Genomic DNA, 72089 nt, shown 5'->3' with positions numbered 1-72089 from the left:
ATCCACCTACATCCAGACTTTAACCCGAAGAGCCTTAAGTACGACGTGGCTCTCCTGCAGTTGAAGCAGCCTGCCCAGCTGGGGCCGACCGTCGACACCATCTGCCTGCCCAGCCCTTTCCAGAAATTTGATGGATCACAATGCGTCAGCTCTGGGTGGGGCAAGGATATATTTGGCCAAGAAGGAAAATACCAACAGGTAATTAATCATTAATTTTTCACATGGGTAAAACCAGAGGATTCCTCTCCATTACTCCCTCGTCTAGTGGTGAGACAATAGTCGGCATAAGGAACTAAAACTTTGCAATACTCAGCTTTCTTCAGTATAGTAAAGTTGTTGAGAGAGAACTGCAGGGCGACGCTGTTGTGAAGCCGGCAGACACCAGGGAGTTCTCTCAGAGTACAGTGCACCTGTTCTCTGCAGAGAACAATATTTACGTACATAAACGAGAACAGGACAATCTTAGCAGAGTGAGAAGTCCCTCGGGGAACAGAGCTTATTCATAATGATGTCGTACCAGTTGCAGAACCAATACATCCGGTAATAAGGATACAAATATACTCTGCACAGGACCAACAAGTTTAGTGTTGTGCGTTTGGTCGGGATCATTTTCACGCTACAAATGAGTGAAGTTAATTGTATTTACTATTTATATAATCTAAATACAGACTAATGATTAGATTTGATGATTCGCAGAAGTTATAATTGTGATATGATGCACTTTAATGTTGGGTGACCGTTAGTGGACAGCGACGTAAATGATTACTTCATACTATTTAAAAATGAAGCTTTATTTTGATATAGTTTGATTTCGCAGCCGTTAAACAAATGTAGATTTAGCAAACAAATGATACACGTGTGATGTTACGTATGCGGTTATAATGTTATGAATTCTTGGTTGTGAAATGGTGGTAGTTCCCGATAGTGGTTCTCTTGTGGTTGACTGGAAATATGCAGTCAATATTCGTTGGTGTTTGTAGGGTAATTAATTCATATTTTTTTTTATAAAAAAATACACTACTTCACAAATTAAAACCCTGCTGGATAATTTAATATAAATATCTGACTGCGTTTCTCAACACATGACCTGACTGACCTCATTACCTTCATGACCTGCTCTGGTCAAGACATCATTATAACACCCTGATAAGGTCCTGTGGGACGAAAGGCCTAGGCAAACTTTCATATTTGTGTACAAATGTAGCATATGCAATCGAGGAGTTCTATGAATCTGCTAATTCGAAACCTTATCTGTGCCTCCACCTCTGATGACCACCCTCGCAGATCCTCAAGACAGTGACCTTGCCAGCGATGAACCACGGAGCGTGCGAGGCGGCGCTGCGCCAGACCCGCCTGGGGTCCCGCTTCGTCCTGGACCAGAGCTTCATGTGCGCTGGCGGGGAGCGAGGCAAGGACCTGTGCACGGGTGACGGAGGCTCTCCTCTCGTCTGCCCAAAACCCGGAGATCCCAACCACTACGTCCAGGTGAGTATACTGGTTATATATAATGCGTCGATAGCAGATTTAGTTTAAGTTCCAGCGTGAATTGGAAGCGCTCTAAAAGCCATGAGATGGTGTATATTTCTTGGTGTGTATTCGTACGGTGAATTTACAGGACAAAAATATGCTAGCTGGTTGGTCTGAAAGGTATTGTAGTAGTCTTAACAACCAAACCGAATGAAAATGTGAGTCTCTCTATTCCCAAATGTCGAGGACGGGGACTTATTGAGGTTGCCACACTAAAATCAGGGTTGAGTCTATATGGTAACCCATCCAGTTAATGACTGACTAGACCCAACTGTGTTTAACCTAATTGATATGTTCTGGAGTGTTTTTATCAGAATACGGTTTCCCAATGTCGTACGGGAAACGAGTTAGTCTTATTGAGATTTATATAGACCATTGATCTTCCCCAGGATGCAACCCTGGGAGTTCCCTGGGAGTTCTCAAGGAGTTGGGCAGTTGCCTGACTCCTTGATACCTATTTATTGTTGGGTCAACAGAGGGATCAGGTTTACGGGCTATTCATGCCCGTGCTACCTCTTGGGTAACTTAATCTTTATCAATCAATCTGTTCCAGGCGGGCATCGTGGCGTGGGGTATCGGGTGCGGCACTGAGGGGGTCCCCGGGGTGTACGCGGACGTCAGCCAAGCCATGCCCTGGATTGACCAGGTGGTCCAAATCGCTCCGGAAATTGACATCCGCGTTGATCCCTTCCAATAATGAAAGCCTCGGATAGACACGTCAGATGAGTCTACCATAGTTGTTTGGGCTTAATGCATCTGGACATGTATACTGCAGTGTCCAGATGATAGGCATTGTTAACTTTATGCAACAGTTAAAAAATAGCATAAATGATACTATAAGACTTGTTTGTTTAAATAAACCATCAAGATGTATATCAAGGAAGGATGGATGGGGTGAAATTAGGTGCACAAACAGCAAGGCTTCGTCAGAGAACTTATTGTTTCTACACACAGACCAGGTCATCACCAGATACCCTGACTAACAGCGAGGACTGAATATCGGGGAGGCACCAAGTCTCTTCCATGAATATCCACCTCGCCTAATGCTCCTGTCAGCAACTAACTTCACCTCTTTCTTTATTATATATTCTGTAACGTCAGTTACCTGGCACCATTCGGACACCATTTGGTCCGGGAGACATCTCCCGTCACGCAGGGTGCAGTCGCACCTCCACAGATCTCCAGTATCATCTATTGATACTGGTAATGGCTTAAAATGGCCACCACTTACGGGCTATTTATGCCCGTGCCACCTTTTGGGTCGCTTCATCTTCATCTTAAACACATTCATAAGGGAGACATCTCCCGTCATGCAGGGTGCATTCGCACCTCCACAGATCTCCAGTAGCAGCTCTCGATACTGGTAATGGCTTAAAAGGGCCACCACTTACGGGCTATTCATGCCCGTGCCACCTTTTGGTTGGCTTAATCTTCATCAATCAATCTTACCTGGCACAGGAGCGGGGCTGTAACTAGCAAGTTAAGTCCACTACGGGCTCACCATAGCCCGTGCTACTTGGCACGTTTAGTTCCCAGTAGCTGAATCTTAAACAACAACAACAGCTAACTTTTATTCATTTAAACTGTTCCTTTAAAAAAGTCGATAGGCTGAAAGAAACTCCTTTTAGCGTCAGGCCAAATTGCAAAATGGACTTTTGGAGAATTAACTTTTCTACTTCCTTTTAAAGTGAAGAACATAAGAAATAGAAGATTCGTGCTAGGACCATTGATCAAGTAGGTAATTATCAAAGAAGGTACCAAACCGGGAAGGCTATGTAGCACCATCAAATGTGCGGAATAATCAGAGGGCGCTAAATATCACCAAGGATGCCAATAAGAGAACAAAAACGCATAAGGCGAACGATGTCAAAAGTATCAGTCACCAAGAATTCTATTGAGGGACAGGTGACCGCGAGGGGCGGTCGGAAAGCAAGACACGCTCGTCCTGGAAGTCAGGACATTCAAGAAGGACATGCACGACCGTAAGAGGGACAATGCAATTAGGACAAGATGGAGCGCCGCCCTGCTCCTTAAAGTGACCATGGGTTAAGCGAGTATGGCCAGTACACAACCTCGCCAGAGCGGTTTCCCAACGCCGGTTACGGTGGTAGCAGGACGGCCACGAGGACACATCCTTTAAGAGAACGTAGTTTGTTACCAGTAACAGACTACCAAGAAGCCTGCCAACGGGTAAGGATGGAGGAATGGATAACTGCGTAAAAGTCTGAATAAGGAATGCCTTTACGAGAGATGGGACAAGAGCGGACAGCTTCCCTGGCGGCAGCGTCCGCACGCTCATTTAAAGACACCAATATGGCTGGAACCCAACAAAACTCAACCTACTTAAATTTACTGTGAGCAAGAAACAGCCAATGCTGGATCTCGATAACTACTGGATGAACCGGATTAAAGGACCCGAGAGCCATGAGGGCACTAAGAGTGTCAACTACAAAGGAAGACTGACAACGAGAAAGCAGGAGACGAAGAGCAGAGAAAATAGCATAAAGCTCCGCTGTAAAGATGCTAGTCTCCGGAGGTAAGCGACACAAGTGCGATCAGGAAAAACAGTAGCCAACACCGTCCGCAGACTTATACCCATCGGTAAAGACAAAAACGGAGTGGGAGTGATAAGAAAAGTGCTCAAGGAAAAGGCGTTTTAGAACCGTAGGAGGGGTAAAAGCTTTAGTAATGTGGGTCAAGGATGTACAAAACTGCTGAAGGGGAACCCTCCACGGGGGCAAAGGAGGAACACGAGGAGAAATATTAGAAATACGAACGGAAAGAGAATCCTGTAAGAGATAACCGGACAGAAAGAGGGAGGTGGTAAAGAGGAACAAGAACCCCAGGAGGGGTAAAAGTTGAAGCACGACAGAGGCGAGAGGAAGGATGTTGCAACGACCGCGCAAGATAGCGAAGACAGTAGTGATCACGGCGGTCGTGGAGAGATAGGAAGCCAGTGTCAACATACAAGCCGAGGACGGGAGTCGAACGAAAGGCGCCAGAACTGAGGCTCAACCCAGTATGGTGCAAAGCATCAAGACGGCGAAGAGTAGGAGAAGCAGACGAGTAAGCAGGGCAACCATACTAGAGCTTAGAAAGTACGAGAGAGGAATGTAAAGCAAGGAGTGCGCGCCTATTCGCTCCCCAAGAAGTATGAGACAATACCCGGAGGAGGGTAAGGCCCTTAGAGCACTCAACACCGAGATCTTTGAAGAGCTGGGATTAATAGTAAACAATAAGGGAACAACGCAGGAGACCAGCGGGAGTGTTCACGAAACTATTTCCCGTTTTAGGTGACAATCCCAAGCATCCGTACTCTTGCTCCAGGGTTTTTCACAATGTGGGTCACTGCCCTTTAGTGGGCGGGGACAAACTAAAGCGAGTGAGGTCTCAGTAATATGCAATTTACGAGGCTGACGTTACTCTTGCCAGGCCTTTTGTGGTAGTCGCATCTTTAAAAACAGTAAAATAGAAAGTCTCCTTCAACCAAGTAAAAAGGATATCCGTTAGTAATGTAAAAATCTTAGTTCATAATTGAAACCAAGATTGAACAAGCTCAACATTGAACATGCGTGCATCACAAAATTTGGAACAAGGCCAACAAAATTACATCCCTGAGACTATTTAACGTCTTTCTAGAATTTCATGTAAAACTTCTCCCATTATCTTCCTAAAACTAATTAACGAGTTCTAATTATGCATTTGTGTACAATTAAGTAGTTATCAAAAGAAGGCACCAAACCGGGAAGGCTATATAGTATCATCAAAGTGCGAAATAATCAGAGGGCGCTAAATATCACCAAGAATGCCAATAAGAGAACAAACGCACAAGGCGAACGATATCAAAAGTATCCGATTCACCAATTTCTTAACGGAAGGTTTTATGATTTATTTTTCTAACAAAAAAATAGCAACACTTCAGGTTCTTAGTGGCAAGTTGTGTAGACACGAAGCATTTAGAGACCTGATAAAAGGTATTTAGAAGATTAAGAGCTAGTTTAAAATTTTAATATTTTAAAGTTACACTTCTTTAAACCTAGGCCATTTTCTGGCAAAATATCAAATGCTAGTCTCAGATGAGAAACTGGTGACAGGCAATGTCGTGCCACTATGAAGTCTACATGTTCTTCAGTAGTCCAAGAGTCCTCGTTGCCTGGCTGTGGTTGCCCGAGCCTGGGGAGGAGAATTATTATTAAAGGATATAACTGACGTTAAGACTTAAGACCTGTGATAAGTTAATTCTTACTTTTTCAGACCTCCTTACAGCCCTTATGAGTAACCTACACTTAAATCTACCAAACCCCCAGTATGTGATAAGTTGAGAGGTATGACAAATTAATAAAGTAAAACCAAGCCATACGGACCCTCCAGTGAAAGCAGTTTGTGTAGATCAATACCTGGATGACCACCTCCAGGTCGTCGTGCCTCGTTCGTTGCCGCTTGTTCACATGAACTGGATCCCACCTAAAACAATTACGTAGTTTTAGAAAACTTTGCCAGTTGGTAAATTAGTTCAGTAGGATGACCATATTTACAAATTTAATGCACATGTATTTCAATAATTTATGATCATGTTAAACACTAACAAAACTCACTTCTGCCGATAACGTTCTTTGTGAAGTCTTCCTTATTGTTGTCTGATACCAACTAGCGGGAAGCTTCTGCCAACCTAAAGAGGACATTAAGAGCAGTGTTGAGGATTCTAACCTGCATCTTTGGTACTCCAAGCACATTACTAGTTTGATCTATGGGATTTAGGGAGTTTAACAAAAACTTAGAACATTTTACTTTGTTACCACATTTCACAGGATGGAGTGGAAAATTGTGGCATTTAAGACCCCCACATTAAGCTGGGGCTGAGGGGCGAATGGAAGCTGGGGTACCTTAAATGCACGAAGGGATTGGAAGGACAAAAGTGCCGTTTGAAGAGTGAACTGTTGGAAGTTATATGGAACTTGGAAAAAAATTATTTAAACCGGTTGGTGTCTTTGGAGACTTAGACTTCCCTGAAGGAAGTTTGGGAAGCGAGAAGACGAAAACTAGTGCAGACAAATGGTTTTGCTCAGGAGACTAACCTCAGGAAGCCGTTTGGGGCTATGTAGTCGTCACCAGACCCCCCCCACACCAGTATTTTAAGTAGAAGTATTCTGGAATCTGAAACGTAATACTATTTTACGACTAAAGAGTAATTAAACAACCCTGGTGTATGAACCTGGGGTTCAGTCCGAGCCCATTATGTGCCTCTAACCTTTTCCACTACCTCCCACAGGATAGTTATGGGATGCATAATATATGAACTAAACTCAGAATATGGCTACCAAGACAAGCCAAGGTAATAAATCATTTGTTAAGCTTCTAGGCTAGGATTTTAGATAACCTAGATGTTTTGTAGATGACCGAGGCTGAAACTTTAAAGGGGGGGGGGGGTGCTGCAAAGCAAAAAAAACTAAGCATTAATGTTACACCTTTGTAGTAACCTACTTACGAACATTTATTTTAAATTTTTACACTAGAGTAAAAGCTTGTCAACCGTCTACATTTGACAGACGTTAGGCATTCAGTCTCGGGATACTATGGAGTTGCGCTCTGGAGTGGCCTCTACGTGCAAAGCCAGGGTAGGTTGATACGGGAGAAGCTGTCACCCATGCAGCAGGTGAAAGTCACGGAACCTAAAGTCTGAATGGAAAGAAACGCCAATACGATTGGTTCCAGCGCCGTCGCGGGAACTTCCAGAACGAGGTTGAAGGCAACAACGAACTGCCGTAGGGGCGCCAGCTCTTGGAGTTTAGGGGGTATTAAGTGTAACTAGAATAAACGTTAATATTGTCCTAACTTCAGTACAGTCAACGTGTATTGCTATACTGTAGAACTTTTTTTAACTAGAACAATCCACTGTGGGGAAGCGTCACGAGACTAGCATCTGAATTTTACTCAAGGCGAGCGTGTCAAGCTTCTGACTGCCTTGTGTAGACTCCCGGGGTGCCAACCACTACGAACCGGTAGTCAAGTCTTAGGTGCAATGGTCAGGACGAATTATTCCGTTAAATTCTTATTAGAGAACTATTTACACAACTACAACTGAAATTATGAATGAAAAATCTACTGAAGTGCTCTCCTACTTTAAGGCAATTTTAAGATTTACGTATATACACGACAAAGTTATATACAGTAATTGGCGTTGATGGGGGGAAAAATCATTAACCCCATTGATTTACATCCTAAAGATTAACATCCTAGGGCCATTTAGAAAACTTCACTAGTTACCCACTACTTTAATTACATCTCTAGCCTACTGAATTTAAATAGTTATTAAAACTTTAAATTTAGTTTTGAATATGTAGTCTTAAGAACTATTAACCCCATTGTACCTTACCTTGAGGTTACCTTGAGGTGCTTCCGGGGCTTAGCGCCCCCGCGGCCCGGTCGTCGACCAGGCCTCTTGGTTACTGGACTGATCAACCAGGCTGTTGGACGGGCTGCTCGCAGCCTGATGTATGAGTCACAGCCTCATTGTACACTTAAAATAGTATGTATTTAACCACATTAAGGTCTGACGTTAAGGGCTAGCCTCTCGCATAATACAAGTGGGGTAGAGCGTCACAAGCCAGTTTGGATTTGCTATAATGCCACACGCAGCATTTTGTACACCTACCCACCCTTCGATTCGTCAAGGAAAATCTTTAAACGGTGGTAGTGTACGGGGGGGGGGGGGGGGGGAACCGTACACTAATAGTTCCAGTACTGGGAGCAGGAGAAAAGGAAAGGGGGGGGCAGCGTAACAAGGGAGGGAAGGGGCGGGCGGTGCGCAACATGGGGGGGAGGGAGGCGCTCAACATGGAAGGGGATCCTCCACATACAACTAAACTTCAAGAGACGAACCTGGAACTGGATACCAAAAGTGAGGTAAAACACACTGACGTGCTTCTGTCTCATCGTCCCTTTTATAACCAGCAGCCAAGCAAACTCGGCCGCCGATTGGTTGACATTCACTCTAAAACTCACTCCATTGGTTAACATTTTGCGCGTCTGAAGAGTCAATTATCAATGGCCAACAACCACTCCTTCACTTACCGAAATACGAACGAGTTTCTAATGAACCAATAATGATCCCCAGCTTGAATGTTTGAAATTGTTAATTTCAAAATCTAAATCGCAAACTAAATACAACATTCTATTGTAAATGTTGCAACAGAACAACAGGTGCAACAGAGCAACATTTGCAGTAGTGAAGTTGTAATCGTCCGTCAGTCAAGAACTGTTAATGGTTGCTCGACAACTACAATATACAGTATATGCAATAATAGACTAAATCTGAAAACCCAAAGTTCCTGGCACAACACTGGATGATGTTAAATATTTAGTTTCAAGTGACTTAAGATATTGCTCGTTAATGACTAATTAAGTGATTTTAACTTCTTGAAGTGTGGACATTTATGCTTTATAATAATTATTAACGTCCAGGACGACATTGTTCAGAAACATTATTCTGCTCTAATCCCAGTTCCTTCCAACACGCCCTCTGCAGCTCCAATCTCTTCAGTTCTGCCTGTTAAAGCTGTATGTTTATCTTGTGATTTAAAATCTTATAACTGTCTTAACGTAACCTGCACCTCAGACGACCACAACCTGATAGGAAGGCAACGAAGACCGTCTCGGGTACTAGATAACATCTACAACGACGGTATAACATAACGCGACACCAGCCTCTGATTTTGATGCCTCTCGTCGGTCTTGCCTCTCAAGTTTTCCTACTTGGAACATGTACACTGAACATTGCTACCTTCAACACTGCCAGTGTATCCTCAGGATGGATATAGGGTCTACAACTATAGTCACTCGATGGGTATGGGGTCAACTACCACCTGTAGGATGTTAATGGGGTCCCCAACCCTAATGGGGTTGGATGTGTACGGGGTCCACTACCGCTCACGGGATGGGTATGGGGTCCTGGACCATTATCAAGTCGATTGAGATGAGACGAGGGAGGCAAGGGCATTAAGTAATCTAATGGGAATCTAATTTCCTCCTTCATTTTCTTGACGTTAACGTTCACAGTTCTGTGTCCGGGTTCTCTTTCTCTGTCTACCGCAAACCCATGCATAGTGGCATGTACATTCACTTGTTTTCTTACCATCCTCCTTCTGTTAAGAAGAGTGTCCTCGTCTCTCTCTTCCTCCACGCCTTACGCATCAGTGACACTCACAGTTTCTTGATTCTGAAATTTCCTTTATCTACAAATCTCTCTCTCGCCTTGATTACTCTTTACATTTTATCAAGTTAGTTAGTTTAGTTCATTTATTAGGCACCCCATACCCATCTTGTGTTATCAACTGTGCCTGTTCTCAAGCTAAACAAATTTGTTTTCATTCTAAACCTGCTTCCAACCCTTTTAGCACTGTGCTCTGCCTTCCCTTCATATCTGAACTAAAAAATCTTACTAATACCTTTCGTCCTCTTGACATAAAGCTCCCTATTCGACAAAGCACAGCACAGGGTGCACGTGGTGGTACAGAGTACATGTGCTGGTAGTATTGAACCTAATATCCGTTCTATGGGTGTTATGGTCCCTATTCCCATCACGTAAGGGGGGAGGGGCTGTGTGGATCCTATGCCCCATCCTGTAGGCGGTAGTGTAGTGCACCCTACCCTAGACGTTTTCTATAATACAATATACGATCCATTTCCTTTAATTTTATAAATCATATTCTATTGTATATATTATAATTTTGTGCCAATTGAAATATTTACAGCACTCCTTTATCATTATGGCTTGTAATGCTCTCGTGGTTTTAGAGTAATTTAATCCTATACATCCTGTGGTAGTTGAAATCCTATGTTGGCTGTTTCTAGTCTCTAGGCAATTTAAACAGGTTGAGTTTTGCTGGATTCCCAGCCATATTGGTATTAACTTAAATGGGTGTATTCGCCTAGTTGTGCTCGAGTGGGATGAGCTCTGCTCTTTTGGCCCGCCTCTCAACTGTCAATCAACACTGTTGTGGAGTGGACACATTTCTACCTGCCTGCCCCCGAGGCAGGTAGTAGTGCGCAGTCACTGCCGCTAAGGTTATCCACACTTGTCCTATTTCCCGAAAAGGTGTTCCTTATTCTGATTTCTACCCAGTCATTCATTCCTTGATCCATGCCCATTGGCAGGATCGTTGGTTTTCTGTTACTGGTAACAAACTACTGTACATGCTTTTAAAGTAGCCTGGCCTCTTGGTCTCGGTCCATAGAATTACCCAAATCAGCCCAAATCGGCCCAAAACTACACAAATCGTCCTAGCATTACGTAAGTAATGAAGAAATATGGTATATTTACTTACTATAATGTTGGTGCTACACGTAGAACATGATCAAACCTATTTTTACTCTGAAATAATCTAATTTCATAACGAAATGAGACGTAAATATGTGAGAGGTGACGCCATAGGAAGTCGACAGTCCAAGCGACAATTGTGTGGAGCGACTTATCCAAGATATATGGTCGCCTGGAGAGTGTTTGCTGCCATATCAGCCTCCTGTACACAGTGATCCAGTCCTTTTCGTTCATTGAACACCGAACCCTACACGCCCTCTGATATATTGCTTAATTAACAAATATTCACAAATAAAGATTATATTTGTATATGTTATCAGAAAGGCAGATATAAAATAGTTTTTGTGAATCCATCACAGAGATTATACCTTATTAGAGAGGAAAAATATTCATACTTTAAACAAGGCTTCATGGCCGACGCTCTCCTTACCGATATGGGAACTATGACCTTCCGAAGATCAATGTTAATTTAATCTAGATATTGTAATAAACGAAGTTTTCTATGTCATCATAAAGACATAAATATAAGCTGCATGTTAATACTTTGGCATAAATATAACTGAAGTGAAAGTGAAGATATATGCCTTTTTATAGTTACTTGATGGCTCGCTCAGGGAGTGTGAAGGCCTCCACACAAGCCAATCAATTTTATAATTACTTTGCATATATGCAAAGTAACGCCATAGGTCTTTATGTCAGAATAAAGACATGTAGACGATAATGTAACTACATTTCAAGGAAAACATATCTTAATATAATTATTAAATGAATGCAAAGTTATGGTTAAATAAATAGCCAATACCATCGCCGGTGTCCGGACACATGAATAGTCGCATTAGGTGAAAGGAAATGTACCCAACCATTTCCATTTACCCAACCAGTTTGTGCACCCTATACTCATCCTCTGTGCGGTAATTTATTGTGCACCCCATACTCATCTTGTTACCAGTAGTTTGTGCAACCCATACTCATCCTGTGACCCGTAATTTATTGTGCATCCCATACTCATCCTGTTACCGGTAGTTTGTGCAGCCCATACCCATCCTGTGACCTGTAATTTATTGTGCAACCCATACTTATCCTGTGACCTGTAGTTTATTGTGCAGCTAATACTCATCCTGTGAGTCATAGGACATTGCGCAACCCTTTCTCATCGTGTGAATCTTTGTTTACTTTGCTCTCCATATTCATCCTCTGCGCGATAGTTTCTTGTGCAACCCATACCCATGATGTGAGTGGTAGTTTATTGTGTATCCTATACTCATCCTGTGAGTATAGGGTACACAATTCTTGTTTGGATTCTTGTAATGTTATTTGTCTATTTGTACTCACAGCATTTGTGCGCCCCGTGAGGGACTTGAAATAGCCTAAGCTACTCTATCCCTTTGAGATGTATTTATTGCTTATCTCAATAAACATACTTGAACTTGAACTTGGGTACACAATGAGTTCATTTGTACTCCATACTCATCATCAAGAAGTGTATTTTACCAGCACTGTAATATAAATTAAGAATAAAAGCTTAACTGGATTACGGACCCATAATCAAAATAAGAGCCATCACTAATTATCATGACAAATTGTCTAGGCTACACTTCCGCCTTCGACAAGCTGCCGCCGGAGGTGGGTATAGTTTATTGTACACCCCCGCACCCCCAGTCCTGGAAGGGCGGGCATTGGGATGTGGACATGTGTACTGTCTCAGACCCTGTTGGAATATAACCAGTCTGTCAATCGGGTCAACCCAAGTGTTGCGTTTCCATGCGTTTCCAAAAGGGTCGCCCATGTTGGAATCGGTGAACGCCCTAGTAATATTGTTGAAAACATCTTAATAACTTATTAAACCAAAGGTCTTTTTATGTCAGAAGAACGGCAGAAACTAGATCTATATATGAAAACTCTTTCAGGACAAAATTTAAAGTAAAACTAGATTATGTAAAACTAGATTAAAGTAAATTTATGTTTCTATCTTTCTTGAGACGTATAAAAATCTTACGTTTATTAACGATTCTGCGTGAAATAAGCATTGTTCTGAGATGAATATTGCGGATTTCCGGCTCTACGACCGATGAAAAATGCAACTTTTATACAACTACAAATATCTTTAGTTTTACTTTAAATTTTGTCCTGAAAGAGTTTTCATATATAGATCTAGTTTCTGCCGTTCTTCTGACATAAAAAGACCTTTGGTTTAATAAGTTATTAAGATGTTTTCAACAATATTACTAGGGCGTTCACCGATTCCAACATGGGCGACCCTTTTGGAAACGCATGGAAACGCAACACTTGGGTTGACCCGATTGACAGACTGGTTATATTCCAACAGGGTCTGAGACATTTGCACTGGCGGGCGGCGTTCTTGCCAACTATATGGCTGTTAAGTTGAAAATTGTAACTGTTAAGAGCATTCTATTGTGGTTTTAATATTGAACAATTATACATATACGAAACAGACAAATCTGGTGTCCGAAATAGTAAAAATATTAGTGTGCGATGTGATCAATGTACGGGGGATATTGGGTGTGCCTCGTATCCCCTACAACAACAAGAAGTTCGAGAGCGATGAGGCCGCCACCTACTAGCTTCAGGATGTCGAATCTAAATCAACAATATACTACCGCCGCTACTTTCTCGGAAACGTAAGTACCTGCCGCTTTACTTCTCTCACCCTGCCTAGCCTGGCCTGGCCTGACCTGGCCTGACCTGGCCTAGCCAGACCTGACCAGACCTGACCAGACCTGACCTGGCCTAGCCTTACCTAGCCTAGTCTGACCTGGCCTAGTCTGACCTGACCTGGCCTAGCCTTACCCAACACTAATCACCAGACGTGACAGCCCAAACGAATCGCAAATAAGTACACGTAACAAGTCATATCCCCGGACACTCTTTCACCTTGGGGACTGAGTGGTAGCTATTGTATAGAAGAGCCGGCTCCCTGAGAGTGGTAAGAGGGCGTGATAAGAGGCTAACGTGTGGTCTTGAAGGAAGTCGATAAAGCAGACAATTTTCAAAAGGAAGGGCAGCATAACGAGCAGACAGGAATGGACAGACAGTCGGTTATCCCATAATGTGTAATACGCCCCGCACAGCATGGGTGGAGTGGGGGGGGGGGGTTGTAGCAGGGCACAGTATGGTGATGGTGCGGGTGAAGTACACACCCACTGAATTCCTGCCATCAATAATTGTTTTCATAACCATTAGAACAATGGCATCCCTCCAGCCACCATCCTTCCACTGACCCCCTCCTCTGGTCCTCCACCTCAGACAATAACCCCCACACCCCCTCTCCCTTCCAGACATCAGCATGTCAAAATCAGTACCATAATGTGTTTAAACTATTTAAACTAAGTCATTGTGTATCTCAAGGTATCTTAATTCATTTGAAAGTGTACATGTGCATTCGTTCATATACTCGCCTAATTGTGCTTGCTGGGGTTGAGCTCTGGCTCTTTAGTTCCACCTCTCAACTGTCAACCAACAGGTGTACAGGTTTCTGAGCCTATTGGGCTCTATCATATCTACACTTGAACCTGTGTATGGAGTCAGCCTCCACCACATCACTTACTAATGCATTCCATTAGATATAATCATATATGATTACACATAATCATAATCATTCCATACACATAATCATATATGTGTACGTCAACGTATACATACATGCGTATATATACCTCATAATAAAATACTGATAAACGAATGACCATGAACAAATTAATTTATAATTGTAGCATTATATATAATTTTAATAGACTAATTACGTGTTTATACATTTGAATGGTCCAAACAGGTGGCCAGCCTTGGACATATACACTTCTGGTAGGCACAATGACCTCATGTTAGACCCTTGATAGATTATGTGAGAGAGAGAGAGAGAGCTGGGGCAGGGAGGTGCGTGCCCCAGGGAGATAATCCATGCCCATGCCCCGCCTCGAGGTCAGTTCTCGAGTCACACCAAGAATAACAATCGAGCAAGTTGTCCTGACCAGGATGTGGCATATTAGGGAGGGTTGAGGAATAGGAAGCCTGTCTGATAGGGCTCTTGGCAAGCAGCTCTCCCTCAGTCTACCTATCTATATGGAAGAAATGTATCTAGGCCCTCCTCCCCCCTGCCTATTCTCTCTCCCCCACCTTTCTTCCTTCATTTCCTCCCTCCTTCCCTCCCCCTCACTGGTGAGAGAGTAGGAGTGTGAGAGTGGTTAGAGAACTCGTAGTTCTCATGATCGTGAAATTGTCTGCGACCCTGGAGGAGTAGGGCAGAGGGGGGGGTGAAAGTAGGTGACGATGGAGGAGTAGAGGGGAGCATTATATGCAGTGAACGTAGGTGTCTATGGAAGAGTACATCATAGAGGAGGGTGAAGGTAGGTGGCGATGGAGTAGAGCAAAAGGGGTGGGGGTTGAAAGTAATCCTGAGTTTAATTTTTTAGTTATATATAGTGACACCTCGGCTTACGAATGAATATTTATGAACTTTTCGGGTTACGAGCCTAATTTCTTCGAAAAATTTGAATCGGGTTACAAACTTTGCCTCGGGAAAGGAGTTTGTTGATATACGTATGGGCTGACCTAGCGCGTGGTGGCATGGTGATCGCGCCTCAGTTTACCAGTGTCTCCTGCCTAGTAAGTATCGCTCCTGAATTCTTTGTAAAGCATTACATTTGTTTTGGGATTTTTGGCTATTTGAACATAAAATTTGTTATGATATATCTTGCCATGAGTCCCAAGAAAGCCAGTGGTAAGGTTCAAGCCAAGAAAACACATGTGAGAATGACCATAGAGGAAAAACGAGAGCATTCATAAACATCAAAATGGTGCACAAGTTGTTGAACTAGCTAGGCAGTACAACAAATCTATGTCAACAATATGCACTATACTTGCTAAGAAAAAGGACATTATGAGCATTAAAGTGGCAAAAGGCATATCAACAATCCCGAAACAAAGAACACAAACACTTGAGGATGTTAAAAAGTTTTTATTAATTTGGATACACAACAAGGAGTTAGCAGGTGATAGCATTTCAGAGGCCATCATTTGTGAGAAACCAAGGCATTTGCATGAAGACCTTTTAAAGAAAACCCCTGGAACGAGGGGGAAAAAGATGAATCAAGTTTGAAAATGTGAAAAGTTTGTGTGACAATAGAGCCTCGTAGAAAACTTTTGCTGTGGTCATTACCTGGTGGAATGCACCCAGGATGGAGTATCAGGGCTATACATCTTTTAAATCATAAAAGTAATAAACATTTCCCATCAACCTTACAAACCATATTAACCTATTTTCATGTATTTCCCCCATGTGCATTTTAACAAAGTTACTAAATTGCCTTTATCATTCTGTAAAATTTCAATTACAGTATACTGTATATAATTTTGTTAGTATAAATGGACTGAATATTCTGAAATCACTATTAATTTTACAATTTCAGATTCAAAGGTGGTCTGGACACCCAATTTGGTCAGACAGGTGAAGAGAGCATTTAGGATAGTTTGAAGAGATGAAGATGGTCACAATTGTGTTTGAAGAGGCAAACGCCCCCCTTTGCTCCTGACATTATGTTCAGCCTATTGACCCCTGCACACCTAACAAAAGGTAGGTTGAAAACTCCTCCTTCATGTCATTGGTTCATTAGCCAGAAACTTAGGGCCCATGCAGGAATATCCCTAAAAAAAAAAAGTGGCCCCAACAATGCATCCTCCAAGTCTGGAGGATGAGCAGGAGCATTGTCGAGAAGCAGGCCCTTTAGTGTCAAACTTTTCTCTTGCAGATATTTTTTGATGGCAGGGCAAACCACTCTACATCACAGTTTTTCTGCACGTTATATATTTTTTAAAACTCTTGGATTTTCGGAATGATACACGAGCAAGGGTTTAATTTTCAAATCGCCACACAGCACAAGAGTTAGCCTATCCTGACACAAGTTAGCCCAAGTTAGCTAGTGTCCGGGCAGTGACGTCTCCTCTTGGGTAATGTATGTCCTCTTCGGCAATTTTTTCCAGAATAGCCATGTCTCCTCACAATTAAACACTTGTTGTGGAATATATCCATCAATACAGTATCTACAAAATCTTTAAAATCACGAACAAATCTTTCAGCCCCTACTTTGTCTGAGCTGGCACCTCACCATGCCTCACAACACTATGAATACCACGTCTTTTTTCAAAATTTCTCAAACCATCCCCTACTCACCTTAAACTCTTTCGTATCTGCAAAACTCGTTCTAGGGGTTTTCTTTATAAGATCTTGCATGAAGATTTCATTGTTGACCAAACCACACACTGGAAATTGAATAGACAACGACATTTCGATCCGTCCTGGACCATTATAAAGTCGATTGTGATGAGATGAGGGAAGCAAGAGCATTAAGTAGGCAAGAGAGAGAGGTGAGGAGATGGCAAGTATGTACGTATGTACATGAATAAAACATGTACATACTTATACATAACGTGTGTAAATAAAAACACAATAACAGTATTTTGGGAGGAGGAATGTTGGCGAGTAATGTGTTGGAGGAGGGAGGGAGGACTGGCAGGGTGTGGCAGCTCACTCATGTTTTTTGGGCTCACCATACCAACATAGTGGATCGTTATGGTGAATACATACGTAGATGGGTATATACAATGTGTGTATATAGTGTAATAACAGCAAAAGCACTGTTTGATTGTAGAATATGTCGCATATATGAGGCCCATAATTTTGAGCATAGCGATGTTCTATACTTTGAATTATATAAATTCCACAAATTGCACACTTTTAAATAATATTACAGCCAAAAAAAAGGAAGAAATGAATGAGAAACTTCAAAATAATTGCGCAACATTTTATTCGCAGCAACTGCCGTCGCACGGGGTGGCGGGGCCGACAGACCCCCATCGCTCCAACGCTCAGCACCCATAATTTGCTCAACTTCCCAGCTCCATCGCAGCTAAAGTAAGTCACATACAATATTTTTTGTTTAGTTTCCCCGTGATCAGACTCTGCATTTTAACAATATAAGAAGAGAAAAAAATTTTTTGGAAAGAATTTATTTCTTGTGCACCAGGGTGTTATTTGGAGACAGAGCAGTTCAGTGGTTAACTACTAAATTTTTTTTTCTCCCACACACGCACCCCCCTAGGAAGCAGCCTGTAACAGCTAACTCCCAGATACCTATTTACTGTTAGGTAACAGGGGTCATCCCCTTTTGTACAAAGAATCTGCTAAAGCTTTTAGGGCTAATCTTTGACACTCGTTTGTCTTTGTCGCCCCATATTTTTTACGTCCGAGTTGAATGCTCTAAGGCCCTTAACTAACTTTAGGTCATGTCCCATACTTCTTGGGGAGCTACCAACACTGCTCCTCTCTTTACATTCCTCTCTCGTTCTGTCTAAACTCGATTATGGCCCTGTTTACTCGTCTGCTTCTCCTTCTACCCTTCACCATCTGGACACACTGCATCATACTGGGTTACGGCTCGGCTCTGGTACCTTTCCTTCGACACCTACCCTAAGCCTGTATGTTGAAACTGGCATCCTGTTTCTACAGGATCGCCATGATCGCTACTGTCTTCTCCACCTTGCACGGTCCTTACAGCACCCTCACTCTTGCTTATGTCATGCCTTGACCTTTACCCATCCTGTGGTTCCTGTTCCCCTTCACCACCTATTTCTTTCTGTACGGTTGTCTCTCTTACAAAATGCTCTTTCAGTTTGTGTTACCAATATTTCCCCTCGTGTCATTCCGTCTTTGCCCCTATGGAGGGGTCCCCGTTCCTAAATTCTGTAAGCCTTGACCCACATGACTAAAACTTTTACCCCTCCTACAGTTCTAAATCACCTTTTCCTTGAACACTTTTCTTCACACTTCCACTCTATTTCCGTCTTCACCAATGGGTCTTAAGTCTGCAGACGGTGTAGGCTACTCTGTTGTTTTTCCTGACTGCACCTTTGTGTCTCCTGCCTCCGGAGACTAGCATCTTCATGGCAGAACTTTATGCTATTCTCTATGCTCTTCATCAACTCTTTTCTCGCTGTCAATCCTCCTGTGTGCTTGTAGTTGACACTTGCAGTGCCCTCATGGCTCTAGAATCCTTTAATCCAGTCCACCCTTTGGTAGTTGAAATTCAACATTGGCTGTTTCTTATCTCTAGTAGATTTAAGACAGTGGAATTTCGCTGGATTCCCACCCATATTGGTGTGTTCTTAAATGAGCGTACGGACACTGCCGCTAAGGAAGCTATCCGCACCTGTCCCATCTCCCGTAAAGGTATTCCTTATTATGACTTTTACCCAGTTATTCATTTCCCCATTCTTGCCCGTTGTCAGGGTTGTTGGTCTTTTGTTACTGGTAACAAACTGTGTGCTCTTAAGAGTACTGTAGTGTGTTCCCGTGGCCTGCCTCCTACCACCGTAAACGGTGGTGGGAAACGGCTCTGGCGAGGTTGTATATTGGTCATACACGTTTAACTCACGGGCACTTAATGGAGCGCTGCCCTGCTTCTTATTGTCCAAACCGTTGTCTCTACATGTCCTGACTTCCAGGACTTACGTGTCTTGCTTCCCGACCATCCCTCACTGTCAATTGTCCCTCGATAAAATTCTTGGTAAATTCAATACCTTTGATATTGTTCGCCGTATGCGTTTTTGTTCTTGTATTGGCGACGTTAGTGATATTTAGCGCACTATGATTATCCCACACATTTAATGGTTTGATAATTACTGTACTGTACAGTACTTTGGTTTGGAATGTATCAAATAAAGTTGTTTCATGTATTCAAATGTGTGAGAAAATCCACTGGGGCTGTGAGATGAAGCGAACCTGTAACAAAGGCATTGCCAGTTGCATACTCTACCACCACTGATGGTAAAAGTCTTACAACTGGATATCTTGTGTGACGGGTTATGGTATCACAGCTATACTGAACCAAGATGGTATGGCTCTCCCTCACATAAATGAAAGAAATGCTGCTATTGGCCTTGCAGTGTGTAAGTTGCAGGTGGAAACAAATGAAAATTATCAAATAAATAATTAAACAATTTACTGAAATAGTAATGAACAAAAATAACACATGACAATACTTGACTATCATGTAATGCAAAGGTGACCAAGTTAGTATGACCTTAAATGCAAAAAATAAACTATAAGCAATGAATAAAAGTATGAAGATATACTGGTGTTCTGAAGACAGCTACCATACCACCATGGCATCAGTCACATGATGTTGGCTGGAAGTGGACGACGGGTTAGAGACACCAAGGTGATCCTAGAGCACTAAGGGAGAGATTGCCTCTCCAGGGAGGCAGCGCTCTTTATATAGTCCGGCGGTGATGACTCATCCAGTGTCAACACGAGGTGGACATCTGGTCAACTAGCAAACTGCTCGTTGTGGCTGGCGGTGCCTTTGTGTTGAGCTGTACCACTGTCAGTTGAAGGCGGCTAACTGCTTGTTTGTGGGGACAAATTGCCAGTTAGCAGTGGCGCCCGGCTTGCCTCTGAGTCGTACCAGGCCGTGCCAGGCCCTGGGGGGTATGGAGAGGTGGCAGGACTGATGACTCTTCTGGGCTGGTGTAGATGTATACTTTCAGTGCAGAGGCATTGAAGGTGAAGGGAAAAGGCAGTTCCACTGCTATGCAGGGGATTCACGTGACACTTGTGAAGCCACAGAAAGTCTGGAGGCCCTACTGAAGCCAGTCCAAGTATTAAATAAAACCCCTGAAGTATGCCGGTGAAGGGTAAAGTGAAGGGTGAAGCAAGACCGTATGCCCCAACTTCAGGCACACACAGAAAATCACGTTTTGGTCCCGCCTCTCAACTGTGTATTTGAAGTTGGGGCGTATGGTGTTGAACTGCTTCAGCCTTCACCTGAGTGCTTGTAGGTCTTACGTAAGACGTTGACTCAAGGAGGGGCCTCAAAACTTGCTGTGATTTATGGGGAAATCCGATTGTAAGACTTTTACAAAGTCAGTAATATACTGTGGTAGAGTATGCAGCTGCCAGTGCCTTGGGCAAGGGTTTACGTCGCCTCACAGCTCCAGTGGATTTTCTGCTTGGTGTATATCAGGTTGTGATTTTGTGTGTGTACCGTATTGTTATGATCGCCGTCTGATAAGTCCTTTCTGGCCTCAAGAGTCATTTTTACCCACCTAGAAAGATTGCAGATGGCCAAAGCAGTTATTTAAGTTAAGAAGGGACAAGTCTTTAACAGAATTTTGCATAATATTTGACTGTAAAGGGGTAAATTGAGGTAGATTGAAAAACAAAATGGTGAACCGGGCAGGCGGTACTCACAATTAGGCGAGTACACTCGGGAACTTTTAAAGTGCAACCAAACATGCTTTAGGCTCTCGCAACAAGAGGTGAGTGGTGGTGGCTCAGGTGCTCAGCCAATCAGAGCACTTAAGGAGGGAGGGCAGGAGTGAGAGGGGGGTGGTATGTGGAAGTTTGGTGACAGTTGTGTGTAGTTTGTTCATCTTCATTGTAAGTTTCATGGCTTGGTGTGCATTTCTCTAGTAAATTTAATTAGGGAAAAATTCAGGTGTTTGATTTTTTAAATCAACTTTTTAAATGTTGAGTTGTTAAAGCCTCAAAGTGCATGGAGTTGGTTTGGGAGTATGGCATCATCATGCTGTTGCGTGCTCGCGTGAGGTAGCAAAGGTGATGTAAAGTTGTGGGGTGTACATGCTTGGGACGTCCTCTCTCGGGATGGCTGGTGTTAGACCTGTGTGTTTGTCGGTTGTTGAAAAGCCGTCATCCTTTGCTGTTGTGGTATTGATTTTACATTGTTCATCTTGTAATTAATACTGTAGTGCGATATCTAGGGCTAACATTTGTAGGTTTAAAATGTCTAATACAAACAGTTGTCCAATGAGTTTTAATAGGAAATATCATCCACCAAGCACCATTGTACAATTATATTAATTGATAGTATATGGATTGTGCAGAACTGCTTAGAATGATCTTTAACACTTGGCTATATTGGTCATGTCAAATACCTGCACGGTGAATGCTCAAAGACCCTTTCTTTATTCAGTGTTGTCACATACCTCATGGGGGTATGGATAGGCAAACACTCATTCGGTTAAACTTGCCTTGTAGTACTTTCAGAGCTCAGTAATTTGGAATCTGGTTAGCACTTTCCAAATAAATTGACCTTTAAAGTGAATTCCTATTTAGGTTAAAAACATTATACCGAATGAGAAAGTCGGATTATATAGCCGAACACCAGAAATGTTGTTATTCAATTTGGTTGCCTAAAGCACATTCAAGGACTACACATTACATGGCATTCCAGGATTCCTCTATACCTTGCCTTATGCTGTAAACATTGCCACAACCCTGTGTTTTATTGATTTAAATGGCCACAGGGAGGCATACAACACTGCAGATTATGATGTCATTAGTTATCCACTGTGCTGACAAGTGGGCTGACTGATGTTCGTTGACACCTGTATCGTGCTTCAATTTAATCGCCAGGAGATCACCCTCTCACTAGACTCGTCTGTAGGAAGTACAGTATAGTATCTCAAATTACCTTGGATCATAAATAGCATAAGACTTGGGGGTAAGAGAGGGTTGCAGTGTTTGTCATGGCTCTCAGTTGTTCCTGGTATTAGGCAATTTAGTTCTGGAATCATTTTTGTTGGCCAATGTTAAACTTTTTCGAAAGTAGATGTTTTTCTGAAAGGGAAGAAGGGGGGGGGGGGAACCTCTATGCTTGGATACAGTTATCTAAGTGAATACTTAGACTTATACAGTAGAATAACTACCTTCTTTTCCTTAGTCAAAAAGGTTGCTTGTTTATTTCTAGGGACTTGTATTTTCTTTTATTTTTAACTGCAGCAACTGTCAGTGAATGATAGATTCTTACTGAAAGGACCTTTACTTCATTGTTGTTGCTTTATGGTCATCTCATTGTGTACAGGGATTCCGCGAAGCTTTTCGGGTTAGTCTTTGACACTCGTTTGTCTTGGTCAGCCCATATCTCTTGCCTCCGAGTTGAATGCTCTAAGGCCCTTAACCTCCTTAAGGTTTTGTCCCATACTTCTTGGGGAGCGGATAGGCGCACGCTCCTCTATTTGCACTCCTCTCTCGTCCTGTCTAAACTCGATTATGGTTGCCCTGCATACTCTTCTGCTTCTCCTTCTACTCTTCGCCGTCTTGATGCTTTGCACCATACTGGGTTGCGTCTCGGCTCTGGTGGCTTTCGTTCGACTCCCGCCCTTAGTTTGTATGTTGACACTGGCTTTCTCTCTCTTCAGGACTGCCGTGATCGCTACTGTCTTCGCTATCTTGCGCGGTCCTTCCAACATCCTTCCTCTCGCCTCTGTCGTGCATTGACTTTTCCTCCTCCTGTGGTTCCTGTTCCTCTTCATTGTCTCCCACTTTCTGTCCAGTTATCTCGCTTACAGGATTCTCTTTCTGTTCATATTTCTAATGTTTCTCCTCGTATTGTTCCTTCATTACCTCCGTGGAGAGTCCCCCTTCCCAAGTTTTGTACGTCCTTGACTTGTATTACTAAAGCCTTTACCCCTCCTACAATTCTGAAAAGCCTCTTCCTTGAGCACTTTTCTTCGCACTCCCACTCTATTTCCATCTTCCCTGATGGGTCTAAGTCTGCGGATGGTGTGGGCTACTCTGTTGTTTTTCCTGACCGTACTTACATGTGTCGCCTCCCTTCGGAGGCTAGCGTCTTTACGGCAGAACTTTATGCTATTCTCTATGCTCTTTGTCTCTTGCTTTCTCATTCTCATTCCTCCTTTGTGGTTGTAGTTGATTCTCGTAGTGCCCTCATGGCTCTAGGGTCCTTTAATCCTGTCCATCTGGTGGTCATTGAGATTCAACATTGGCTGTTTCTTATTTCTAGTAAATTTAAATCAGTAGAGTTTTGCTGGGTTCCCAGCCATATTGGTGTTTCAATGAGCGTGCGGATGCTGCCGCTAAGGAAGCTATCCATTCTTGTCCCATCTCCCGTAAAGGTATTCCTTATTCCGACTTTTATCCTGTTATTCATTCTTCCCCGTTGGCAGGGTTGTTGGTCCTCTGTGGTTGGTAACAAGCTGCGTACTCTCAAACTTAGTGTGTTCCCATGGCCTTCCTCCTACCACCGTAACCGGCGGTGGGGCACTGCCTTGGCACGGCTGTGGGTTGGTCATACCCGCTTAACCCACGGTCACTTAATGGAGCGCCGCCCTGCTCCTTATTGTCCCTCTTACAGTTGTGCATATCCTTGTTGAATGTCTTGACTTCCAGGACGAGCGTGTGTCTTGCTTTGCGACCGTCCCTCGATAGAATTCTAGGTGAATCTGATACTTTTGATATCGTTCGCCTTATGCGTTTTTGGTCTCATATTGGCATTCTTGGTGATATTTAGCGCCCTCTGATTATTTCGCACTTTGATGGTGCTACATGGCCTTCCCGGTTTGGTGCCTTCTTTTGGTAATTACCTTACCTTCATTGTTGTTTCATTTTAATGTGGTAGTTGTGATATGGATTGTTCTGGCTCACGTGCAAGGTCTTGGATTTTTTTCTGTTTTATATTAAGAAATTGCCAGTCTTGTTACTATTTGTAGAGTTAGAGATCTGCATTAAGGCCTCAATATTATAATCTTTATTTTTGTTATAACATGTTATCAGCAATTTTTGTGGTTGGTAATATTTAGATTAATGTCAGTGATGTATATGACAAGGGTTAAGACCCCTTGTGGTATGACAGCATTTTTCCCAGTCATTTCTTTCTTTTGTCCTTTCTACCATGTACCTGTTTGTTGCTTCTTGGTCTTTCATTTGGTACTTTGGCTATTAAAACAATGGCCTTTGGTAATGTTGCAATTACCATTTCTCAAAAAAAGGAGCAGGTTCATTAGGCAGGGTTTGTTTTTAGCAAACAGTTTTACCCAAAAAAATTCCATTCCTTCAGGACCTTGCAGATGTTAGGTCAAACCAATTGAGAGTAATCTGTTTTGCCCTTTCAAACAATGATGGTTTTAATCTAGGTAAAACATTTCAGAATATCTGAAGAGTGTGGCAGACAAATCATTTAAGAGCTTTGATTAAATTTAAGTTACAAAAGACTGTGAAAACCATGTTGTATAGATGCTTGTGTCACTTTTCTAATGTTTTGTAAATTTAACAATGATCTTTAATTAATTTAATCATAATTTGTACAAAGCTTAGGTGTTTCATAGCTTTAAATTTACTTTAATATGAAAACTAAAATATTGACTAAAGTTTCTTCCACTTTAATATTTCAGACTAATTTGCAATATTTGTTAGTTTATGTAAATTGAATAGGTAGTCCACTTTTACATCTTTTCAATGCATTTTGCATGCACCTATGTAACAAGTTACAAATAGGTGTAAATTTTACCAAGTATTTATTTTCAAAGTAAAAAAATTTCAGATGTTTAAACATTGCATCAATAGTAGTAAACAATAATTTCCAGCATAATTTCAGGATAAGGTATATAAAGTAGTTTCATTAAAATTGATTTATTTAATAAGTTTTACATATAGTATTTATAATACATCTAATATTTATTACTGTTTCAGGTTGTGGGACAGATAGATGCTCCTAGATGAACAGAAGATCCAAAAGGCCAAGACAACTCCAGAGACAATCACCTGTAAAAGAAAAATAAACATTAAACAGGGACACTACTTTTATTATCACCAATGCCTAATAATAAGCCCAAAAAATCCTAACAGCCTATCTTTTAAGATAGGCTCAGCAAGGCCTATCCCTTCCTCTGATTTTAGTGCAGAGCTTGTTCCCCAAATGGGTGCATTACATCCACCACTTTAGTGCCATCAACACATTGTACATATGCTTTACTGAAAGCACTGTACAATGCATGCCAGGCACTAAAGTTTTAGATGCATCCACCCATTCAGCAAACAAGCCCTGTGAGAATTAACAATGTAACCATTGTTAAGGGTCCCTAAACCTATGCAAATCTAGTCCATCTATTAGATGGGTAGTAGAGCAAAGCTCTGAAAAAGCCAAGCCAGGGAAATCTGCAGGACTGCCTGGTCCCCTTTTATGACATGGGGTAGGATCAGTACAAACCACATCATCCCCTGTGGGTTGTAACAGTAGGACATGGTTACACACCTATAAATGGACTAGATAAGAGAATTAAGATTAGGTCATTGATATAGCTAAAACATCAAATTCAAACTCGCCCACTTTTGTAGATTTCCTTTTGCAGAGTAAAGGAGCCTCACTCCAAGCCAGTCCATGCATCATAATCACTTTCACCTGAAAAATATTTCAACAAATTAATTTCAGATTTAAAGCCAATCTTGCTTTACTTTACAAATTCAGATGTAAAAAAATTCTTTAAGGAATTTACCTTTCCTACATATCCTAGTAGCAGTAAAGATCTAATTTAGCAATATAAATATATATGGCATCAATTTGCCAAGTTTCAGTAAATGTCATTTGAGAAACTATCCACAACTGCACTTCAATGGCAATTTACATTTATCTTTAGCCAATGCTATATTGTTTAAGTTTTTACTATTTTTTTACTTTTATGCAAATCTATTCAGATTAACCTTTACTACAACTCACCTGATTCTGTTAAAATTAACTCTTCCAACTGACAGAGGGACTTCTGGACTTTCCAAACCACATTCTGGAAAACTATATAAATTTAAAACCAAGCTAAAGTAAACATTGATTATTTTTTTTACTTTCAAGGGAAAAATACCATCACTTAGAACAAAACTTTTCCTGCCATTAACTTTATTTGACTCATGATTACCCTTAACAGTGTTATACATTTATAGATTAAAGCTTATTTAACAAACATTTAATGTTAACTAAACAAGATTTATATTTCATTAAAATTATTAATAAAACGCCCTCAACTATGATGTTTAAGATCTAATGCCCCACATTACAATTTTCACAATCTCAACATACCATACATTCCTGAAAGGACTAAACTTGCAGATATGGTACCCACTAGCCTAAGCCTAGACTTCCATACCCTAATATTTAATAGGTTTTTAGCAATTAACTTCTACCCTCTAATTCCAATGTAGCAATAGAACTATAAGCCACACTTTCTCCCCCCCCCCCTTCCTCCCAACTGTTCAGTGTCAAAAGGGAGGGGGGGGGGGTCCATTTACATTTTTGTGTGGGCTTCATCCACTATTCTGATTTTAGCTGGAACATTTGTGCCAGCTGCTGGTTTGAAAGGGAGGCATACCATGTGCCAATTCAGGAAGCTTTCCACGTTCCTCACTGCATGTCAGCTCAGGACCTCACTACCATGTTGGGAGGCAGTTGAAGACTAACCAATCAACATCCCAGGCTGGAGAGCAGTGCCAGCTCGGGGAGAATTTACCACCTGCAAAAAAGTTAATACTCTTAACAATCTACACCATCTATTTCATCTTTACCTAGCCCCCAACCTTACATTTGTCAGCATTAAACTGCATCTGGTAGTCTTAACCATTTCAAAACTATATAGGGCATCGGTATTTTTTATTTGCCAATTCTGCAACTATTGCAGTCTAAACCATAATCTTGCGGGTATGGGGTGAGAATAGCTTGAGCTACCTCATCCCTTTGTGTGTATTTTACCTCAATAAACTTATTTCAATTTCAATTTCAATAATCTTGCGAATAACCATTGAATAACTGAATAATATTCAGTAGCTTGTCGGTCATGGAATGCAGAAGCCTACGCACTTGCCAATATAGTGTGTAATTAACAAAGATACGCTTATAAAGCCTAAAATATTATATGCCTTCAGAAAGACAGAGATATGCTCGTTATTGTGAGTGCACCAAAGGAAATATATCTTGTTGGAGGACAAAGATATATCAATTCTAAAATAAGTTTCGACTCTCGCTCGGGCGAGAGATAGCGCGACTCTCGCCCCATCTATTGGAGATTCTGTTCACCTAATGACCCAAAGCTACTCAAAGCCTCCTAGCATTACTTAAATAATGAAGATATATGGTATATTTATTCACTAAAATGTTGGTGCTTAATGCAGAACACGAGTAAACATATATTTACTATAAAATAACATACTTCCATTATGAAATAAGTATATATGTGGCCTCATAGGAAGTCAACGGTCCTGGTGTCAATGTTGTGGAGCGACTTATCCAAGATATATTGTTGTCTGGAAAGTGTTTGTTGGCATATCAATCTTCTGTACACAGTGATCCAGTCGTCGCACTTCTCTCCGTAAATGATCGCAAATTTAGTTTATTATATTAACAAGTAGAATACGTATTTCTAATAATATCTAACATAACTAGCCAGAAAATATTTAAAACGTATTGAAAAATACATGTCTGGAAGTTAAATCGACTTCATAGAACAATAGTGTTGGTCTATACTAATCGTTATTCGTTAGTATGCGTTCGCTACTTAAAACATTTACTGTACTGATGTAAAATCTCCCATGTCTCTTCGCACATGGAACACCGAACCTTACACACTCTCTGATATATTGTTTAATTAATAGAGATTCACTAATAAAGCTTATAATTGTATATGTTATCAAAAAGGCATAGATAAAGTCGTTCTTACGTTTTAGTCACAGAGATTAGATATTAGTAAAGTACATTTTATTCAGGAAAGTACATAAATAGTCGATTTACAAACATAATATTGGATTTATAGATAGAGCTAGTACATACAATACCTAAAGCCACTAGTACGCATAACTAGGCGAGTCCATAGGAATTACCGTTTGTCCTGGCGCCATCTATGTTTTGACAGCAGTACTACTAATGTTCCCACGTTATGTGATGATCGCTATACGGGTATTACGGTCAGTTGCTCTTCTATATATGTTTATGGACAACGTAGGTGATTTGAGGCAATTTGCGGCCAGAGTGAAATAGTATCCACGCGGTGAGTGATGGAGGAGGATATATACTGCTGTGTGCTCGACCAGCGGGTGAGAGGTAAGTTATATCGAACAATTATGGGGAATAGATGGGTTATTTTAAGCGTAGAATGTCAGGTAACCGGTAACTACACAGATGGGGTTGTGTTTTTTTAAGTCTTTATTTACTAAAGTGGAACATTACATTATGCATTTAGCTGAACAAGTCTACTGGTGGGGGAAGTAGACGGGTTTTATGAAAGTAATTTACCTAAATATTTGTAATTGGTTAACTAGTTCAGCCGTTACCAGGGAGGGTGTTCCTTTAATTTAATCTAAAAATTCTAGCCGGGCAAAGTGATTAAATAGAAATTGAATAGAACGAAGTGGTTTGCCAGGGTGCTTAACATTTAGTTTATTTCACTTACTATGCAGCCCATGCTTAAAGAATGCAAGTTTATCATATTGAATTTACCGTTTTTACCCTATTTAATTATGTCGGGTAAAGGCCGGTCGTGGAAAGTTCCTAATATAGCAGGTTTTAAAGGAAAGGTTTGAGTTAACTTTAACGCTTAAGTTAGCGACCAATTAGCTTAATCTATTGAGGAAAGTTACTAGAATCTAACATTGCAAGTGCCATTTCTCTACTCTTTTTGAGAAACATGACTAGATACATGAATCGCATAGTTTTATTACTAAATGTTCATAGATTAGGTTGCATAGTTGAGGAAATAGTGATAAGGTTTGTGATTTTGTGTACCTTGACTTCAGCAGAGAATTTGATAGTGGCGCAAAATTGATAGGGGCTCGGATCATTGGGAATGCTGACTGAAGTTGATTAGGTCATGGCTATACCAAAGGAAATTAGTATATATGGGGTTAAGTTGGGAGAAATGTTGTAAGTAGTGCCTAAAAGCTCTCCTTGGACCTCTGTTATTCGCAAGATTATGGTTTAGACTGCAATAGTTGCAGAATTGGCAAATAAAAAATACCGATGCCCTATATAGTTTTGAAATGGTTAAGACTACCAGATGCAGTTTAATGCTGACAAATGTAAGGTTGGGGGCTAGGTAAAGATGAAATAGATGGTGTAGATTGTTAAGAGTATTAACTTTTTTGCAGGTGGTAAATTCTCCCCGAGCTGGCACTGCTCTCCAGCCTGGGATGTTGATTGGTTAGTCTTCAACTGCCTCCCAACATGGTAGTGAGGTCCTGAGCTGACATGCAGTGAGGAACGTGGAAAGCTTCCTGAATTGGCACATGGTATGCCTCCCTTTCAAACCAGCAGCTGGCACAAATGTTCCAGCTAAAATCAGAATAGTGGATGAAGCCCACACAAAAATGTAAATGGACCCCCCCCCCCTCCCTTTTGACACTGAACAGTTGGGAGGAAGGGGGGGGGGGGAGAAAGTGTGGCTTATAGTTCTATTGCTACATTGGAATTAGAGGGTAGAAGTTAATTGCTAAAAACCTATTAAATATTAGGGTATGGAAGTCTAGGCTTAGGCTAGTGGGTACCATATCTGCAAGTTTAGTCCTTTCAGGAATGTATGGTATGTTGAGATTGTGAAAATTGTAATGTGGGGCATTAGATCTTAAACATCATAGTTGAGGGCGTTTTATTAATAATTTTAATGAAATATAAATCTTGTTTAGTTAACATTAAATGTTTGTTAAATAAGCTTTAATCTATAAATGTATAACACTGTTAAGGGTAATCATGAGTCAAATAAAGTTAATGGCAGGAAAAGTTTTGTTCTAAGTGATGGTATTTTTCCCTTGAAAGTAAAAAAAATAATCAATGTTTACTTTAGCTTGGTTTTAAATTTATATAGTTTTCCAGAATGTGGTTTGGAAAGTCCAGAAGTCCCTCTGTCAGTTGGAAGAGTTAATTTTAACAGAATCAGGTGAGTTGTAGTAAAGGTTAATCTGAATAGATTTGCATAAAAGTAAAAAAATAGTAAAAACTTAAACAATATAGCATTGGCTAAAGATAAATGTAAATTGCCATTGAAGTGCAGTTGTGGATAGTTTCTCAAATGACATTTACTGAAACTTGGCAAATTGATGCCATATATATTTATATTGCTAAATTAGATCTTTACTGCTACTAGGATATGTAGGAAAGGTAAATTCCTTAAAGAATTTTTTTACATCTGAATTTGTAAAGTAAAGCAAGATTGGCTTTAAATCTGAAATTAATTTGTTGAAATATTTTTCAGGTGAAAGTGATTATGATGCATGGACTGGGGCTCCTTTACTCTGCAAAAGGAAATCTACAAAAGTGGGCGAGTTTGAATTTGATGTTTTAGCTATATCAATGACCTAATCTTAATTCTCTTATCTAGTCCATTTATAGGTGTGTAACCATGTCCTACTGTTACAACCCACAGGGGATGATGTGGTTTGTACTGATCCTACCCCATGTCATAAAAGGGGACCAGGCAGTCCTGCAGATTTCCCTGGCTTGGCTTTTTCAGAGCTTTGCTCTACTACCCATCTAATAGATGGACTAGATTTGCATAGGTTTAGGGACCCTTAACAATGGTTACATTGTTAATTCTCACAGGGCTTGTTTGCTGAATGGGTGGATGCATCTAAAACTTTAGTGCCTGGCATGCATTGTACAGTGCTTTCAGTAAAGCATATGTACAATGTGTTGATGGCACTAAAGTGGTGGATGTAATGCACCCATTTGGGGAACAAGCTCTGCACTAAAATCAGAGGAAGGGATAGGCCTTGCTGAGCCTATGTTAAAAGATAGGCTGTTAGGATTTTTTGGGCTTATTATTAGGCATTGGTGATAATAAAAGTAGTGTCCCTGTTTAATGTTTATTTTTCTTTTACAGGTGATTGTCTCTGGAGTTGTCTTGGCCTTTTGGATCTTCTGTTCATCTAGGAGCATCTATCTGTCCCACAACCTGAAACAGTAATAAATATTAGATGTATTATAAATACTATATGTAAAACTTATTAAATAAATCAATTTTAATGAAACTACTTTATATACCTTATCCTGAAATTATGCTGGAAATTATTGTTTACTACTATTGATGCAATGTTTAAACATCTGAAATTTTTTTACTTTGAAAATAAATACTTGGTAAAATTTACACCTATTTGTAACTTGTTACATAGGTGCATGCAAAATGCATTGAAAAGATGTAAAAGTGGACTACCTATTCAATTTACATAAACTAACAAATATTGCAAATTAGTCTGAAATATTAAAGTGGAAGAAACTTTAGTCAATATTTTAGTTTTCATATTAAAGTAAATTTAAAGCTATGAAACACCTAAGCTTTGTACAAATTATGATTAAATTAATTAAAGATCATTGTTAAATTTACAAAACATTAGAAAAGTGACACAAGCATCTATACAACATGGTTTTCACAGTCTTTTGTAACTTAAATTTAATCAAAGCTCTTAAATGATTTGTCTGCCACACTCTTCAGATATTCTGAAATGTTTTACCTAGATTAAAACCATCATTGTTTGAAAGGGCAAAACAGATTACTCTCAATTGGTTTGACCTAACATCTGCAAGGTCCTGAAGGAATGGAATTTTTTTGGGTAAAACTGTTTGCTAAAAACAAACCCTGCCTAATGAACCTGCTCCTTTTTTTGAGAAATGGTAATTGCAACATTACCAAAGGCCATTGTTTTAATAGCCAAAGTACCAAATGAAAGACCAAGAAGCAACAAACAGGTACATGGTAGAAAGGACAAAAGAAAGAAATGACTGGGAAAAATGCTGTCATACCACAAGGGGTCTTAACCCTTGTCATATACATCACTGACATTAATCTAAATATTACCAACCACAAAAATTGCTGATAACATGTTATAACAAAAATAAAGATTATAATATTGAGGCCTTAATGCAGATCTCTAACTCTACAAATAGTAACAAGACTGGCAATTTCTTAATATAAAACAGAAAAAAATCCAAGACCTTGCACGTGAGCCAGAACAATCCATATCACAACTACCACATTAAAATGAAACAACAATGAAGGTAAGGTAATTACCAAAAGAAGGCACCAAACCGGGAAGGCCATGTAGCACCATCAAAGTGCGAAATAATCAGAGGGCGCTAAATATCACCAAGAATGCCAATATGAGACCAAAAACGCATAAGGCGAACGATATCAAAAGTATCAGATTCACCTAGAATTCTATCGAGGGACGGTCGCAAAGCAAGACACACGCTCGTCCTGGAAGTCAAGACATTCAACAAGGATATGCACAACTGTAAGAGGGACAATAAGGAGCAGGGCGGCGCTCCATTAAGTGACCGTGGGTTAAGCGGGTATGACCAACCCACAGCCGTGCCAAGGCAGTGCCCCACCGCCGGTTACGGTGGTAGGAGGAAGGCCATGGGAACACACTAAGTTTGAGAGTACGCAGCTTGTTACCAACCACAGAGGACCAACAACCCTGCCAACGGGGAAGAATGAATAACAGGATAAAAGTCGGAATAAGGAATACCTTTACGGGAGATGGGACAAGAATGGATAGCTTCCTTAGCGGCAGCATCCGCACGCTCATTGAAACACCAATATGGCTGGGAACCCAGCAAAACTCTACTGATTTAAATTTACTAGAAATAAGAAACAGCCAATGTTGAATCTCAATGACCACCAGATGGACAGGATTAAAGGACCCTAGAGCCATGAGGGCACTACGAGAATCAACTACAACCACAAAGGAGGAATGAGAATGAGAAAGCAAGAGACAAAGAGCATAGAGAATAGCATAAAGTTCTGCCGTAAAGACGCTAGCCTCCGAAGGGAGGCGACACATGTAAGTACGGTCAGGAAAAACAACAGAGTAGCCCACACCATCCGCAGACTTAGACCCATCAGGGAAGATGGAAATAGAGTGGGAGTGCGAAGAAAAGTGCTCAAGGAAGAGGCTTTTCAGAATTGTAGGAGGGGTAAAGGCTTTAGTAATACAAGTCAAGGACGTACAAAACTTGGGAAGGGGGACTCTCCACGGAGGTAATGAAGGAACAATACGAGGAGAAACATTAGAAATATGAACAGAAAGAGAATCCTGTAAGCGAGATAACTGGACAGAAAGTGGGAGACAATGAAGAGGAACAGGAACCACAGGAGGAGGAAAAGTCAATGCACGACAGAGGCGAGAGGAAGGATGTTGGAAGGACCGCGCAAGATAGCGAAGACAGTAGCGATCACGGCAGTCCTGAAGAGAGAGAAAGCCAGTGTCAACATACAAACTAAGGGCGGGAGTCGAACGAAAGCCACCAGAGCCGAGACGCAACCCAGTATGGTGCAAAGCATCAAGACGGCGAAGAGTAGAAGGAGAAGCAGAAGAGTATGCAGGGCAACCATAATCGAGTTTAGACAGGACGAGAGAGGAGTGCAAATAGAGGAGCGTGCGCCTATCCGCTCCTTAAGAAGTATGGGACAAAACCTTAAGGAGGTTAAGGGCCTTAGAGCATTCAACTCGGAGGCAAGATATATGGGCTGACCAAGACAAACGAGTGTCAAAGACTAACCCGAAAAGCTTCGCGGAATCCCTGTACACAATGAGATGACCATAAAGCAACAACAATGAAGTAAAGGTCCTTTCAGTAAGAATCTATCATTCACTGACAGTTGCTGCAGTTAAAAATAAAAGAAAATACAAGTCCCTAGAAATAAACAAGCAACCTTTTTGACTAAGGAAAAGAAGGTAGTTATTCTACTGTATAAGTCTAAGTATTCACTTAGATAACTGTATCCAAGCATAGAGGTTCCCCCCCCCCCCTTCTTCCCTTTCAGAAAAACATCTACTTTCGAAAAAGTTTAACATTGGCCAACAAAAATGATTCCAGAACTAAATTGCCTAATACCAGGAACAACTGAGAGCCATGACAAACACTGCAACCCTCTCTTACCCCCAAGTCTTATGCTATTTATGATCCAAGGTAATTTGAGATACTATACTGTACTTCCTACAGACGAGTCTAGTGAGAGGGTGATCTCCTGGCGATTAAATTGAAGCACGATACAGGTGTCAACGAACATCAGTCAGCCCACTTGTCAGCACAGTGGATAACTAATGACATCATAATCTGCAGTGTTGTATGCCTCCCTGTGGCCATTTAAATCAATAAAACACAGGGTTGTGGCAATGTTTACAGCATAAGGCAAGGTATAGAGGAATCCTGGAATGCCATGTAATGTGTAGTCCTTGAATGTGCTTTAGGCAACCAAATTGAATAACAACATTTCTGGTGTTCGGCTATATAATCCGACTTTCTCATTCGGTATAATGTTTTTAACCTAAATAGGAATTCACTTTAAAGGTCAATTTATTTGGAAAGTGCTAACCAGATTCCAAATTACTGAGCTCTGAAAGTACTACAAGGCAAGTTTAACCGAATGAGTGTTTGCCTATCCATACCCCCATGAGGTATGTGACAACACTGAATAAAGAAAGGGTCTTTGAGCATTCACCGTGCAGGTATTTGACATGACCAATATAGCCAAGTGTTAAAGATCATTCTAAGCAGTTCTGCACAATCCATATACTATCAATTAATATAATTGTACAATGGTGCTTGGTGGATGATATTTCCTATTAAAACTCATTGGACAACTGTTTGTATTAGACATTTTAAACCTACAAATGTTAGCCCTAGATATCGCACTACAGTATTAATTACAAGATGAACAATGTAAAATCAATACCACAACAGCAAAGGATGACGGCTTTTCAACAACCGACAAACACACAGGTCTAACACCAGCCATCCCGAGAGAGGACGTCCCAAGCATGTACACCCCACAACTTTACATCACCTTTGCTACCTCACGCGAGCACGCAACAGCATGATGATGCCATACTCCCAAACCAACTCCATGCACTTTGAGGCTTTAACAACTCAACATTTAAAAAGTTGATTTAAAAAATCAAACACCTGAATTTTTCCCTAATTAAATTTACTAGAGAAATGCACACCAAGCCATGAAACTTACAATGAAGATGAACAAACTACACACAACTGTCACCAAACTTCCACATACCACCCCCCTCTCACTCCTGCCCTCCCTCCTTAAGTGCTCTGATTGGCTGAGCACCTGAGCCACCACCACTCACCTCTTGTTGCGAGAGCCTAAAGCATGTTTGGTTGCACTTTAAAAGTTCCCGAGTGTACTCGCCTAATTGTGAGTACCGCCTGCCCGGTTCACCATTTTGTTTTTCAATCTACCTCAATTTACCCCTTTACAGTCAAATATTATGCAAAATTCTGTTAAAGACTTGTCCCTTCTTAACTTAAATAACTGCTTTGGCCATCTGCAATCTTTCTAGGTGGGTAAAAATGACTCTTGAGGCCAGAAAGGACTTATCAGACGGCGATCATAACAATACGGTACACACACAAAATCACAACCTGATATACACCAAGCAGAAAATCCACTGGAGCTGTGAGGCGACGTAAACCCTTGCCCAAGGCACTGGCAGCTGCATACTCTACCACAGTATATTACTGACTTTGTAAAAGTCTTACAATCGGATTTCCCCATAAATCACAGCAAGTTTTGAGGCCCCTCCTTGAGTCAACGTCTTACGTAAGACCTACAAGCACTCAGGTGAAGGCTGAAGCAGTTCAACACCATACGCCCCAACTTCAAATACACAGTTGAGAGGCGGGACCAAAACGTGATTTTCTGTGTGTGCCTGAAGTTGGGGCATACGGTCTTGCTTCACCCTTCACTTTACCCTTCACCGGCATACTTCAGGGGTTTTATTTAATACTTGGACTGGCTTCAGTAGGGCCTCCAGACTTTCTGTGGCTTCACAAGTGTCACGTGAATCCCCTGCATAGCAGTGGAACTGCCTTTTCCCTTCACCTTCAATGCCTCTGCACTGAAAGTATACATCTACACCAGCCCAGAAGAGTCATCAGTCCTGCCACCTCTCCATACCCCCCAGGGCCTGGCACGGCCTGGTACGACTCAGAGGCAAGCCGGGCGCCACTGCTAACTGGCAATTTGTCCCCACAAACAAGCAGTTAGCCGCCTTCAACTGACAGTGGTACAGCTCAACACAAAGGCACCGCCAGCCACAACGAGCAGTTTGCTAGTTGACCAGATGTCCACCTCGTGTTGACACTGGATGAGTCATCACCTGCCGGACTATATAAAGAGCGCTGCCTCCCTGGAGAGGCAATCTCTCCCTTAGTGCTCTAGGATCACCTTGGTGTCTCTAACCCGTCGTCCACTTCCAGCCAACATCATGTGACTGATGCCATGGTGGTATGGTAGCTGTCTTCAGAACACCAGTATATCTTCATACTTTTATTCATTGCTTATAGTTTATTTTTTGCATTTAAGGTCATACTAACTTGGTCACCTTTGCATTACATGATAGTCAAGTATTGTCATGTGTTATTTTTGTTCATTACTATTTCAGTAAATTGTTTAATTATTTATTTGATAATTTTCATTTGTTTCCACCTGCAACTTACACACTGCAAGGCCAATAGCAGCATTTCTTTCATTTATGTGAGGGAGAGCCATACCATCTTGGTTCAGTATAGCTGTGATACCATAACCCGTCACACAAGATATCCAGTTGTAAGACTTTTACCATCAGTGGTGGTAGAGTATGCAACTGGCAATGCCTTTGTTACAGGTTCGCTTCATCTCACAGCCCCAGTGGATTTTCTCACACATTTGAATACATGAAACAACTTTATTTGATACATTCCAAACCAAAGTACTGTACAGTACAGTAATTATCAAACCATCAAATGTGTGGGATAATCATAGTGCGCTAAATATCACTAACGTCGCCAATACAAGAACAAAAACGCATACGGCGAACAATATCAAAGGTATTGAATTTACCAAGAATTTTATCGAGGGACAATTGACAGTGAGGGATGGTCGGGAAGCAAGACACGTAAGTCCTGGAAGTCAGGACATGTAGAGACAACGGTTTGGACAATAAGAAGCAGGGCAGCGCTCCATTAAGTGCCCGTGAGTTAAACGTGTATGACCAATATACAACCTCGCCAGAGCCGTTTCCCACCACCGTTTACGGTGGTAGGAGGCAGGCCACGGGAACACACTACAGTACTCTTAAGAGCACACAGTTTGTTACCAGTAACAGAAGACCAACAACCCTGACAACGGGCAAGAATGGGGAAATGAATAACTGGGTAAAAGTCATAATAAGGAATACCTTTACGGGAGATGGGACAGGTGCGGATAGCTTCCTTAGCGGCAGTGTCCGTACGCTCATTTAAGAACACACCAATATGGGTGGGAATCCAGCGAAATTCCACTGTCTTAAATCTACTGAGAAGAATGCCAATGTTGAATTTCAACTACCAAAGGGTGGACTGGATTAAAGGATTCTAGAGCCATGAGGGCACTGCAAGTGTCAACTACAAGCACACAGGAGGATTGACAGCGAGAAAAGAGTTGATGAAGAGCATAGAGAATAGCATAAAGTTCTGCCATGAAGATGCTAGTCTCCGGAGGCAGGAGACACAAAGGTGCAGTCAGGAAAAACAACAGAGTAGCCTACACCGTCTGCAGACTTAAGACCCATTGGTGAAGACGGAAATAGAGTGGAAGTGTGAAGAAAAGTGTTCAAGGAAAAGGTGATTTAGAACTGTAGGAGGGGTAAAAGTTTTAGTCATGTGGGTCAAGGCTTACAGAATTTAGGAACGGGGACCCCTCCATAGGGGCAAAGACGGAATGACACGAGGGGAAATATTGGTAACACAAACTGAAAGAGCATTTTGTAAGAGAGACAACCGTACAGAAAGAAATAGGTGGTGAAGGGGAACAGGAACCACAGGATGGGTAAAGGTCAAGGCATGACATAAGCAAGAGTGAGGGTGCTGTAAGGACCGTGCAAGGTGGAGAAGACAGTAGCGATCATGGCGATCCTGTAGAAACAGGATGCCAGTTTCAACATACAGGCTTAGGGTAGGTGTCGAAGGAAAGGTACCAGAGCCGAGCCGTAACCCAGTATGATGCAGTGTGTCCAGATGGTGAAGGGTAGAAGGAGAAGCAGACGAGTAAACAGGGCCATAATCGAGTTTAGACAGAACGAGAGAGGAATGTAAAGAGAGGAGCAGTGTTGGTAGCTCCCCAAGAAGTATGGGACATGACCTAAAGTTAGTTAAGGGCCTTAGAGCATTCAACTCGGACGTAAAAAATATGGGGCGACAAAGACAAACGAGTGTCAAAGATTAGCCCTAAAAGCTTTAGCAGATTCTTTGTACAAAAGGGGATGACCCCTGTTACCTAACAGTAAATAGGTATCTGGGAGTTAGCTGTTACAGGCTGCTTCCTAGGGGGGTGCGTGTGTGGGAGAACAAAAAATGTAGTAGTTAACCACTGAACTGCTCTGTCTCCAAATAACACCCTGGTGCACAAGAAATAAATTCTTTCCAAAAATTTTTTTTCTCTTCTTATATTGTTAAAATGCAGAGTCTGATCACGGGGAAACTAAACAAAAAATATTGTATGTGACTTACTTTAGCTGCGATGGAACTGGGAAGTTGAGCAAATTATGGGTGCTGAGCGTTGGAGCGATGGGGGTCTGTCGGCCCCGCCACCCCGTGCGACGGCAGTTGCTGCGAATAAAATGTTGCGCAATTATTTTGAAGTTTCTCATTCATTTCTTCCTTTTTTTGGCTGTAATATTATTTAAAAGTGTGCAATTTGTGGAATTTATATAATTCAAAGTATAGAACATCGCTATGCTCAAAATTATGGGCCTCATATATGCGACATATTCTACAATCAAACAGTGCTTTTGCTGTTATTACACTATATACACACATTGTATATACCCATCTACGTATGTATTCACCATAACGATCCACTATGTTGGTATGGTGAGCCCAAAAAACATGAGTGAGCTGCCACACCCTGCCAGTCCTCCCTCCCTCCTCCAACACATTACTCGCCAACATTCCTCCTCCCAAAATACTGTTATTGAGTTTTTATTTACACACGTTATGTATAAGTATGTACATGTTTTATTCATGTACATACGTACATACTTGCCATCTCCTCACCTCTCTCTCTTGCCTACTTAATGCTCTTGCTTCCCTCATCTCATCACAATCGACTTTATAATGGTCCAGGACAGATCGAAATGTCGTCGTCTATTCAATTTCCAGTGTGTGGTTTGGTCAACAATGAAATCTTCATGCAAGATCTTATAAAGAAAACCCCTAGAACGAGTTTTGCAGATACGAAAGAGTTTAAGGTGAGTAGGGGATGGTTTGAGAAATTTTGAAAAAAGACGTGGTATTCATAATGTTGTGAGGCATGGTGAGGGTGCCAGCTCAGACAAAGTAGGGACTGAAAGATTTGTTCGTGATTTTAAAGATTTTGTAGATACTGTATTGATGGATATATTCCACAACAAGTGTTTAATTGTGAGGAGACATGGCTATTCTGGAAAAAATTGCCGAAGAGGACATACATTACCCAAGAGGAGACGTCACTGCCCGGACACAAGCTAACTTGGGCTAACTTGTGTCAGGATAGGCTAACTCTTGTGCTGTGTGGCGATTTGAAAATTAAACCCTTGCTCGTGTATCATTCCGAAAACCCAAGAGTTTTAAAAAATATATAACGTGCAGAAAAACTGTGATGTAGAGTGGTTTGCCCTGCCATCAAAAAATATCTGCAAGAGAAAAGTTTGACACTAAAGGGCCTGCTTCTCGACAATGCTCCTGCTCCTCCTCCAGACTTGGAGGATGCATTGTTGGGGCCACTTTTTTTTTTTTTTAGGGATATTCCTGCATGGGCCCTAAGTTTCTGGCTAATGAACCAATGACATGAAGGAGGAGTTTTCAACCTACCTTGTGTTAGGTGTGCAGGGGTCAATAGGCTGAACATAATGTCAGGAGCAAAGGGGAACGTTTGCCTCTTCAAACACAATTGTGACCATCTTCATCTCTTCGAACTATCCTAAATGCTCTCTTCACCTGTCTGACCAAATTGGGTGTCCAGACCACCTTTGAATCTGAAATTGTAAAATTAATAGTGATTTCAGAATATTCAGTCCATTTATACTAACAAAATTATATACAGTATACTGTAATTGAAATTTTACAGAATGATAAAGGCAATTTAGTAACTTTGTTAAAATGCACATGGGGGAAATACATGAAAATAGGTTAATATGGTTTGTAAGGTTGATGGGAAATGTTTATTACTTTTATGATTTAAAAGATGTATAGCCCTGATACTCCATCCTGGGTGCATTCCACCAGGTAATGACCACAGCAAAAGTTTTCCACGAGGCTCTATTGTCACACAAACTTTTCACATTTTCAAACTTGATTCATCTTTTTCCCCCTCGTTCCAGGGGTTTTCTTTAAAAGGTCTTCATGCAAATGCCTTGGTTTCTCACAAATGATGGCCTCTGAAATGCTATCACCTGCTAACTCTTTGTTGTGTATCCAAATTAATAAAAACTTTTCAACGTCCTCAAGTGTTTGTGTTCTTTGTTTCGGGATTGTTGATATGCCTTTTGCCACTTTAACGCTCATAATGTCCTTTTTCTTAGCAAGTACAGTGCATATTGTTGACAGATTTGTTGTACTGCCTAGCTAGTTCAACAACCTGTGCACCGTTTTGACGTTTATGAATGCTCTCTTTGTTTTTCCTCTATGGTCATTCTCACATGTGTTTTCTTGGCTTGAACCTTACCACTGGCTTTCTTGGGACTCATGGCAAGATATATAATAACAAATTTTATGTTCAAATAGCCAAAAATCCCAAAACAAATGTAATGCTTTATAAAGAATTCAGGCGCGATAGTTACTAGGCAGGAGACACTGGTAAACTGAGGTGCGATCACCATGCGTCAGTAGTTAACAGATGTAATGCATTAGGCAGTGATGTGGTGGAGGCAGACTCCATACACAGGTTCAAATGTAGATATGATAGAGCCCAGTTGGCTCAGGAATCTGTACACCAGTTGACTGACAGTTAAGAGGCGGGACCAAAGAGACAGAGCTCAACCCCCCACAAGCACAACTAGGCGAGTACACACATATTGGAACTGTTCATTTAATATTTCATACTTTTTTTTTCATTCCCTCTGTATTTGTTCCCTATTTTCAATCTCTGGATTTAATCTTTCAAATGCAGCTTGCTCTTAATAAATTTATAAAAAAGGCCTGGTTCTGTTTTACAGTCAATATGTGTAGCAATAATACTTAAATATAGGTACATATTTTCCTTCCAGTACAGCATGTAGCTGTACTGCTTTAGTGATGTTTACCCTTGAATAAACCTTCTAGTTCCAATAAAGATAGAAATGCATAATCATTTATTTGCTAATTTCATCCCTTGTTCTACTAAAGAACTAACACCTTGGGAGCAGCATCATGTAGAACCTTATCACAAGAAGGCATTTTCAAGCATTAATAACTTGAGCACTTTAACCACTGCACTGCGCAAAGCGCCTTTAGGCGCTCAGAGAGTTGTGCTTTTTGTTTTTTAATTTGGCTATATTTTAATGTTTTTTAATATTTTCATTACTATTTGTGTTTTGAAATGGAAATAGTTGACTTTGGAAACATTTTGACATTAAATTTACCTGAACATTTGTAAAAATAACAAAAATATGTCCTTGACAATTGCACCAAGATGTTTTTGCCGAAAATAGGTGAGCAGTGCAAGGGTTAAACTTTGGCACAAAATTGTGCCACTTCTGTAGCCACAGTAATTAAAAGCATGCTTGTAATAACAAACACCAATGACAAATGGTTGAGCACTGTGACAGTAAGCACATCAGTGTGAAAAATGAGCAGCAAGAGCTACAAAAGTGCATGCAGAAAAGAACATGGAACAACTGGGAGTATAGTGTGTCGTGACAACATTCTCCATACAGAATAAGAACAAATAGTGTACTGCACATAAATTTTAAACACTATTAAGAAAACTTACCAACATTGGCTCTCTTTTCACCATAAATCACTTTGCCATCAAATTCATCAACTGTAACTTTCATTTCTTGATCGACCTGCTGGATGGTCACTCCCAAGTGCTCTTCAATATCAGCTAGGTACTAGTGGTTCAGATAAGAAAAAGATCACTAGTGAAATAACAAGGGTGTCAGTCACAGCCTAACATTTAATTCACATTATAAACAAAATATTTTGAATGCACTTCAGTGTAAAATGTGATTCTCAATGTAGTGATGGACCGAGGCTCTTGAAAGGTAATATTATACTGGTATTTTTCCATTGTATACATCTGTCACTACCCTACTATACTCATATGAACAAACACTGCCTAATCTTGCCAATTTCTTCCAATCATTAATTCTTTATTCTGGCTTTTCTAAAGCAATAAATTACTTGTGTAGAGGAGGAAATGTATATGTTTATCTCTCAGAATGTTCGGTAATACGTTTATTGCTTGTGATGTGTGTATGTATGTATTAACACGATGTACTGAACGGGGTGAGAATAGCTTGAGCTACCTCATCCCTTTGTGTGTATTTTACCTCAATAAACTTATTTCAATTTCAAAGCAATAAATGGTTCCTAAATCTAAAATATGGCATTTTATTACCGATTCACACTTACAGTAATTTTGCGTCCTAGGCACATGTTTTTAAATTTATGTTTGAAAGGGTAAAGGGTGCCGTTTACACTGCAGAGAGAGAGAAGCCAAAGTTTATTCAGATAGCTTGAGGAATAAGATCAGTATGACACCCAGAAGCTACAGAATATCTGTAAGGAGTGATTTGAAATACAGTAAAGAGGCCTCTGAGATAATGTAATTGGCATTATTGGTGCTGCAGAAGTATGTAGATTGAAGAATTTGTGCCATGAAGAAGTTATTTACTGTTAATACATATTTTAGGAATAGGGGGGACACATACACTGGGAGTTAAAGTGAGGAAAAAAGAAGAGATTCAAAATAGGAGGAAAAAACACATTCAAATTACAAACGCTGTTAATCACCTGGTGCACTTGCATCACTAAGGGGAAGCGCCAGAGACATACAAGTACTTTACTTCCTAATCAGAATTTATCACTTTTAGACTCTAATATTTTTTTTAATACTGTATCAGTTTTAGACTAGAGCCTTTCAAATCTTTAAGTTGGCAATGATGTTCTATATATATCAAATGTGAAAGATAAATACGACAAAAAAATCTCTTGAGGACTAACCTGTGGTTCGTTGTACCAAACGCAACAACCACCTTCCGTTGTCAACCACATGTTAAAACAGTTACGCCCACGAGTTGAACACCACTCTCCATGGTACCACACCTGAAACAAGAGAAGAATATACAAAATTGATACTCTATTTTTAAATTTATCCCTTGGCCTTTAATACTGAACCTCGTGAAAGACTTATCAGGAATGTCAAGGAACGTGTTATTTCAAGGATGTTCTTCCGAAGTCTGATTAGGGAATGGTTATAAGACAACAGGATCACAAAGAACATTGTGTGAGGAGCATGTTCTGCAATTTCCAATTTCAGATTCACTTATAAATACATGCATGACAAATATTAAAGAACTTGTTCACGACCTTCGGGAGACCAAATTGAATTATGCAGTAGCATTGAGCTCATCTTGAAAAGTACAGCAATTAACTGGAAAAAATGTAAAGACATGCAGCTAAATGGCTTCCAGAACTGAGAACCAAGAACTACTAGGAGAGGCTACCAATTAATTGGCTACTGGGGTTCAAGGTTCCCCGTGGCCCGGTCCCCAACCAGGCCTCCTGGTTGCTGGACTGGTCAACCAGTCCGTGTCCCAGCTGTTGGATACGGCTGCTCGCAGCCTGACATACGAATCAAAGCCTGGTTGATCAGGGATCCTTTGGGGGTGTTTATCTAGTTCTTTCTTGAACACTGCGAGGGGTAGGCCCATTAAACCCCTTATGTGTAGTGGAAGAGTGTTGAACAGTCTCGGGGCCTCTGATGTTGATAGAGTTCTCTCTCAGAATACTTATTGCACATCTGCTTTTCAATGGGGGTATTCTGCACATCCAACCATGCCTTCTGGTCTCGTGTGATATTTCTGTGTGCAGATCTGGAATCAGCTCTAATATTTTCCATGTATAAATTAGTATGTATCTTTTCTGCCTGTGCCCTAGAGAATATAGATTTAGGCATTTTTAGTCAGTCTCTGTAATTTAGATGGTTTATCGAGAGAATTCTGGCAGTGAAGGATCTCTGCATGCTCTCCAGGTCAGCAATTTTCCAGCTTTAAACGGGGCTGTTATTGTGCAACAGTATTCCACTCTAGAAAGCACTAGCACCTAGAAAAGTATCATCATTGGTACAGCATCTCTTGTTTGAAAGGTTCTGTCATTTTTCTTGCAATTGTGACTGCTACTTTATTGTGTTCTTTATAAGTAAGATCTTCTGACATGATTACTCCCCAATTCTTTATATTCCTTTTATGTTCTATGGTATGATTTGACTGCATTTTGTACATGGTTTCCGTTTTGATATGTTTTATTTTCCATAGCGAAAAAGTTGGAACTTATCTTCATTAAATACCATATTTTCTGTGGCCCATTGATTTACATCAGGGTATAGGTTAAATATACCAAAGCTAGAAGACAGAAAAGAGGTGATATGGTCACTACCTACAAAATTGTAACAGGAATCAATAAAATTGACAGAGGAATTCTTGAAACCTGCCATACAACTTCAAGAACACGAGCTCACAGACTTAAGCTAAGAAAACAAAGGTGATGGAAAAAATATTAGAAGTTCTCTTTTGCAAACTGTGGTAGATGGTTGGAACATGTTAGGTGGTGGTGGATGCCAAAACCATCAGTAGTTTCAGAGCTTCAAAGTACTAGGATGACTGGACACCATGAGCATAGCTCTCATCCTGCAATTAAACTTAGGTCATTTCTAGACTGACACTATTGTAAGGAGACTTCAGATTTTCCTGTTCCTTTCATACAACTGCCACATATGAAGGAGTTTTTTGGAGTGTGCACATAAGAGAGTATCCAATGGAAAAGTATTCAATGTTGCAAAAAGCTGCAACATACCATAAATTACATTATCATTCTTTCCTCTTTAAATATTAACCAAGCTACAACAAAAGTCTACATGTGAGACTTTACACAGGTTACTTAGGTTTAAGGAATTCATCTTTACAATAGTGAAAATAAGGACAGCGAAAGCCAATGTAAAATAATGTCAAGTCAGGGGCTATTACCAGTTAATAAAGAATGCAAGTATTGGTTTAAAACTCTAACCTTCTCTGGCACAGCAGCAACAAGGGAGATAGCTAGACCCATTCTCTCTGCTCTACCCACACGCCCAATACGATGAACATAGTTGCTCTTCTCATCTGGCAGTGTCACATTGACTATAAATGGCAGTCCTCCAACATCTGCAGCAAACATTTGGATGTTTTAACAATATCCTCATATCCTCAGGCATCTTTTAAAATATAGAGAATTTCCCCAAGAGAAAACCAATGCATGCAACGAAAAGAACTTACCAATTCCTCGAGCAGCTACATCAGTGCATATAAGGAACTTCACTCCACCATCCTTAAATTTTTGGAGATTCGCTTTGCGTTCATTAGGCTTGCGGTCACCATGGAGACACACACACGAATATGGATTGCCTCTGTTATTGGCCCCTCCTCCTGTTAAAAGTTTTGGGGCAGTCAGGGTTTAGTTTAGCACAATGATAAAGGATGACAAATGTTCCTATAAATCAACTACAGTATTTTAATTAAATGAAGCACTAATCTCATACCACTCTATGGGCTCCATAGGCTCAATTTTAATTATACTATATTTCATGAGACTATGTATTATGAGGAATATTTAACCTCACTAATCAACCAAGGTCATTTCATCAGCAGTATACATCAACAAGGACCAATTTTATGTATAGCCTAAGATTTTAAACTCCAGCAGGTAGAGGGGCTTGCATCTGCTTCCTCACACCACAAGTAACCAGATGCCATCTTGGGGAAAAATCATGGGCACTCCTGGCTGTGAGGGGCTCAGTAGTGAAAGAGACCATGAATGGTGCATACAGTGGTAGTTCACAACACCACCATGAAGCTTGTGCCTACAGCATCACTTAATAACATCGAAATAACTTAATTTAACAATGATCGTGTTATATAGATGATCCTGACAGTGTTAAAGACTTTGTACAAGGTTCAGATATCAGTGAATCCAATGCTGGCTATGACATTTACAGTAAGAGACACAGCCACAGGTTAGTGCACCTATGCATCAGTAATGGGACCTCATGCTCCTTTAGAAAAAGAACATGTGAAAAATTATTCATATTCAGGATTTATTGACCAGGTTTCTCATAAGAGCACTGTTTTGGCTAGTGCTGTAGTGCATCAGGTGGCACTTTGCTTCGTCATGTGCCAGCAGCAAATGAGCATGTGGGACTATGCTGTGGTGGTATCTACATTAAAAGAATATCATCCACTGGAACTGCTTAGTGGTTCATAATATTGCATTAAAATGTAGGTATACACACATAATGTGTATATACATTGTAATAACTGTACAAATAATACATATTAGTGTTCAAAGAATATAATAGTGTGCATATTAGTAACAAATACATGTGTATTTGTATTTATTATACATGGGTATGTGCAAGATACCCATGTATCTTGCCTTACGGCTACCGTGTGTTGGTTCCCAGGATTAAAGTCCTTGCGGGCTTGGTCTCCGAACAGGACTCTTGGTTGGTGGTCCGATCAACCAGACTGTTAGATGCAGCTGCTTGCAGCCTGACATGCAAATCACAACCTGGTTGATTAGGTATCCTTTGGAAGTGTTTATCATTATGACCTCTTATGGTGTTCTTTTGAATACCACAAGAGGTCATAATGTGTTACCATTCTTGATGAATATGGAATTCCAGAAATCATGGCCTGGCACAAAGTGCACGAACTGTCTATGGCTACTTCAAAAGTCCAGAGGTTAATTTCACTCATGTCATTGATGTCATCTGTGAAAGTTCCATCTCTCTTGCACAGGGGTCCCAATACTAGATGTACAATAGTACATTCTGCGTACATTCATTCTGAGCAATAATTCAGCAGTAGTTTGCAGTATATAAATAATAAAATAATACTAACAGCCCAATGCATCATTGCCCTTGAAAAACTATGGTAAAAGCATTCAAAATATGAATAAAATGTATTATGTTCAATGCGTGCTGTTACAACTTCATGTAAAATATGCAGGGCTAAGCTGAATTTGGATCACTGGTTACTAGATTACGACGCCCAGAAAGGGAGCCGATCGGCCGAGCGGACAGCACGCTGGACTTGTGATCCCGTGGTCCCGGGTTCAATCCCGGGCGCCGGCGAGAAACAATGGGCAGTGTTTCTTTCACCCTATGCCCCTGTTACCTAGCAGTAAAATAGGTACCTGGGTGTTAGTCAGCTATCACGGGCTGCTTCCTGGGGGTGGAGGCCTGGTCGAGGACCGGGCCGCGTGGACACTAAAAAGCCCCGAAATCATCTCTAAGATAACCTACCAGAACTAATTAGTGGATCATATTAGTGTATGTAGATATACTGTACATAGAATGTGTATGCAATGCGATAATAGCAAAAACCAGCACATTTTATTGTTCATAGAATATAATACTGTGTGTGTATATTAGTGATACAAATGTGTATTTATATTCTGCATGTTATATTATATAAATTTCTTAGGTTAAACACTGTTGCATAATATAGCTGCAAAATACCAGTGAATAAAATCAGTAACACTAAAATAATGTAAATGTATTTTTGGCAACTCATGTCACCCAGGGAACCTTTATGCCTGGTAATCTCATCCACCAATGTCTCCAAATTGTGCCCGAGATATTTCTTTTTTCGACCACAGCCAAAGTAAACTAAATGTTAATTATTATTTTTCAGTGATTATTTTAACGTTAAAGAACTTTTTTTTTCACACCATGGAGTTGTTACTAGTATAAGTAACAGGCACACAGTGTAGGGGTTTAATCTATTTAAAGATTTACAAATTCAAGACACCTACCAATTTGATTAAAATAGCGCTCTAAATTGTCACAATCCAACTGAGTGCGGCAGAATATTAGTGCTTGATCCATTTTGTGTGTGTCAATAGCCTTAATGCAGTACTCTCCTTTCAGCAGCTTCACTGCCTCAATGTCTCTGAAAGGAGAAAAAACAAAACAGCAATGAATGTAAAGAAATGCCTCTTTCCGGTAGATGTCCAGTGGCCCTCCTGAAGCTATCTCACCGAAATTGCTCCGTGCAAGTGGATCACACCAGTCACGGAATTTGTTTGGACATGATTCGATACTCAATAATGCTATACAGTATTCATAATCCTATATATTCATGATCATAATGTTAAATTCAAGCTATTATTAACTACTGGAAAATATTATCAAGTATTGCATTATTGGGAGAGTGAGTACTACATAATACTGTAATCTCAATGCTAGAAGGGTATGAGATTAGCGCTGCAATTGAGTGGTGGACCGGAGCACTAAAGTAGCAATCACCAATAGAACAACAGCAACAGAACTGAGTAGGGAAGTTAGTTGAAGGCAGGGGCCAGGCCAACTGGTCGTGCCGATCGGTACTAATGCTTAAGTACAAGCCAGCTTAAGTGAACCTCAAAAAATATTCATAGCTCATAATGTGAAGCAGCATATTACAAACCATTAAAATTGGCAAATGGTATCTAAATACATATCTGAACAAGCTAAAGAAAAATTCTGGAAACCAAACTGAAAAGCATAACAAATTAAAACATTAGAAGCACTTACACTTACAGTACTTTAAAAAACTAAGACACATTCTCAAATATTAACTGTAAAGCTTAGCCTTGCACTTTTATTTGCTTACCAGGTGTATTGTTCCCAGGTCGTACGCCATCCTTAACATGCACGCCATCAGTCTGCAGATGGCGACGAAGATTGCTCCAGCTACTATCCATTCTGGGATCAATGGTTACAACAACGTGGTGGACAGTCTCGGGCACAGCATCTTCCCCTTTAAGATCTACCCAGGTCGGGAAGTGCATCAAACGTTCCTATGTAAAGTTTTTCTATAGTAAAATTCACTGGTCGGAGCAAAATTATTTTAAGGTATTGAAATATCTGTACTCTATTTGGAATTCAGAGGCTCTAATATCAAGAAAATATTCTTGGTAAAATTATTATTTTTTTCTTCTTTTTACAAATTTTTTGTACATCTCTTATTTATAGACACTAAATTAAAAACCAAAATTAAAAAAATATTATACGATAAAAGTTTTGGCTTCAACATGTACACCCTTATTTAACAGACTAGTAGCTACCAATTCTTTCAAATAATCTGCTATAAGAACTGACATAACAATGATTAGCAATACAGTACATTATATTCATACTGTACCATTTACAGACAATTCTATTTTATCAGTTAATAATAACATTTAAATACAAAATATAGCAAGTACTGTACTTCTGTTCATTTTTTAAGTAATCTGCTTTAAATACATTTTCCATCTCCTTAATACAATCAAGCAGAATTTCAACATTTTTCTACATATTTCTGGAATAAATAATTTAAATTGACTTAAATAGTGCATTGCAAGTGCATCGTTAGGTGCAATGCACTTGCACCATCCACACACAGGATTCTTAAGTTCAGTGTCTAATATCAGACAAGCTTGCTCCACTACCACTATGTTCCACTTTCACGAGGTTGGAAGGCATCAACACCAAGAAAACATGGAGGCGTATATGAAGAGATAAAACTTGTTACACATATTACACAATAAATTAACCATACTTTTCACAAAACACAATCACAGAACATGAATGACCACACACACCAGTAAATCAATAGCAGCAATGATCCACAGTAGTGCTTAAGTAGGTATACAGAGCTCCTTGTGAGATGCCAATTACTGCAGAAAAACAACAACACAAACTTCCTCTTCACAGGAAGATGATGGGATGATATGCAACCCGTCCTCTTAAAAATAACGTCACTTTTCGCTCGTATACGCGCTATGGCCAAAAGTGGACGTAATTTGAAATGAAATTAACTCACAAAAGTGACGTACTGTCCTGTTTTCTGTTTGAGTCGTCCGGCTTACTCGGTAAGGTTAGAAGAGGAGACTTTCAATTAACGTTTTTCATAACGTTTTGAAACTTTATGAGAATTTCCTGCCCACCTAACCTACCAGAGGACCCTTAACTTACTGTTGTTGAAAAAAAAAAAAAAATCCCAAATTTTCATTTTTTTTTTTCATTTTCATATAACTGTACGTCCACTTTCGGCCATACGGGCAAACGGCCAAAAGCGACATTTTTAAGAGGACAGGTTGTGAAATGAGGGAAGAGAGGGAAGGAAGTAGCTGCACTGATGCCTTAAAGTCCTCAAGTGAAATCTGCATGGAAATTGGTAATGATGCTGCTCCTCTGTGAAAGGTTCTCAAAATTAAGTTTCTATAGCTCTTAATGACAGCTTTAAAGCAGGTGGATGAAATGTAACATGCCAGAGTTTTGTCATCATCATCCTACAGGCTCACCATAGCCCGTGCTGCTTGGGACTTTTTGTTCCAAGTAGCGAATCTTGAACATCAACATCATCATCCATACTTGGGTGAAACATATGGAGTTGTAGCAGTGTGCGAGGGCTGAGATATTGTGCAGCTGAAAGCTTTACTGTGGATAGTAGAAGACTTGAAAATGAGTAAACTGAAGCAAACTGTAGTAGAAAGGATGACGAGTGTGTGATGTAGGAAGTACAGTACTAGAATCTGTCGTTTAAATATTTGATGCGTGTAATTGGAAAAAAGTTTCATGCAAATAAGATTGAGCAAAGACAGAACTGAGGGAAGGAAATTGACTGGTGGAATGTAAACCGTGCCTATAGTAAAAGCAACATACTAAATATTGTACTATATTTACTATGATATTATCTTTTCTTCTATTTCTTTCAGGTAACACATTTTCAGCAGCCTTCCAACATGAATAGTAAAGCTTTAAACTACTGAATCTCTCACCTTCACCACTTCTGCAATTACATTCATAAAGTCTGATACACAAATTCCTAACATGCACTTATGATTCAATCTACAGTATTTCCACATTGAAAAAGAGAGCATTAAGTAACTTTGAAGTATTAAAGACACAATGTCATATTATATATATAAAATATGTACACCTAACCATTAATAAAATGTCACCCTTGTACAAAATATTCTTTATGGAAACTAATTGATACATTAGACAACATTCTTTCCACTCCATATATGCTTGGAACACACTAGTCATGCTATTCACTTTGTTAATTTTCACTTGATTATTATATAGTATACCATAATCTAAGATAATTCATAATCCTTAGTCTTAAGACATTGCACCGTTGAGAAGGCACAATTTTCCTTAGCAAACAAGTGTTACCAAATAAGGGTTCAGAAACTTACTGCCATGCGCTTCACTTCAAAGGAATGTAGGGTGGCAGAACAGACCACCATCTGGAGTCTCTTGCCTTCAGATGTGATTTTGGGTATGGAGTTGTAGATGTTATTGATGAGAAGCTCATGCCCCTGCAATACCAGTACACTTGTATACAAGATAAAGTAATTACATGAAACAAAATATGGCAAGAAATTTAATGCAATAAATGAAAGTCAACAAAATACAGTAATGCATCAAGTTACCTTATAAATAAATCAGCTGTATATTTAAAGTCATTTAAAAAATATGACCAACCTTTCCAGGATGAAATCTATAAAAGTTGCCCAACTCTCAAGTGCCCATTTACTGATAGCCAAAGACGCACATTAAGGAAATGTGTAAATGTTCCACGAGTAGTTGACTTAATACAAGAAATCGGGTAGTCAAGAGTTCTTAGTTTTTTTTCTAATTCATAAGGCAAGCTGATGATACAGTACTTGAATTTATATCAGGTATTCCTACATATTTACTACCAAAATATAAAAAGTACTTTTCCTTGGATAAAATCAAACTTACCTGTTTAAGAAGTCCATCAGCCTCATCCAACACAAAGAATTTGCAAGACTGGAGAGAGAGTTGTCCTGTATTAATAAGATCTTCCAAGCGTCCTGGAGTACCGCAAACAATATCCACACCTGCATTGAGTGCTGCTATTTGCTCCTTCATGGGTATACCACCAACAACAAGAAGGTCACGAACCACTGGATTATCTAGATGCTTACGAAACATTTGAACCTGTTTTAGGGTCTGTTCTGCGAGTTCTCTTGAAGGCTGTTAAATGATAAAAACTTTTGTTTGCATTAAAAAAAAAAATGGTCTGCTTTTGGAACTTGCCACTTCTATCTAAACTGTTTAACAATTCACATAGCACAACATACTACTTTTAGTTTGAATCTTCATATTGTATGTATCCAGGATTTAATGAACAGGTTAGTTTAAAAGCAACAGTGATGTAAAAATGAATCTGTACCGAACTGTATAGATTATATTGTTAGACATCCATCCAGCAATCAATATAAACCAGATACTGGACAAGTAAATACAGACCAGTCACGTGTTACCATTCTTACCTCAATAATGACAGCGTGTGGAGCATTGTTCTGAAGCTTTTGTGGCTTGTCTCCACCTCCCTTCACACCTGAGTTCACAGTACAGTCCTTGCTGGCCTGAGACACTGCTACGTATCCCGCTTTAGGTGGGTGCTTGAACTCTGTTGCACCAAAATTGAAAGACATCTCTGCATTCTGGAAATCACATAAATTGCTATCATCTGTAACTTTCAAATATCATTAAATTCACTGAAGTTATTCTTGCACTTTATTGAAATTAGAGAGATTTGAGTAAAGAACCAACAGTTAAAAACCGATAGAAAATTCAATAAGAAATTTACTTATTTGTATTAATTTTCTTAATGACCTAGATCATAAATATGATCCAAATTTTGGAGGTGTCACTGTATATATACATGACCACTATACACTTTTGAAATACACCAAGTCCAAATACTGTGACAAATGCATAACAAACCAACAAAAAGAAAAAACTGGGCAAATTTCAGTCTGCCTTAGACCATATCTATAATTAATTAATATCATCATCCAATTATCCACCACTGCTTAAAATACACAACTAACATGAATAATGCATGTACTATACTACCAACCTTCAAAACTACAGCTGGATGGAAGACAGCATTCTTGAATTCACTTCGTAATGTGAAAGCTTTACCTAAATCAGTGCCATTTTTGCTGTAATGCATCTCCATGGCATCCAGGTTGAGATAGCAACCAATGACATCCCTGAGGCCAAAAGATTCACCATAATCGTCAAACTGCTTGCAATTAGACTTTTTTCCAGTGCCTCCAAATCCAAATCCCGATTTACATGTTCCAAGATCTAATGCTGCCTGAAAATATAAGTTGTTTTGGTTGTGAATATAAAAAATATTATTGCATAAAGGCAATTGATAAAATATAACATCTCCCAATGCAGGTGAAAATACAGTACAAACTACAGCAAGCCTTTGCTTCTTGAAGTTTTGAAAGCATTAAATTCGCCTAACATGAGGTAGGTACTTTATTACAAATACGCAAGTAATGGTTTACTCAGCACAAATTAACGTTTTAATTTGTTTTACCAACTTTCTGCATTAAATTCTTGCATAATTATCTTTTCCAAATGGACTTCAATGCCTGTTCCTTCCACTCCCCCTTCAAAAAAATAAAAATAAAATATTTACTCACTTTCATTACCATTTTGGAAACAATGGCTGTTTCCAGGATGGAGGTGTCAAACAGTTGGGTTTAACTTTACCAGTGTTCTCTTTGGCGTGTAACCATGTTTAATAAATGATATTCAATAGACCAAAATCAAGTCATTTTCCAACCCGTTCTCGCACTTCCTTAAGTCAATATTGACTTATTAAATACGTGCATATGTGACACACTAATTTATTGTGAATATTTTAGTTTACCTTGAAAAGCTTCATAGAAAACACCTACCTTACCTAACCTTCTTAGTATGTTAAGATAAGCATCTTATTGCTTCGTAATTACAAGTCATTTTCTGATATGCAGAGTGCAGCTGCATTTCCCTCGACTATGCCTCGATTCGTCTGACTTCATCAAATATTTGTACATCATCATCAATGGATGTGCTAGTCGATGCATTCAAATATGGTGCCGACTTTCCTGGCAGTTGTGTTGATTTCAAGGATTGAATTTGTTGGTTAATATGGAGAGTTTGGGGCAAATGCTGCCTGGAAGTTTTGTATGGAGAGGCTTGCAGCTATTATAACAGTTTACAATCTTAAACTTGTTTTCATGAAATTTGCTTATATAAAGCAAGGGCTTACTGTATTATTATTGTTATTATTATTGTTACATGAAGATGAAAATACACATGAAAAAATGCAATCTCTAGAACAAAAGGAGTTGTATATAAGTAAATAAGGTTGATTATGATATGACTACTTGTGAAAACTTCACTACAAAATCATACCTACCATAGTACCAGTTCTGAAGCAATTCTATGAATACCATTTTGAAAGATTAATGCAGAAAACTGGCCCTTAGGTTATGTTTTTGGGAAAATATGCACAAGATTTGATTTAAGAAGTCGCTAGAGAACTACACTGCCCCATTTAAATTTAAACTCTTTACACCATAGTAACTTGTGTAATATCAAGTTGATAGGTAATGGCATTAATAAGATATTCAGCCCATTCACCTGTTTTAATAGTACTTATAGGAAGGATGAGGATGATTATACATGTACATATGGGCCAATAGGCTTTCTGCAGTTACCTTCATTCTTATATACCGATGTACAACACAATTAGAAAGTAGAAATTGATATGTTTTCTATTTTCTAATAGTATTTATGATAAATACTATTGAATTTTCACAAACCGAACACCATTTTCTACTTGTGCTGCAAAGACAAACTATCCTAACCTAACCTTCCTAGGACAAATCCGCTATTCAAGGCATAATATAGTATATATGCTCGCTATACTAGGCCTAGGAATATTTAAGTTTGTTTTTTAGCTAAATTTTTTATCTATAAAGTGAATAGTACAAAGTTCTACTATCTAATTGCTTATTATGTCAATGCCTTACAGCAAAAATTTGTACTATGGTGCACAGTCACAAAAACTACTATCTAAACAGGATGGGTTGGATATGGAACAGAAACCATTTAAAAATATATAATATAATCCAGTAAAAGTCATAACTAGGTATTCACACTGGGAATACAGTATAGTACAGTATTACCATTTCTACTGAACTATAAAATGTTCAGCAGCAGCTAAAAGAAATTGGAGGAACAAAGGTGCCAGCAATACTGCCTACCTGAGGAGTTGCCCACCCGACACGACACAACCCTTCATCCGACACAACGGCTTCATAGTAATATTTTCCCTTGCCAGTGACACCCTTGGTGCAACGGGCACCCTGCCATGTTTTAGGATCCCGTGACTGGCACCGCAAGCCATCAGGTGTCACAGCCATTCCTGCGTCACGGTCAAAGAAGCTCATCAACCAGAGAGGAGCTATTTTGCAAAAAGAAAAAAGAAAAGAATAATAACAGTATAATATTAGAGTAACAACATTTATAATAATACTATTTATATTAATACTATTTATATTAAAATTTATGTACAGTACTAGTATATGCATATTTATATTTATGTATACTAAAAGCATTTATAATAATAATTTTCAGATATCAAGTACAGTACTGCAATAAACAGGCACAAAAGAGCAATGGACACTTGCATATTTCTTTAGTAACTTTTGAAGTCTTGCCAAGCTGAATATCCTTAAGTGATTCCCAGACAATTTGTAGGATGGGAAGACAGAAAGCACCAGTCTTGCCACTGCCTGTTTCAGCTGCCATGAGCACATCCCCACCTCCCAAAATAAGTGGGACTGCCTCATTCTGGACATCCGTTGGCAACCTAAGAATGAATGTTACAATAGATAATGAGTTTACTATTTTGCAAGCTTTGGGCTAACATTTCCTGTGTCCACCTAGATGATTACAATCTTTTATACTTAATGATTTCTAAAATTACTAATTAATTAATGAATGTAATTAAATGTTTGTGTTAGTTCTAGATATACCTGAAGAGTCTATAATTTACCCTTAAAAATTTGCAAACATTTAAAATCCAAAAACTTATAATCCGGCTTGAATTATGACGAAAAGCGAATCAGACCAAAAATCATTCAGTTCAGTGAAGATGCGGTTGATCTACCAGAAACCTCCTGCTCAGAAATTAGCGAAGTAATGAGCAGAATAAAGTACCACATGACAGACTGGCGAGGAAATTACAAGCACATGCAATAAATAGTAGAATACTATACTAGGACGAATAAAACATTGGTTAAAACACAGTTAAGGGTCATCCTTAATAGAAATGATTTCAACTGGAGAAATCTTGAGTACACTGTACTGCAGGGTTCCATATTGGGGCCAACCCTTTTTGTCAAATACATCTATGACAAATGAGAATACAGTATTACAAACCACATTATCAAATTTGCACATGACCAAGATCTATGGTGAAGTGGGAAGTAAAAATTATAATTGAATTAAATGGAGAAAAGAAAAAGATTAAATGAAATCCAAAAGTGGTTGGAAGACTGTCAAATACTTTTTAATATTGAAAAATGCAAGACTTGCATGCGAGGCATAATGCACATCACAACTACAAAATCAACATTATTTTGCAGCAGATTGATGAAGAAAATGACAGAGTCAGAGCCCACTGATCATTGAAAGTTGCACAAGTGGGAACTCCAGTATTAAACTTCTCCAAGTTTTGTGCCAGAAGATGTACACATTGCTACCGACAGATTGAGCTGCATAGACTACTGTACACTACACAAGTTTGGTTACATAGCGGGTACAGGAAGACTTGCAAAATTTATACCCAAGTACCATGTTTACAAGCATGCAAAAAGACGATTAGTGAAAGTCAGCATGTACCTGGTGCACAGAATGCAAAAGTTACCATGTGTACTACTGTATTGAGTGCTTCAATGAATTTACTCATGAAGTACTGAGAGAGTATTATGGTGTAAGTACATTGTACATTGTCTCACATTATTTCAAGAGTATGTGAGACAGTAAATATTAGTGAAAATTTAACATGTAATATTGACCACTTTTTTGTGGACACATTAGTGACACTTATTATCATTATTAAAACATTACACATGTTCTACTGTGTACACGAAAACATAAATAATAGTATTATTCAATAAAAATCACAAGAAAAGTATCTGTGGCAACTCGCGGGTCTTGAATCACCCAAGAGATCAGCTTCGAGTCACTCCTGCACATGTGCTCAACATCTTGTGATGACATTGTGACAAATTAGATTTTGTAATTGTTTTTCCATTTACATGATCAGGGAGGCAATTTTAACATTAAAAAAAAAATTGGGTATAATTTTTGTTGTGCACCATGAAGTTATCATATTAAACAGCTGCACAGTACATGGGCTCATTTCTTAGACAAGTATGTATAATACAAGTATGTTTAGGGCAAGTATTCACAAATGAAAACATTAAAAAAAAGTTAATATTGCAACCATACTAGTTTTCCATGCAATACAATTTACTTTAAATCTCTCTATAGTATTTACAGGGAATATACAGTGCATAATCATATCATACCATACCCAATGAAGAGCAAATAAAACTACTAGTCCATTTCAATTATTATTTACCAACTATATTTACTCCAGTACAGTATTTGAAACACTTTATTGAGTACAGCGTTACATAATGTACAAGAGAATCAGCAAACTTACGTCCAATCCATCTCTTCTACAGCCTTAGCTATTTCTGGGAGTACACCCATTTCTGAAAAATGAATATTATATAAATTTCATAAGCCAAAGTAATTGGTTAGTAACAAAACTTTTAATTATCTTGTTTTAGACTTATGAGGAGGGGGTAGCATTAGCCCAGAAGAAAAAATGCAAAACTATTGTATTGTTCTAGCAGGTTATAGGTATAAAAAAAATAAAACCACTACAATATTCCATTCATTGCATCATTCAAACTATGTAAATATAAAAAAAGACATGCACTCATCTCTCACTCTAAGCAGTATCCAACTGCTTTTTAAGACCTGTATACAGTGCTATCTCATGAATTGTCCACCATAATCAAATACTGTACATGCACTCCATCCTTACAAACTGCTTCCACCCAGCCACTATTTCCATAACCCATTTGCTGATCACACTCATTTCCTGCTTCCTCACTAAGTTTGCCCCACTATCATCTTGGTCCTATTCTCCTATCCTGTCAGGGCGCCTGACAGCTGGGTGGACAGCGCTTCCGATTCGTAGTCCTCAGGCTCCGGGTTCTATCCCCGGTGGAGATGGACACAAATGGGAAAAATGTTTCTTTCACCCTGATGCCCCTGTTACCTAGCAGTAAATAGGTACCTGGGAGTTAGACAGCTGCTACGGGCTGCTTCCTGGGGGTGTGTAACAAAAAGGAGGCCTGGTCGAGGACCAGGCCGCGGGGATGATAAGCCCCGAAATCATCTCAAGATGACCTCAAGATATCCCAACATCTCAAGACCTCAAATTCACACCAACACACACTTGCTTATCTATTATCTACTACTGCATTTATTTTTTTACTTGCTACTATTATCCATTCATTCAACACGCCCAAACCCACCTCGGTACATACTCTGGGATCCTTTGCTCCATCAGCTTTTCCATATTTTTTTTTTTTTTTTGAGAAATATACAAGAGTTGTTACATTCTTGTACAGTCACTAGTACGCGTAGTGTTTCGGGCAGGTCCCTGGAATACGATCCCCGCCGCGTAGAATCGTTTCCACAACCAAGTACCCATTTTACTGTTGAGTTAAACAGAGGCTACAGTTAAGGATTTGCGCCCAGTAAATCCTCCCCGGCCAGGATACGAACCCATGACAAAGCGCTCGCGGAACGCCAGGCCACTACTGGAACTCACTCCCTAACGAATTGAAAAGCTGTCCAACATTTGCCTTATTCAAAACTAGAACCAAAAAGTACCTAATATCATTTTCATAGTTTCCTACCTAGTGCTTTAAACTCGCACTGCATCTAGTGCTACCCAATCCCCCAATATATGTACCTAAGCCATACAACTCTACCATTGTAACCATTGCTATCACCTTATATCATGGTTGTTATATTGAACGCATATTTTACTGCATTATAGTTTAAAATAATCCTCAAATTATGCTACAATGTACCTGTTGATAACTCTCAATTTTTACATTAATGTATATACTAATCTTAGTCAAATTTTTTTACTGACTAATTTTTTTTTCCATTTTGATAGAACTTACCTACGTAAAATTATCTGTTAGTTTAAGGACCCGAAACGCTATGCGTGCTAGTGGCTTTACAAGAATGTAAAAACATTTAATACTATGTACTCTCATCAACCCAATGTACCTTCTTGTATATAAATAAATAAATAAATATGCTATAACCAACTAAGAAACCCAACAACCCAAAGTTCATGACACAACACTGGATGATGTTAAATATTTGCATTCAATTGACAAGATATTGCTTAATTTAATGACAAATTAAGTTATTTTAACTTAATGAAGTGTGAACATTTATGCTTTATAATAACTGTTAACGTCCATGATGACATTGTTCAGAACATTATTCTCCACGAGTGCAGAATCCACGACGATCACTTCGTGACGCCGGAAGGGTCCTCGGCGCTCCTCTTGTCTTCAAAACAAGACTTCCCGTCACTTTCCACGCTATTTCCGTTTCCGTCTCTCCACGGTACTCCTCGAGCGCCCAATTCTCAAGAACAGTCTTATAGGATGTCAGCCGGTTCCCAGCTCCTTCCTACACGCCTTCTACAGCTCTAAACTCTTCAGTTTTGCCATTTAGAGCTGTATGTTTACCATGAGATTTATAAGCTTATAGCTGTCTTATTGTAACCTTTACCTCAGACGACCACAGCCAGACAGTAAGAAAGGCAACCAAGGCCGTCTCGGGGTACTAGAGAACATCTATAACGACGGGATAACATAATACATTAACTCTCACCACGTCAAGTCTGTCACGTGACACCAGACTCTGATGTTGATGCCTCTCGTCGGTCTTGCCTCTCAAGTCTTCCTACTTGAGCACCTGTACACTGAACATTGCTACCTTCAACACTGCCAGTGTATCCTCATGATGGATATATAGGGGTTCACAACTATAGTCACTCGATGTGCATGGCGTCCACTACCAACTGTTGGATGAGTATGGGGTCCACTACCCCCCACATCTGTGCGGTAGTGGACTCCATACCAATACTGTGGATGGTAGTGGATCCCATACCCATCCTATGGGCGGTTGTAGGCCCCTTACCTATCCTACAGGTTGTAGTGGGCCCCATATCCAGTAGTGGATATGGGGTAGTAGATTGTGTGCTACGCAATCCCCAAATATATATACCTAAACCTTACAACTTTACCATTAAACATTGTTGTCATCGTATATGTGGTATCAGTGTGCTTTAATGTGCCTACTAATCTTTGTCATATTATCAGTCAAGCAATCAGTGCTTTCAATCAAAGCTTTCAATGTGCTGTAATGTACTTATATTTATATATATGTCTGTATTTAAATAAAAATAAATAAATTTCCACCCTGCGGGCGATAGTGGACCCCGTGCTCATCCTGTGGGCATTAGTGGACCATATATCCATCCTCTTAGCAGTAGTGGACCCCATTACACAGAAATCACAATAGCGTGATGCATCAAATGAACAAATCCACAAGGGCCGTGACGAGGATTCGAACCTACGTCCAAGAGCATTCCAGACGCTGCCTTAATCAACTAAGCTACGACATGATCAAAAGAATTGCAACCAGAAGTTTTACTGAATTTACTTGGATCCTACAGCCTCTCCGAGACACAAACCAGGATTTTACACAGTTCATGCACTCCAGCTATGTCAAAAGGCAACTCTACCCCATACCCGTTCTGTAGGTGGTAGTGAGCCCCATACCCATCCAATGGGCGGTGATTCCTATACCCACCCTGTGGGCAGTAGTAGACCCCATACCTATCCAGCTGTGGTAGTGGACCCAATACCCACCTAACAGTTGTAAGTGGACCCCATATCTATCCTTTTGGGTGGTAGTGGACCTCAAACATCGTGACTTCTTGTGGACCTGTTTGCAGTAGTGTACCCTATAGATATTCCAACGTCAAATGGTCACTGCTTGCATCACAAGCGGGGATGTTTCTGGCGGGGGAGAAAGAAACAATTGCGCAGCGCGTCCCGCGGCGTTGCGCGGGCAGTTTGGGGTCGTATAAATACGGGCGCACAATAGGGCTCCGCCTCACTCCGCCTGCCCTCGCCGCTGCCCTCGCAAAACTGCCCTCGCAAAACCTCGCAAAACATACAATAAACATTTTATTGTTTATGTATATGTTGCTTAGTTGTTATACCCTTTCTTGGTATATGTATTGTTTATATTCAAGATTTATAGTGTTTCGTCTTACCCTGTTATAGTTGCTTTGTGCCTCCTTGCTGTTCTCCTCCCGGTTTTCTCCCACCTTTGCTCTTAGCAAAGGTACTTCCCCATTCCGTTTGCTGGAAGATTCTTAGATTTGTTAGCCCCCCCTTCATTGCTACAGTATAATTATTCGGATGCTCTTTATTCATCCAGGATTGTTAATTAAGGTTTCTCTTAATTCCTGCTGCCGGGCTCCCTCCCCCGTTTTTCGTCTCCGTATTGATTCAGCTAGGGTTTCCCTCTCGTCTGTGCTCTTGCCTGTCACGATATCACTGCACGCCGCTTCTGCCCACCCTTACTGCCTTATATCTTTCAGCCCGGGGGAGGTGAGCTACGCGACAAAAAATCGACGCACGCTCCGACTGGACCAGGTATCGCTTACATGGTCAGGAATCAACACTCTTCGGATCCTACAAGCACAGATCCAACAAGCGCTCCTGTCACCAGGCGAGATTTCTCCAGGATCCTACGCGCTGCCCTCTCGGCGCTAGGCTTGACTTCAGATGACTACGCTCCGCACCCAGCTGTCTCGGGACGGGCTCGCCACATCAGAAATAATGGCAAACGGCAGGCGGAAGAGTATAGTGCTCACATCCTACGTCAGACGGGACGTTGTTGCTCTGCTACATGGAGTGCCTCACGCGGCCAGCTGGCACTCGCCCTTCGGGGGGGGGGTCCGGCCGCTGGCCTGCGGTGGGGGTGCAGCGCCGGTCCCCAAGTGTCCCGCTGTCCGCAGCTAATACTTTGCCCAGTCTAGGTGCTAGTAAGCCCTACTTGTAGTCACACCCCCTTCTCCTTATCCATTAGGTCTTTTACGGCCTCTTGGCCGGGTACATTACGTGTTATGTGGTCTCTCACTTATTAGTTATTCTTTGTGTCCTGCCTGTTATATCCTAGTGTTATATAATTACTACACATTTGCACTCGGCCTTAATTCTAGTACCAGTTAACCTTTAGGTTTCTGCAGAATTAGTTTCCATGTCACTATAGGCTAAGGTCTCATACTTACTACGGGTGTACCTTTTAAGTTAAATCTAGTCCTTGGAATTGTTACTGTTAATTCTTACTTTATATATTTACTTTATATATTTACTTTATATATTTTAATATAAACGTTATATATTCCTTAAATTATATTTGAAACTTTGTATATTTACATGTTCATTATTAAGTTTTATATAATATCAACTTTGTTAAGTCTATAATATAAACCGTGTTTAATATAAACTTTATATAATTACTTACTTTATGTGAACTTTATATATTTACATGTTCTGCAGAATTTAATCTTCAATAAACTTTAACGCCCCATACTGCCAGTATCTTTCTCCCCCTGGTCAGAAAATGGTCACTGCTTGCATCACAAGCGGGGATGTTTCTGGCGGGGGAGAAATAAACAATTGCGCAGCGCGTCCCGCGGCGTTGCGCGGGCAGTTTGGGGTCGTATAAATACGGGCGCACAATAGGGCTCCGCCTCACTCCGCCTGCCCTCGCCGCTGCCCTCGCAAAACCCCACCCTCCCCCCCTTTGCAAGCGGCTGCTTTTGTACCCCCGTCATGCTTTGCACAGTTGTCCCGATTGTCTCCCCACTGCATGTGGGAAGGGGGGTGCAGCGCCGGTCCCCAAGTGTCCCGCTGTCCGCAGCTAATACTTTGCCCAGTCTAGGTGCTAGTAAGCCCTACTTGTAGTCACACCCCCTTCTCCTTATCCATTAGGTCTTTTACGGCCTCTTGGCCGGGTACATTACGTGTTATGTGGTCTCTCACTTATTAGTTATTCTTTGTGTCCTGCCTGTTATATCCTAGTGTTATATAATTACTACACATTTGCACTCGGCCTTAATTCTAGTACCAGTTAACCTTTAGGTTTCTGCAGAATTAGTTTCCATGTCACTATAGGCTAAGGTCTCATACTTACTACGGGTGTACCTTTTAAGTTAAATCTAGTCCTTGGAATTGTTACTGTTAATTCTTACTTTATATATTTACTTTATATATTTACTTTATATATTTTAATATAAACGTTATATATTCCTTAAATTATATTTGAAACTTTGTATATTTACATGTTCATTATTAAGTTTTATATAATATCAACTTTGTTAAGTCTATAATATAAACCGTGTTTAATATAAACTTTATATAATTACTTACTTTATGTGAACTTTATATATTTACATGTTCTGCAGAATTTAATCTTCAATAAACTTTAACGCCCCATACTGCCAGTATCTTTCTCCCCCTGGTCAGAAAATAATTTTCTGTTGACTTTCATACAACTCATTTTCTAAGATTTTCAAAGCTTACACTATTGTATATGTTGTTGCTTAGTGAAATCATCATTATTATATGTAATAATTTATAGTGCGCTAATTATAATTTACCCGTTAGGCCCATAAAGGGGCCTGAAGGCTGAGTGAACAGCGCAAGGCATTTGTAGTCTTAAGGTTCTGGGTTCAATCCCCGGCGGAGGCAGAAACAAATGGGCAGTTCCTTTCACTCTGATGCCCCTATTCACCTATTTTTTTTTTTTTTTTTTTTTTTTGAGATATATACAAGATTTGTTACATTCTTGTACAGCCACTAGTACGCGTAGCGTTTCGGGCAAGTCCTTAATCCTAAGGGTCCCTGGAATACGATCCCCTGCCGCGAAGAATCGTTTTTTCATCCAAGTACACATTTTACTGTTGCGTTAAACAGAGGCTACAGTTAAGGAATTGCGCCCAGTAAATCCTCCCCGGCCAGGATACGAACCCATGACATAGCGCTCGCGGAACGCCAGGCGAGTGTCTTACCACTACACCATGGAGACTAAACTAAACCTAGCGGGAAATAGGTACCCGAGAGCTAGACAGCTGCTACAGGCTACTTCCTGGGGATGTGTAATAAAATGGAGGCCTGGTCGAGGACCGGGCCACAAGGACACTAAACCCCAAAATCATCTCAAGATAGGAGAGAATGCTATGGAAAACTGAAATCAAATTAAATCAAGATCAATAACTTAGAGAATTTGCTAATGAATTTGATTGGAGTGACTTGTTACTTGTTAGGAGAGGAAGTAAATGATGTATGTCAATTTGTTAGATATGTGATGAAGGCACCAAAAACTTTATACCAAAACAAAGGTACAGAACTAGAAAACAACTTGTTCAATAGAAATTGCAAGAGGGCCAAAGAGAGAGAAAAAATAGGTTCATTATAGGAAGATTGCCCAACCACTTGATCCATTATTGTCCAACAGGTTTGACACCATTCCTTTTCTCTGTTCCATCCCAAATTCATACCCTGATCCCTTCCATGTACTCTATAGTTGCAATTGCTTAAAGCTTTCTTCTGATAATTACCTTACCTTACCAATAGGGAAAGGCCTAATCCTCAAATATACCAGCAATACAAACAAGCAAGAAATAACTACACAGCAGTGAGAAGGCAGAAAGAAGCGTTGAAAAAGGGGTAGCAGATAAATGTAAAACACAACCAGGCCTTTTCTATAAATTTATTAAAAGTAAGTTGCTTGTAAAGCATAAAATTCAGAGATTGAAAATGGGGGACAGATTCACAGAAAATGAATAGGAAATGTGAGAAACACTAAATGACAATTTCAAAGTGTTTGTGTAAAATTAGACATTTAGAGAATCAGACACAGTGTCAGATTCAAGTGCTAGGAAGAAGCAAAACAGTTGGCACAGATAAAATTTCTCTTTGGGTTCTGAGAGAATGCACACCCGAGCTGAGCATTTCACTTCAATTGATATTTCAGGCATCTTTGTGTACAGGAATCTTAGCAGATACAAGGAAAAGGCAAGCAGTTCTAATCTAGAAAAATGGTAGTGGAGAAGACCCTCTCAATTATAGACCCATATTGCTGACAAGTGTGGTAGTCAAAACGCTATAAAAAAAATAGTGAAAACCAAATGGGTAGAATACCTGGAGAGAAATGATACAGTAACAGACAGACAGAGAGTATGGCTTTCATACAGGAAGAAGCATAAGAAGAAATAGACAACAAATAAAAAGGTCTTGTAATAAAATTGAGTGAGGTAATAAAAAAATAGAGATAAAGGATGAGTGATAGTACTTGGAGACTTCAATATGACAGGGGAAGGGAACGATCAGGAGCAGTGCCAAACCAGTAAGACTATTTAGCACTTTGATCAGGAACAGAATTTGGGATGGGACAGGGAAAGGAATGGTCGAGGATTGAACATTGACCTGCATGAAGTGAGATCGTTGCTCTTCTGCCCAGCCAAAGTGATTGGGCGATGTCTTTTCAATGTGAAAACAATAGATTGAAAGGCCTTTGATACAAGAGACATAAGATTTCTGGACTAACATATTCATGAACCTCTTCATGGAGGTATTCATGTATCAGCATGTCACAAAACCAATGAGGAAAAAGAGATAAATAAACACACCGATCAATGGTGTGGATCGCCGGTGCGGGGGTCTTGGTCTCCCCCTTCCCACTCCCAGGGAGGGGGAGCTGCACAGCCATGCCGAGCGACTCGTGTGACATCATGCTCCTTTGCTCGTTTTTATTTGGGGAGTTCTGTCCATTCTTTTGTCTATTTTCGTCGTTTTAACCAGAATAGGAGTTTGTTTTGGGGCGCTTACCTTTCCTGGTGCCTGTCCCAGACAATGGCAGATATAGAATACTCCAAAATTACATGTGGATTTCTATAGGCCATTGCTCCTTGTGCCTCTCTGAGGGGGCCAGGTTCTGGCTTGTGGTCTCCGGTGAGCCTAGAATTCCACCCACATCGACTGATGCCAAAAGTTAGGGATATCCTTATCAGCCTGGATAGCTCCGGGAAGCCATAGGGGCTTCCCCCAGAAAAGGAAGAGAATGAATCAGTTTTTGTGTGATTAATAGAGAAATTTGTGAAAGTTCCGTTATGTACATCAGGAAAGTGGGTAGAGTAATGAAAGCCTTGATTAGGCAAAACAAAATAGGAAGAGCTTTAGCAAGATAATTGCATAAAGTAGAGGTAGCTCTTTCCTTTTAAATGTATGTGAATTTTTGTAAGGCATGATGAGACTAAACTCAAGAATGAGAGCTGGAGAAATGGACACTCTTGAGTGGTATGTTAAAATAAAATAGATTTCACAAAAAAAATACCATGGAAAGATGATGAACAATTGATGACAAAGTGACAAGGTCTACTTAATCAAATTTTTAGTGTAGGAGTGCAAGACTGAGACAATGGGAAGACATGGTGAGTGCAAGAGTGCCCGAGGGTCGTGTTTGAGTAGTACACACAACAAATGGTAGGGAACAAGATTAGGCAGCACCAGTTTGTGAGAAGGGAGTGAATGTTTACATACAACTAATGAACACAGTGCAACTAATCTTATTAAAATGAGGTTGTGATGATGTGGACGATTTTCATAGCTGTGGTGGTGTGCTCAGTGATGCTGTGTAGTGTGCAAATGGATAGATTACTTTATAAAATCTTCAGTCATTTTCCTATACAGTACATGATGAGATGCATTTCCAGTCATCTTGAGTGTTAAACTAACAAATGGTAACATATTTTACCCTACATAAAAGTAGTCCACATTAAATCTCTCTATGCAAAATTAGAAGCTTACTGTGCTACGTCCCTATCCTTTCCAAGGTGACACCTACCCACACCATTGAAGTATGGAACATGGTAAAGATGATGATACTGCTGTTATCAATGACCATTATGTGTATTTATTTATTATAAAGTTTTGTATTAGATTCAGGAAGTTACAGTAAATACACAAACACAAATACATCTCGGTTTATTGAGAACATTTTGAGTGACTATTTTTACAAGAGAATTCTTGGAAGGAACTTGTTTGTCAGGATTCAGTGGCTGAGTAATATAATGTGACAATATTTTGAAAGATCTTAATATAAATTTAATTCTTTAGCTAATTACTTCATTTGCATGCAACTATGAACAGTCCATAAGGCAAGGATGCCCCGCCAGTGGATATTATTTGACCGCAACCTGTGACTTAACTTCTAACATACAAGTATAGTCAGTGTTTGAAGCACAATATTTAAAGAGATAATTCATGGGTACATGAAGATATGAAAAAGTTAAATTTTGCCCTCGACTTTGGCCTTTAAGCATAAACAAGAGTTTTTCTTCATGATATATCATCTAGTGGAAGTAGATTGATATATATATATATAGTACTGATATATATATATATATATATATATATATATATATATATATATATATATATATATATATATATATATATATATATATATATATATATATATATATATATATATATATTATATATATTATATATATTATATATATTATATATATTATATATATATATATATATATATATATATATATATATATATATATATACACACACACAGTATATACATACAGTATATTATATACAGTATATATATATACTGTATATATACGTATGAAGTTTCATAAAATTTAGTTTAGTGACTCAAAAATTTTGGACACACAAGTGTGATAGACAACATGCCCAGTTGGAAAGATGGATAAACACACAAGCAATCCAGAATAACCATAAATTTTTTTATATGAAGATTATAATTAGATTCCCCACTATTATGGACACAGACAATCAAATGCTTTCTGGACACTACTTACCTGGAAATGCCAGTTATTTATTTTGGGTTTGTACCAATATAGTTAGTAAAATAAGTGGTGAGGCAGGAAGACAGTCCAAATAAAAATGTGTGATAAAGTGGATGGGCCTAGTGCCCATTGATCGTACTGGCCATCACTTACTCATGTGACTCTTGAGCTCATAGCCTACTGTTTTGATTTGTCACAAGGCACTGGAGCATTTATTTCTCTGATTTTGTTTATATATATATACATATACAGTGTATATATACATATACACTATGTATGTAATATTATATATATTTATATAAACACTCCCACAAATATTAACTTCAAAATACATTTCATACATAATAAAAACAATTATTTTGTATTATAGTATGTACGAGTTATAGCTTACCTTTATTGATGACTCGTTGACGTATGGAAGATGGTGAGGAGGGAGGAAGGAGGAGAGGTGTTAGTGTTTGGAAGGGAAGTCCTCTTCCATTATAACATCAGGAATATGACTTCTCTGGGGTACTCTCTCTCCTATGTTTAGCCTGCATACCACTAGGACCTGGTTGTGGCTCACTGCTTGCTTGTCTCACTAAGAACTTATTTTCATAGAGACTTGTTTTTCCTCTAAGGTCATCCAGGTCATCCTCACATGTGTTTTCATAGGTTGAACCTTACCATTGACTTTCTTGGGGCCCATGGCATGGTATATAATAATTACTTTTATGTTAGAAACCAAAAAAGCTGAAAAACAATGTAATTCTTTACAAAGAATTCAAGCGCAATTGTCACTTCAGGGGAGGCACTGTTAAACTGAAGCATAGTTGCCTGTACCACCAGGAACCACGTGCTCCGTCGACCCATGCGTGTATCAACAAACTCGCAACTCGAGGCAAAGCTCATAAACCGAATCAAATTTTACGAAGAAATTGAGCCTTGTAACCAGGAAAATTTGTAAATACTGTTAGGGCATTCGTCAGCTGAGGTTCTGCTGTGTTTGTGCACGTGTGTATATTTATATTTATGTACTGTATTTATTTATTTATTTAGGAACGCCCTTGTTCCATGTCAGCTCCAAATGTCGATGAAAGCTTCTACAAGTGAGAAAACTAAGAAAAAGAGGTCAGTGATAACATTCTAGAAGAGAGTTGAACTTATAAGGTGGAAAGTGGGATCTTGAGAAGTGTTGCATGTGCTAAATATGAAATGAGCAAGACTGCACTTTCAGACATTCTCATCTCTAACTACTTTTCTACAAGTGAAAGTGATAAATAAATATGTAATTGAAAGGCAGTGAGTAGACCTATGGTGCAAAGTGTTAACAATGCAGTGTGAGTGGTACAAGCACTTCAACATCTGAAGGTGCCTCTTATCACCATCAATCTCCACTTCAGTCAACTCAACACCATTAACATCTACCACCTTTACCATCTAAATAATTACACCTTAAACAATAATCTTCAGCTTCATATTGGTGAGTACAAAGTACTGTCAATTTTGTTTTTCCCCTAGAATTTTAGGATGATGGTACACAACATCTGTACATCTGTACATACACATCCTACCCGTACACAACAGGTTATTTGTTCAGTCTCGGTCTTGAGGTGTCCTGAAAGCATGTGATTGTCTGTACTAAAATGTTTAAAAGTAATGTAGTTAACACTTGTTTGACTGATTACTTAAGACACAATTACTTTGAAAACATTTCAACACTGTAAGTCTACATTAATATTTTATAGATCATCTGCTGCAACAGCTATTTGTACTGCAGTGTTTACAAAAATATAAACAAACACCTCAGCCACTTAATACTACAAACCACATACCAGACAACACAACTGTACAAAATGAGCATTGAATTCTATCAATCATTTATAAAGTTATTGAAAATTAAATTTTATTTACATGGCAAGTTGTATTAAAAATTTGATCTTACAAAGATTAAAATGTATAATTGTTTGAGCATTTATAATAAATGCATTTCCTATCATGTTAATATGTGTTCATGGGAACTCCTTCATTAGGTAAAATGACTGAGGACAGATATTGCAAACTTGTACATTTGAAAAATATTTATTTTTAAATTTAGAACAAATTTACTTTTTTTGTATTAAAAGAAAGACCTTTCAACCACTGGAATTCTTATAAATTCTGCCAGATAACAGCCAATGCATTTTATGAAATATGACTACTATAGTGGAAATCAGGTAATATATACTATGCTACATTAAGAATACAGTGATAAACAATTCATCATGTCATCCGCTAGACTATTTCAATTCAGTTCATCAAGTCTCAATGCTGTACTTCAGTCATGTATTCACAGTTGTTATTTCACAATACACTTATTAATAAAGTAAAAAATACAAATAAATGCATGTATTTGTAAGTTATGAGGATGATAAATTATGAAAATGACTTTGATGAGATGAGCATGAATATGATAATGCTAAATTATAACATAGTTTAAAATGAGAAATACAAGTATAATATTTCATTGCAAAACTGTGTTCATGACAAGTTTGTGCAATCATAGCTGTTATAATCCAGCTCAGAGTAATTTATGTAGTTTACCAGAAACTGCCATATCCCACTGAAAAAAAAAAATTCAGCTGGAAATATTCCAAGCTCTTTTTTTTTTTTTAATAAATTAACATCCCATTTACAAAATTTCAGTGAAATGCTTCAACTAAAAACTTCTAATTGTATAAAAGTAACCTCTGCATTAGACATACAGTTTCCCCTTTAACAATTATTGTAATTGTCAAGAGAAAAAATATTGTCGTATAAAACTAACAATCTACTCCCACAGCAGGGAGCCTCTATTTACTCTCACTAAACAATAAGTAAAATTTGGAAGGAAACCTGGGTGTGGTTGGGAAAACTTGCATTATAAAAGTTCCTAAAATTACTCTTAACAATAAATGCACATCCAGTCTGTACACAAACACAGTGCACAGACAAGAACACATGTGATTAGACCAGTAAAACGAGAGTCTTGGAGATTTCAAGGGTCGTACCCCATTGTAAGTGGGTCCATCAAATTCAACATTATTTATTATATATTTGCCACATGCTGATAAAGTAGTTGCAAAATGTCCATACATTTATAATATAAGGCTTGTTTCCCCCAAGTTACCAAAGGAGTCTTCATATAAATTTCCATAACTCTCCCTTTGCTGCTCAAATCAGAAAGATTCAGTGTGATTGAGCACAGAGACCTGAAACTGCTACAGCAAGTAACTCTTCCAACAACACCAAGCTGGC

General features: G+C 39.6%; 3 protein-coding genes and 3 long non-coding RNA genes across 20 annotated transcripts in view; 2 read left to right on the top strand and 4 right to left on the bottom strand.

Annotated features, from left to right (window-relative positions):
• LOC138349504 (phenoloxidase-activating factor 2-like) overlaps positions 1 to 2369 on the top strand; it is a 15053-nt gene extending 12684 nt beyond the window's left edge. For all 3 annotated transcript variants that reach the window (XM_045755254.2, XM_045755253.2, XM_045755251.2), the window contains exons 5-7: positions 1 to 198; positions 1285 to 1485; positions 2081 to 2369. The exon at positions 1 to 198 is cut by the window's left edge and continues 94 nt beyond it. In XM_045755254.2, coding sequence (XP_045611210.2) covers positions 1 to 198; positions 1285 to 1485; positions 2081 to 2224 — 543 coding nt within the window. In that variant the 3' untranslated portion in view covers positions 2225 to 2369. The remainder of the gene's footprint in view (positions 199 to 1284; positions 1486 to 2080) is intronic.
• Positions 2370 to 5519: 3150 nt separating this feature from the next.
• On the bottom strand, positions 5520 to 8455 carry LOC123766338 (uncharacterized). Of its 2 annotated transcripts, none has more exons than XR_006773804.2 (4): positions 8407 to 8455; positions 6123 to 6196; positions 5892 to 5991; positions 5520 to 5700 (listed from the first exon to the last, which is right to left on the bottom strand). It is a non-coding gene; the product is annotated as an uncharacterized lncRNA (long non-coding RNA). The 2 variants fall into 2 exon arrangements; XR_011227923.1 differs by lacking the exon at positions 8407 to 8455 and adding an exon at positions 6603 to 8173.
• Positions 8456 to 10570: 2115 nt separating this feature from the next.
• Positions 10571 to 25467, top strand: LOC138362690 (uncharacterized). Of its 11 annotated transcripts, XR_011227880.1 has the most exons (6): positions 10607 to 10621; positions 12432 to 12466; positions 13170 to 13482; positions 16267 to 16430; positions 17670 to 17768; positions 25365 to 25467. It is a non-coding gene; the product is annotated as an uncharacterized lncRNA (long non-coding RNA). The 11 variants fall into 11 exon arrangements; XR_011227884.1 differs by lacking the exons at positions 10607 to 10621; positions 12432 to 12466 and adding an exon at positions 10571 to 10590 and having other exon boundaries at positions 13297 to 13482; XR_011227877.1 differs by lacking the exons at positions 10607 to 10621; positions 12432 to 12466 and adding an exon at positions 10576 to 10590.
• LOC138362691 (uncharacterized) lies at positions 25289 to 27990 on the bottom strand. 2 transcript variants are annotated; one of them, XR_011227888.1, is made up of 5 exons: positions 27866 to 27990; positions 26952 to 27172; positions 26389 to 26452; positions 25998 to 26073; positions 25289 to 25436 (listed from the first exon to the last, which is right to left on the bottom strand). It is a non-coding gene; the product is annotated as an uncharacterized lncRNA (long non-coding RNA). The 2 variants fall into 2 exon arrangements; XR_011227887.1 differs by lacking the exon at positions 27866 to 27990 and adding an exon at positions 27409 to 27691.
• Positions 27991 to 31491: 3501 nt separating this feature from the next.
• On the bottom strand, positions 31492 to 59501 carry LOC138349735 (ATP-dependent RNA helicase Ddx1-like). The gene is made up of 17 exons (XM_069321143.1): positions 59368 to 59501; positions 58482 to 58533; positions 56437 to 56618; positions 56011 to 56210; positions 53820 to 54062; positions 53227 to 53400; positions 52673 to 52927; positions 52123 to 52245; positions 49534 to 49734; positions 48709 to 48835; positions 46170 to 46319; positions 45922 to 46058; positions 43861 to 43962; positions 42626 to 42746; positions 40528 to 40691; positions 39187 to 39285; positions 31492 to 31594 (listed from the first exon to the last, which is right to left on the bottom strand). The coding sequence occupies exons 1-15, from the start codon at positions 59375 to 59377 to the stop codon at positions 40597 to 40599; spliced, it is 2172 nt and encodes a 723-aa protein (XP_069177244.1). The 5' UTR covers positions 59378 to 59501; the 3' UTR covers positions 31492 to 31594; positions 39187 to 39285; positions 40528 to 40596.
• An 11382-nt stretch (positions 59502 to 70883) lies between these two features.
• The window catches only part of LOC123766238 (neogenin protein frazzled), a gene marked incomplete at its 5' end in the record, with an annotated part of 79128 nt that continues 77922 nt past the window's right edge, over positions 70884 to 72089 (bottom strand). The window contains 1 exon segment of the mRNA XM_045755259.2: positions 70884 to 72089. This exon segment is cut by the window's right edge and continues 1871 nt beyond it.

The sequence above is a fragment of the Procambarus clarkii genome, chromosome 9 (assembly GCF_040958095.1).
Source record: "Procambarus clarkii isolate CNS0578487 chromosome 9, FALCON_Pclarkii_2.0, whole genome shotgun sequence".
Classification (NCBI taxonomy): Eukaryota; Metazoa; Arthropoda; class Malacostraca; order Decapoda; family Cambaridae; genus Procambarus; species Procambarus clarkii.
This window is presented reverse-complemented; position numbering and strand designations above follow the sequence as displayed.

What these genes read in the sequence shown, in the direction of transcription:
- LOC138349735 (XM_069321143.1), bottom strand. An exon ending in ATCCAGCTGTAGTTTTGAAG is followed by an intron (nt 53,401 to 53,819) that starts GTTGGTAGTATA and finishes TGTGATTTCCAG; the next exon opens with AATGCAGAGATGTCTTTCAA. An exon ending in TTTGGTACAACGAACCACAG is followed by an intron (nt 42,747 to 43,860) that starts GTTAGTCCTCAA and finishes CTGAACCACTAG; the next exon opens with TACCTAGCTGATATTGAAGA.